At 42.9% G+C, this 72,089-nt stretch overlaps 1 pseudogene; it reads right to left on the bottom strand.

The window, feature by feature from the left end:
• Window positions 1-44,272: 44,272 nt before the first annotated feature.
• On the bottom strand, window positions 44,273-44,390 carry LOC126204687 (5S ribosomal RNA; annotated as a pseudogene).
• Window positions 44,391-72,089: the final 27,699 nt, after the last annotated feature.

Genomic DNA, 72,089 nt, shown 5'->3' with positions numbered 1-72,089 from the left:
AATGCGATCGGTCATTCACGATTGTCACAGTGTAGGAGAATTTTATCATGCCTTCCTCTCAGCATATTGGTCTCAAGCTACACAAGACCGTGTAAAACATAGCATCATAATGATGAAACGTTTCGAACAATCTGAATTTTCCAGTCTTATCAAATATTTTGAAGACATGTTGCTTAAGAATCAGTATCTTTCAAACCCATTCAGCTCCTCAGAACTCATCCACATTTGCTTAATCAAATTACCTGAATATTTACGACATATTATTTTGGCAGGACGTTGCAAAGACGACATTGAAGCTTTTCAGGGACTCTTACAAGAACTGGAAACTGACACTGACAATCGCCGAACGCGAAAACAGGAGCACAACAGTTACAGGTCACATCCGTCACAATTCCGCGATGACAGAAATAATAAATGGACACGACAAGGCTATTCTCACAACACAAATCGTGATCAAAACAGACACCACCCGAATGACAACCGTTGGCAGAATAATAGTTACAGAGAAAGATCGCATTTCCGTAGTAATGAATATGACAGATAACCATAGAAACAGACAATATGAGAACCAAAACAATTATTATCAAGGGAGACAGAATAACTTCAGAGGCAACAGTTCAGCGCGCAGTTACGATTCCGGGAGAAATTCTCCACCACGTGACCGACAAGAAAGAAACTATGGAATCTATCGACTTGACGACAGACGATATGATCGTAACGACAGACCTGAATTGCATCAGAACTGGCGGGATTCAAACAGAGCAGGGCACTCTCGACGAGGTGAATTTGTAAAAGTTAGGTCTCCTAATCCTAATAACGACGCACACGAACAAAGAGACAGACAATGACTCGCACCGCAGGCAGCCACCTGCGCCGGCTGGCTGAGAGAAAAATAACATAGACGCTAACCTTGAGAAAAATTTTAGCATTCCTTACCGACGTATAAAACGTGATAATTGCTTTAGAGTTGAAATTCTGTGTACTTTTGTTTATCATGAGGTAAGTACATTGACTTCTGCAGAACTTAGCTTTCGGAGGACGATAACTACGACACTTCCACAGAGATTACCTTACAACAAGATGCACATTTCGCATGTAAAACCATTTATTGAGAGATAATCTGCCTTTTAACTTAGTCTTTGCCATAAAATCTTTCACTTCACGTTACTGGTACTCTTTGTCACACTTACAAACTGTTAACATGCAACCATGTTTTAAAGTTAACTATCCATTCAAGAACCAAGAGAACATATTTAAACAGAAAGTACGAATGCATTGTTATAGTGACGACACAGTGTTGTTATTTCTACATTCTTGCTTTTTAGTTGCACGATTACATAACGAATATATGGCTTACATACTTAGAACATATCCTGCTAATGAGATTTTACTGCAACATTTTGGTTTACTTGAAAAGACATTCTTTATTTTAAGTACTTTCTGTGAGATTAAAGATAACTTAGTATTTGGTTTCTTTCACAGCTACACGATTATATCACGACGCTACTAATGTGTGACACAATTTACATTGTTGCTTTTGCGGTGTATCTGTTTTATAACTGCACAGTTTTTCTGAATTCTTCTGGAAAGCAAAACATGTTTTAGTAGTAACTTTTGTGGTATAGCTACAAGGAGACAGCCTTTTCCGTAGCACAACAATACGTTACAGCACAGTACTTTCTTCATCACGGCAATAAGCGTAATAACTGAGATATCTATACGCAAAGCATTTCACTTTTGTTTATCATGAGGTAAGTACATTGACTTCTGCAGAACTTAGCTTTCGGAGGACGATAACTACGACACTTCCACAGAGATTACCTTACAACAAGATGCACAGTTTAGCGCTACAGTACACGTATCTGAGTGATTAATTTTGTACTTAAAACATTTATTTTTAAAGATATTTCAAGTACAATAATACAAAGTTTTTCCGTGATACATTTCATTCCATTGCTGTAATCTGTAACACCTGAGGGTATAATTACATTAATCCTCAGGGGGGTACTCACTTACTTTGTGTACCATGTGTTTGGCAAGCACAAGGAGCCCTAGCTAATATGGTATTTGCTTATACAAATTTACACATCGGTACCATATTTCTCTAACACAGAATTACACAGCTATCTGATTATTTAACTGAGAGAGACAAACATTTATTTTACTACATCAGTGACAGATGTTTATGTAATTACACCGTTGGATAACTTCACACTTATGAAATTGTATTTTGTCTGTACTGTGTGAACCCTTCATATTTTTCGGAACCATTGTGATACTATGAGAGCTTTGAATGATGTATTTGGTATGGGATCATGATTTTTAAAGTAGGTTTGAGGTAGATGACACTATTGAAATGAGCAGAGAATTTTTTTAGGTTTTGAAATTATTGGAGGAAGCTACGACGATTTTGAGAATTGACTGAGATGTTATGATATTATTACGATGACGATGTGTATTATGCTGTTGAGATATGTTTATGACCAATAAGATGATGCTACCGTATATGAGGAATTTGATTATGCTACGTATTTCTTATGATGAAATATTGAAGCAGTGTCGACGAATATGTATATGTATAATAAGGTAAGGAATAATGAGTAGTAGTTAGGGACTCTGATTTGTGGAGAAGGATGTTGGAAACCAAGAATCGTACTTTAGAATTCTGAAATGTATGTACATGCGTGAATGTATTACAATGCTGTCGAAAATTTTTTGGACACTGTTACATTTATAGGATTTTATTTTCTACACATTTGTAACGCAAATTCTCAACCTGTGAAAATATTTTTATATGAGACTGTCACTGTAGCGGACTCTGCTGTCGTAAATATTTCAGTAAGAAAGGTAAGTGACCTTGATGTAATGCGTTTTGGGCGCCCAGCTGAGAGATAGTAGTCCGACAAAAGAAAGCCATTAGGTGGAGAAAAAAAAGGAGACCATTATCCTCGCTATTGACATAACTTTGTCGAAAGCATCGCAAATACGACACGCTCAAACTTGAAAACATATGATTACACTGTGGAGCTCTTAATTTATGATATTTACTAAAATGCCTAATGAAATGATGAGAAACATTTTACATCTATTGTCTTTCTAGTTGAGAGATTGCTCATTTTGTTTAATATCTAGTTCCTAGCTGCACTGCAGCATTGGTTAAAATAAAATTTTATAGATGTACTAATATAAATATTTTATGCCTACAGATCCAGTAAATAACCATTTTATGATCTACTTCCAAAAAAAACGAGGGAGCACAAAAAGACATTTCCCTTCACAGGAATTGCATACAGAATTTTCTTTTCAAGTACTTGGTAATTTCTTTTGTAGAATAAATTGTGATGCATCACTCTAGTATTAAGATGTGACATAGGTATTAGACATGGCCATCTTTAGCGTAATATTTTTTCTGCTTGAGCTTTGTCATGTTTAGATATAAGTTATTACATTTGCTGCTGCTGTTTGCCAGGCATAGTGCTACAAAATTTCACTTTGTATTAATCTGTTAAGCTAGTTTTACTACTGATTCATTTTTCTTTTTGCTGCACATTGGCTCATATTAGTTGTAATGTTGCATTACTTGGTAATTTAGATTTACTGTAGCTTGCTTTGCCGATTTCCATTTTTTTGTCATTGCTGTTTGTGTTAATTGTTTTGTGCTGCTGCATTGCCTCGTCCCTTAGTATACATATCTGAGCTCAGTAGATTTAAGTTAGCTTAAAATGGGGTAGGCTATATAAGAGAACGAGTTGTGATGAATTGGAAGAAATGCATTGAGAAGTTATACAAAAAAAGTACAGAAAGCAGGTATAGGTAGGATTTTCTTGGAAATAAATGATGAGGTATGATAATGGAAAATAAATAATGAGGTAAGAAATATGTGAACATATAAATACAGAAATCATGCTTGGATAGGATTTTTTTGGGGGGAAACAAATGTTGAAATAAGACGAAAGATCTATGGAATGAAGTTTTGGGTTGGACTGCAGTACCAAATGTTACACTGAAAACAAACCCTGCCCTTTCCTCTTGTGTTATTCTGCTAGGTGTCTGTGTACCCTTGTGTATTTGTGTTTTTCCTGTCTTTATGTGTTTAGCTGATGAGAGTTATGTTGTGGAATTTTTCTAATAATATGTTATTTACTTTGTAAAGATGTTTAGACATTATTTATTCTGTTTTGTTTAAATGCTCATGTGTAAAGTTGATGTTTCAAAAGTTATTCTGATCTTTTATGTATTTCCTTACGTCTAATTTCTGTAACACTGATGTATATATTTATTTCTATTCTTTTCTAAAGCCTGCATTACCACAAATGTTATCTGTATTGTTATGTTCTTTAATGATGTTTTTTGCACCTTTGTTATTGTATTCTTATGTTATAAAATTGTAATTGACACGAGTTCATCAAATTAAATAACTTGGAAGCCTTCATTTCACTGCACACGTTTCTGTTGGTCATAGTATATGGACAATATGTGAGAAGTAGGGACTGTTAGTGTTTGCACGTGTGTTGATAATTCAGCAAGGGACTGGATAACAGCATTGCTGGTTCTAAGGACATTCCAAAAAGTTTTGTGAGTACACAAGTGGTGGTTTATAGACTTGCTATATTGCCCGCAAGACTCTTCGATGGTGATTGTGCACCTGCACAGTCGCAACAGATGGTTGCAGGCCGTCTCTACAAAGACCGAAGTGGGTCTGCACCTCTGATGGCCCACCAATACCATAATCTCTGCCAGGACTACAGTGGGTCTGCTCTGTGATGACCTACCTACCAGTATTCTTCAAAACTTCGACTGACTCTGCTGTGGGTTTGCTCTGTTGTGGCCCATTACCTGTCTGCACTGTCTTTCCGTTGGAAGGACACCGCTACTTCTTCAAGACTGCATGGAAATCCACTACTTCCATGTGGATTTTCTTTTACTGCTGAGACTTTGAGAAAAACGCTGCAATTTTACTGTGATGAACGATCAGGACTGTCTTTATGGACTGTAAAAAAATTTTAGCTTTTGACCAACATTGTATCAATAAGTGTGTGCATTTGATATCTTTGTTATTGTAATTATGAAAAATTTTTTCAAATCTGTATTGGCCACTGCCCAAAAAATTTGTAAAATTTTTTGTGGGGAGCATGGGGGCTATGTAAGTAGGCTGTTTATGTTTTTTTTTATTGGTAACGCCACCTCTGTATGAAAATCACTGGCTGTGCTGTGTGCAGTCTGTGGCTGGTTTGCATTGTTGTCTGCTATTGTAGTGTTGAGCAGATGGATGTTAACAGCGCGTAGCGTTGCGCAGTTGGAGGTGAGCCGCCAGCAGTGGTGGATGGGAGAGAGATGGCGGAGTGTTGAAATTTGTAAGACTGGATGTCATATATATTATGACTATTAAGGTAAATACATTGTTTGTTCTCTATTAAAATCTTTCATTTTCTAACTATGCCTATCAGTAGTTAGTGCCTTCAGTAGTTTGAATCTTTTATTTGGCTGGCAGTAGTGGCGCTCGCTGTATTGCAGTAGCTTGAGTAACGAAGATTTTTGTGAGGTAAGTGATTTGTGAAAGGTATAGTTTAATGTTAGTCAGGGCCATTCTTTTGTAGGGATTATTGAAAGTCAGATTGCGTTGCACTAAAAAAATATTGTGTGTCAGTTTAAGCACAGTCCTGTATAATTGTTCAAAGGGGACGTTTCACTAAGAACAACACACAAACCCATGCCCGAGGGAGGATTCGAACCTCCGGCGGGAGGGGCCGCGCAGTCAGTGACATGGCGCCTCAAACCGCACGGCCACTCCGCGCGGCTCCCTGCTGGTAAGTAAAAGCTCTTGTCCTGTAGGCGTAGCCATGTTTTCGGTGCATAACTGACACTCTCGTCATATTCAAAATGTATTCCCCGCAGAGAATCTTTAAGCTCCAACGATTCAGATGAGCCGGCCGAAGTGGCCGTGCGGTTAAAGGCGCTGCAGCCTGGAACCGCAAGACCGCTACGGTCGCAGGTTCGAATCCTGCCTAGGGCATGGATGTTTGTGATGTCCTTAGGTTAGTTAGGTTTAACTAGTTCTAAGTTCTAGGGGACTAATGACCTCAGCAGTTGAGTCCCATAGTGCTCAGAGCCATTTGAACCATTTGATTCAGATGAAATGGTTTTTCTTTGAATCTTGTGGTCCGCTGTGTCAACTCGTGGAACCCATCGTGAGCACCTCTTTGAAGATCCGAGAGTCTGGATCATTGCAGACGTACTTCCATTTCTGACCGAAAACTGCAGAGCCAACTGCCGAGTTGTGACGCGCCGGTCGGCACGAATAACGGCATCCACACGATTCAGCATGTCTGGAGCAGTAGTGGCTGTGAGGGGAATCTCCGAGCGTGTCTGACCACGGGGCTCTGTTCCCTCATTGTCTGAGGCTGTAACTTTCTTTACCCATCGCCTAGTTGTACTCCTATCAACTCCAGCATTGCCATACACTGCACACAAACGTTTATGGATGTTCACCACGGTTTCTTTTTCTGCACGCAAGAAATCTATAACATCGGCTGTTTGTAACGTGAGTCGCGTGCAGACACCACTTTGAAGCTGTACTACGGCTCTGCCATCTGCCAGAAGGGTTTGAAACTTCACCGGCGCACAGAAAAAAACATCAAATATGAAGCGCCAACAAAGACGTTTGTCTGTGTATATTAATCGCTTTCTAAAAAAAATGGGAACGACCCTCATATTTGCTGGATGTATTCTAACCTTCCCCTACATTTTTTACCCTCTCCAGCTCCCTCTAGTGCCATCGACGTTATTTTCTGATGTGTTAACAAATGTCCTCTCATCCTCTCCCTTCTTCTTGTCAGTGTTCTTCATATACTGTTTCTTCGCCGATCCTACGAAGAACCTCCTCACTCCCAATATTGTATGTTAACCTAAATTTCAAAATTCCACTGCAGCATCACATCTACATCTGCATCTACATGAATATTCCGCAAATCACATTTCAGTGCATGGCAGAGGGTTCATCGAACCACCTTCACAATTCTCTATTGTTCCAATCTCGTATTGCGCGCGGAAACAACGAACACCTATATCTTTCCTTACGAGCTCTGATTTCCTTTATTTTATCGTGGTGATCGTTTCTCCCTGTGTAGGTCGATGTCAACAAAATATTTTCGCATTCGGAGGGGAAAGTTGGTGATTGGAATATCGTGAGAAGATTCCGTCGCAACGAAAAACGACTTTCTTTTAATGATGTCCAGCCCAAATCCTGTATCATTTCTGTGACACTCTCTCCCATATTTCGCTACAGTACAAAACGAGCTGTCCTTCTTTGAACTTTTTCGATGCACTCCGTCAGTCCTACCTGGTAAGGATCCTACACCGCGCAGCAGTATTCTAAAAGAGGACGGACAAGCGTAGTGCAGGCTGTCTACTTAGTAGGTCTGTTACGTTTACTAAGTGTCCCAATAAGACGCAGTCTTTGATCAGCCTTCCCCGCAACATTTTCTGTGTGTTCCTTCCAATTTAAGTTGTTTGTAATTGTAATACCTAGGTATTTAGTTGAATTTACAGCTTTTAGATCAGACTGATTTATCGTGTAACCGAAGTCAGCCGTGGCTGACTCATGTTATGCGTTGGGTTAAACCTTGATTACTATTCTGTGTTTAGTCTCCCAGGGTTATCACGATTATGCTGTTATCGTTCCTCTCCACGAGTGGCAGCAGCGGTATGTATCGACATTCGCACCTTGTACTAACTTTGGCCTGGCGCTTATAGTTTCCGTCTGGGCTGTGCCTGTGCTGTGTGCTTCCAGTTGGTTGGCTGGCGTGGAGCAGCGAGGAAATCTCCGCAGCGCGTAGTTTGGCCGGGGCCGCTGGCGGCGTCCACGCGCGGTCGTTGTGTGTGGTGCTGATCCCATTGCTACGAGGTCCGTGGCTCACCGATGCTGGACACGAAAGTTGAGTTTTGACTTTATCCACCAGCAAGTCACGACTGTTCACGTTGTGTCGTTTGGATTTCGTTGTCGACTGTTGGGACATTCCCGCGAGCAACAACGTGTGTTTTAAGTTGGCATATTTTAGCCATCCTCCGGTAGAATTTAACTGTACTTGGTTATTTTGAATTGAAGTGCACCAGCGGAATCTTCTGCCTTGTGGCCGTTAACGTTCCTGTTACCTGCGCTGGTCGTTGACGTAAATTCAGGCAGTGTATTTTCCTCGTCGTGTTGTCACTGTCCAACACGGTGTGTAGTTTGAGAGCTCAATGTATAATTGGTTGTGGGCGCCAATACTTTCTAGGTTGTTTCATTGAACTCCCTGTTGTGTGCTGGTCGGTTGGAGCCGAAGTTATCATGTCGGTAGGTCCGTTGACTGTCTGTCGGCTGGGTTGTCGTCGGATCGAGAATGATTGGGCCGACTGCCTGTCTCACCTAAGCGAGAGTTAGTGTTTGAATCCCAGGCCGACCCTCGGAAACTTCTGAGCGCCCTTGGGTGTACTGCCTTTTCTCATTTGTTGTTGTTGTTGTCTGTATTTGTATGGCTTCCAGCTGATTTTTAAATTAAGGTTGTTTTGCCCTTAAAGCGTAAGATTGTTTGGGTCTGCAGCCTACTTTAAAGAACTGTCTGAAGATTCTAACATTCTGCGTGGTGTCTGTTTGTTCTATATCGTGTCTCCCTACCACTTTCGCGCAACGACGCTCTGACCGAGTTTTTTAGGGAATTGACTAGTTTGAACCTGGGACCTGTTGCTGGTAAGGGGACGCCAGACCACACACGACATGTAGAATTCAGAAGAGTTCAGTGAGACTGGCGATGATATAACCAAATACTTAATGATTTCAGCGTCAGCTCCACTGCACTCCCTGTAAAAGAATCTTAATACTAACTAAATTTAGTGGAAGGGGTTCAAGGCTTTCCTATTTTTATTTAGCTGGTAAAAATAACGTCGAAAAAGCAGTTAAGTTTACTATTGGAAATTTTATTCTACTGACAAAACATTGTTTATAAATTGCACTGTTGATAAAAGGAAATGTTTTAATATAGGATGGTAAAAACCAACTGCGTTCAACAAAAAAGTGAACGAATATTCCCTGAATGGGTTTCCAAGTTCTACAATGGATCGAAGGATGACCTATGCCATATCACATCTATAATCTAGGTTTAAATTAAGTTTCACAAAAGAGAAAACTATCAAAATGGTCTACAGTGACCCTCAATTATCTTTAATTACTTATCTAACTTGTCGTAAATTACAGTGGCTGATGTGGCTTCTCAATAACTATATAACAGAAAAATCATCACGCTTCAGATTTTTACTTCAAGTGGCAAATGTGAACACCATGAGCTTTAATTGACGATCGACACTAGTATTACGCAAAAAGGGGGTGTAACAGATGATACTTCTGCAGTTCTGAGTGAAGCTTTATGCGCTGTTATGCGGCATCGCGTGCATTCATTACCTTGTCGGTGTTCGTCAGGGGGCGGCGGGCAGCACAGCTCCACTCACCTCGCCGTCTCGGAACTAACTCTTAACTTCTCCTTACTACAATTTACCGAAGTTGGTTTAAAAAAACTATCTGGCTGTGTTTTCATCTGACCAATCAGGGTCTCAATGATAACCTTAAGCTCCGCTTACAAAAATTCTGTCTATCCAATGAGAAATGTTATACTTTTCGTGGTGGGGCAATGTTTTTAAAGTTTGCAACGTAACAGAGACGCGAAAAAGTCTCACGCTAAAACTTGCAGCTGGTGTGGTCCTTTTAGCGTTATCGTAAAATCTATACTGTTCTTCTGGAGGGCTCTATCTTTTAACATGGGCTGGGCGGTGGTCCTGACGTAACAGAGACGCGAAAAAGTCTCACGCTAAAACTTGCGGGTGGTGTGGCCCTTTTTTGTGTTATTGTAAGATCTATACTGTTCTTCTGGAGGGCTCTAGCTTTTAACATGGGCGGGGGGGGGGGGGGGGGGGGGTCCTGACGTAACAGAGACGCGAAAAAGTCTCACTCTAAAACTTGCTGCTGGGGTGTGGTCCTAGCGGTTAGCTAGCGACGTGGGTGTCCGTCCATAATCGTAGGGCCTTCCAGCTTAACACGGTTCTGCTCTCGGCTTCTGTTCTCGTTTCTCCCCTTGAACTGCGTCTGTCTCACGGTGGGAAGGTATGACAGGCATTTAGGCATTCTTGTATTAGTCTGTGGTATTCCATTTGCTCACTCGTTACTCGTATTACTTTGGTTAATTTAATGTCACGATTTATTCGGAGCTATGTGACATACTACTGGATTTGTTTATCATGTCAGGGTTTTCATGGAAGGTGTTGGATTTGGCTGACACCTTACAAGATAAGGCCTTTGGCCTTTTAAAAATTTAATTTTTTTGAGTCTTACGTGGTGTTGAATTAAAGTTGTTTTGCTCTTAAGGTGTGAGATTGTTTGGGCCTTCACCCTAATTGAAAGAACTGATTTAAGAAAGTACTTTTGCCTATTAAATTTCTGAGTTCGGTTTGATTCTTAAGTTATTGGCTTTCAGCCGATTTTAAATTAAAGTGGTCTTGACCTTAAGGCATGAGATTGTATGGCCCTTCAGCCGATAGTTGAGTTCCAAAAATTAGTGCTGTGTTTTTTTTTAAAAAAACATTTTCTTGGCTCTTGTAATATTTCGTGAAATAAATAAAGTTGTATATTCGAGTGTAACTGACAACCGCTTATTTTGGCCCCATTCCACAATTTACACTACCTGTCCTTTCCTGTGGGGTTAGCAGGGCGTTTCACGAAGTTTAACGAATCCCTTTTAGCACTCACGTGGATGACCTCACACATTTCGTTATTTAGGGTCAACTGTCACTTGTCACACCATTCAGATATCTTTTCTAAATCGTTTTGCAATTTGTTTAGATCTTCTGATGACTTTATTAGTCGATGAACGACAGCGTCATCTGCAAACAACCTAAGATGGCTGCTCAGATTGTCTCCCAAATCGTTTTATAGATAAGGAGTAGCAAATGGCCTATAACAATACCTTGGGGAACGCCAGAAGTCACTTCTGTTTTACTCGATGACTTTCCGTCAGTTACTACGGACTGTGACCTCTCTGACAGGAAATCACAAATCCGGTCACATAACTGAGACGATATTCCATAAGCACGCAGTTTCACTACGAGCCGCTTGTGTGGTATAGTGTCAAAAGCCTTCCGAAAATCCAGAAATACGTAATCGATCGTAAATCCATTGTCAATAAGCACTCAACACGTCACGTGAATACAGAGCTAGTTGTGTTTCACAGGAACGATGTTTTCTAAACCCATGTTGACTGTTTGTCAATAGACAGTTTCCTTAGAGGTAATTCATAATGAACACAATGTATGTTCCAAAATCCTGCTGCACATCGACGTTAACGATATGGGCCTGTAATTTAGAGGATTACTCTTACTATCTTTCTTGAATATTGGTGTGACCTGTGCAGCTTTCCAGTTTTTGGGTACGGATCTTTCGTCGAGCGAACGGTTATATATGATTGTTAAGTATTGAGCTAATGCATCAGCACACTACGAAAGGGAGCTAATTGGTATACAGTCTGGACCGGAACACTTTCTTTTGTTAAGTGATTTAAGTTGCTTCACTACTCCAAGGATATTTACTTCTTCGTTACTCATGCTGGCAGCTGTTCTTGATTCGAATTCTGGAATATTTACTTCGTCTTCTTTTGTGAAGGCATTTAGGGAGGCTTTATTTAGTAACTCTGCTTTGGTAGCACTGTCTTCGATAGTATCCTCATTACTATCGCGCAGAGAAGGCATTGATTGTTTCTTGCTGCTAACATTCTTCACATTCGACCAGAATCTCTTTTGATTTTCTGCCAGGGTTCGAGACGAAGTTTCGTTGTGGAAACTGTTATAAGCATATCGCATTGAATTCCGCGCTAAATTTCGAGCTTCTGTCAAAGATCGTCATTCTCGGGGATTTTGCTTGTATTGAAATTTGATGTTTGTTTCGTTGTTTTTGCAACAGTGTTCTAACCAGTTTTGTGTACCAAGGAGGATCAGGTCCATCGTTTGTTAATTTATTTGGTATAAATCTCTCAATGTCTGCCGATACTATGTCTTTGAATTCAAGCCACATCTGGTCTACACTTACACTTGGAATGATTGGAGATTGTCTCTCAGGAAGGCCTCAAGGGAATTTTTATCTGCTTTTTTGAATAGGTATATTTTTGGTGGATTTGGAGAATACAATATTCAGTATCGCTGCGATAACCCTGTGTTCTCTAATCCCTCTTTCGGTTTTATTCACGTGAAAATTAGAACAACGAACATGTGATCCTATTGCGATGGAACTGACCACTTTGCCCCCTTAGGAAGGGAAAAGTAGTCCGTCATCAGAAATATGCATATAGCTCCTACAAGTTATTTTCGTATTCACTTAGAAATATTTGGCGTGATACCTTGCAATATCTGTATTCAAAAAGTGCGGGGCGTAAGCTTCAATCGATAACCATAGCTTGGTGGAAATTCAGTTTCCCTTAGTGTCTACTTTATCCCACCTATTATTATTATTAACTGCGTCTTTCCCACTTAGATAAAGTAAATAAATCTGTGACACAAGCTCTCGGCCATGCTATTAGCCTAATTGCAGGCAAAGTGGGGTCTTTCTTCGCCGCTGCACTAGGAGGGTCAGGTAGCTAGCGCACAGATCCGGCCGCATTTTACCCTGGGAAAAGTTTACTGGTACTCTTTTGGTGGCAGGCTGAATGGATCTGGAGCCGTGTTGGAGCGACTGGAACGACCAACATTCCCCTCCCCTTTCCTGACAGAATCCCATACCTACAACCTACTGCTTGCACCAAATAGCCATCACAGCCACATTTTGTTGGTAAAATTATACAGCATTTATCGAAAGCCAATCAATAATCCTTTTCAGCACTTCACTTCTGGCTCATTGGCTCTTTTGAACTTCATTATTACCCTTGCATCATCAGTATAAATAAAAGTGGAACAAAACTCTCAACATCTATATAAACGAGTAGTTTAAACAAGTTTCCTTGTTTGTGAATTCTTGACGTCTATGGGTTTCCGTAATATATAATATCATGTATTGAACTCCAGGACTTAAATCAGATTAATTTTACGTTCTTTGTGACGCAAAGGTGAAAAAAGCCGAATCATCTGTACTAGTAAAAAGCCTTATTAACACGTCTTGACCTAGGTTTCGACGTCTTTAAACGCGTCTTTTTCAGGAGCATCAGTGACGGACACTGGTTACATGGTGTTGTGGCGGTACGTTAAAAATGTAAGCATAAGTCACAAATGAAGATAACATTCATCTATATCATAACAAAAACGCAACATTATCAAGGTGAATTTTATCTTCGCTTGCTTCTAGTGGCTACATTTTTAATGTGTCTTCGTAATATTATGTACCCAGTGTGAACCGTCTATTCTTATGAAGAAGACATTGGAACTTAGGTCAAGAGGCATCAATAACCATTTTTACTATTGCAACTCATTTGACTATTTTTCACAATTTGCTCTTGAAGACAGCAGTCTACAGTTGCTGCCTCCAGCCATGTTCAAGATCTTAATTTTACTAGATAGAGAAGTGTAATGCTAAGATTCTTCACATCCACGCTGTGACTGAGGCACAAAGGTTGTTGCTCCCTTGTTTTTAAATGGACTGCCTCTCAGGATGGCTGACTGATTTCAAATTAAACACAAAAAATATAGAAATAAACAAACGAATATGAGTATCGGAGATACTTCGTTATCCGCTGAAGTGATCGTCTGACATTATTGGGCGGTGAACCTCACCTGGGGTTGATCGGCTGTTTGCTGCAAAAAAGGGTTGCCAACCAGAATATTTTGCTTTTAAGGTACGGACTGTGCAGGAAAGATCTGTACGCCAGGGAAGCCTAATCATGTGGGTGGCTTCTGGCATTAATGTGACCAGTTAGCGCGCTAATCCGACAGTGACGAGGAAAGTACATCGGCCCGGGTGGGAGACGTGACAAAGGCGTGCTCCCGTTACATATTTAACGCATTAACGCCGCGAACCCCTGGCATCACACACTCGTCGTGAATATTTATGCGCGACTGCGGCAACTTCTCCCGAACGGCGTGCCTAAATTAGTAAAGAGAGGTACAGGGGGAGTCGTTTGGTGAAGCATAGTGCATTTAGAGGGCGCACATTTGTAATTACAATGGCGCAGTGAATAAGGCAGGATCCGGAACACTCGTCGGCAGACATTCCTTTAATGTCGGCGAGTTGCGGTAAGACGCCTGTATTATTCGTGTTGCGACTTTCGGGAAACACCAGACGGCTAAGGTCGAAGCCAGCCCGCGCATCAAAGGGAATAGCCGACGACCTCGGCAGGGGCGAAAGGCGACCGGATTTGAAGAGGACGCCGGAAGCCGAGCGTTCTGCAGCGGACGCGGGAGCACTCGCCGCCGTTAAACTGTTATGAAGAGAATAAAACGCCCGCCGGACACGTGTTACGCTCACATCATATCGGAATCGCATTAAACAGCAATCAGCAGCCTGTGTGTTACGAATTAATCTGATAATTACGCAAACGAACACACCGCGACATACATAAATGCAGAGGTGGCGGGCGAATTAACCATTCAGTACCCTTAGCGGATGTGTATCGTGTTGCTGGCAAAGCAAGTGCCTCTCCGGAAGTGGCCGGCATCGCCCGTCAGAAAAGGGCACAGGTCACATGTAGGGTCGGCTGGCGCTTTTTGAGTGGTCTTCTTTTCTACGAAGGCTGCCTTTTTAAGGTTTTTACAAAAGTAGTAAAATAAAAAATTTTTTTGGATAAATGGTTTTCACGGTTTCTCGCGGTATCCACCTCCATACTTCTGCACTAGGTTCGATCCAATAACGGAAATAATTTTACCACTCCGAGGTTGGTACCACAAGAACGAGATCTTGAAGGAATCAACAGCTCACTGACGCGATGAAAACCTATTTTCAAGAAATTTTCGTTTGACATAAGGAAACAAACGGAGTTCGTTAAGCGATTGATCAATAAATGCTGTGAGACATTACATTGCATCTTTCTCTCTCTCAAGTAGTCAGTTTTTCCTCAAGTGTTATGTGTGATAATTGGCACTGTCATGAGGAATGATACGACGTTCTCGGTTGTTTTTCCTGGTATCATCAAAGATTTGTGGTATTTATTGTGTACCATTCACCATTTATTAGGGGGGATGGGGGGGGGGGGAATTTGGGGGGATGGAATATCGCTAACAAAACGAGAGTTTGGGTCCTCTACCGACAAATTGGTAAAATGTAGTGTTGGTTAGTTTTTGGTAACTGTTTTGGTGTTCTGGGTAAAAAATGTGTTTTAATAAATAATAAGACGCCTAATTTAAGTTAAATGATATTTATTGGTTTACATAGTAAGCTATTTTCCACTCTTATTCTTTTGTTAAAATGTGTTTGAAACACATTGTAACCTATATTGCTAAATAATTATTTAAAAATGATTGAATCTGTTGGAGTAAAATATTCGCTGATTTCTGAAGTCATTTTATCCAATGCAATATGATACTCCATGGGGGGGGGGGGGGTGCTGTAGCCCCCATAGCGCCCCCCCCCCCCCCCCCAATGCCACCGCCACTGGTGCTGCAGAATTATGCCATCGCCATGTCTAGCTGTGTCCAAGCGACTTCCAATCTTTTAATAGTCACCTTTCGCAGTGTTGAAATGGACTTTTTATGGTTAATGGTTATCAGCACAAGTAAAGCAATGACTTGTCTGTAGTCACAACTACTGGACGGTAATACACTTTAAAGGTGCTGCAGCGACGGGAGGGAGATCTAGGTAACGATGACCATAAAGGGGCGAGACTGTTAAATAACGAGATAAATGGACTTGAGCATTTTTATAACTGTTTCATACTGCGCAAGTAATCACGGGATGGTGTTACATACAGCTTATTAATCTTGGTTTTCTCAAGCCAAACTCTCTTTCGCTTGTGTAATACAGATATCAGTAACCATTTACATAAAAATTAGTCATTTCCACTACGTGTTCTTGTTCTTCAATTAGTGAATCCCGCTTCTCTGTCTGTTCTATCGTCTAAAACGGTTCAGAATTTACAGTTGTACATGCAAATGATGGTGTAAGTAAATTTTAATATTCCGAATCAGGTAATTGCCTATGATCGAATACGCCCACAACCAGCTTTCCCTTAACGTGCTTGTGATGTGCAGTCGAATAATACAACAGCTCAGTCAACTACAATTAACTGTTCACAGTAATAAAGGCTCAGAGCATGCTCTGTTGTGAAGCTCATTATAGTGAATGCGTTGCCGTGAGCTATGTGTGCTTGTGTAGAATCATCAAAATATACGTATCATAGAATCATTTTATTTTAATCCTGTTTAATTACGACAATTACGAGTAAAAGGCTAAACTAAAATTGTATGAAAATGATTCTAAATGTTGTTTATTCTGTTAGACTAAAAACCAGCCACAACAGCGCACACTGAACCCTACGTACTGTGTAGGTTACTAATGTCGTACATTAACTTTTTGTGTTTTCCTTTGCATAATTTCTGTTTCATGCTGTATGCTGGTAACATGTGTGAAGGTGTCAAGCAACAGACAGTGCTGTCAGAATTACAGTCCCCTCCCTATAGTTTTCCGCTCCAAAACCAGCCGTTTCTTTAGAGAGATGGCTGTAGTGCAGGTAATGATTTCTTTCTTCTTCCCTCCCAACCCCCCTCCACTCCCTCTCTTCTTTGTTTTTTACAACAAATTTCGTAAGAGTAGGAGATTGAATACACTGTATTACCATAATATGAGTACTGCTGAACGGCATTAAAAGTAACGACTACACGCGATTGCTATGTTTCTGTCCGATGCCTCACGGTCGAGTGCAGGTCCTTCCTAATTAGGATAGGACAACAAAGTGAAAAGCAGCGGTGGCATTCTAGAGCGAACTACGTGTCTTCCATTATAAGCCATTTCCCTGTAGCATCATTTCTTCCATGAATGCTGGTTCCGCAAGGGATGCGGGAGAGATTAAGTGAATTTTGGAAAGTAGGAAAAAAGTTTTGGTGACGGTAAAGCTGTCAGGGAGGGAAGTAGAGCACAGTCGGTGGAGTTTTAGTCCAGAGTGCACGTCTCTGTCTAACAAACAGTTTCGAACTGCCAGGAAAATTGAAATCAGCGCAACAGAGTGAAACTTTATTCTGGAACGCAAGCAGTTGACTTTTGACTGCTTTCTGGATTGTAAGCTATGAATATATCCAAATTCAGTCTCCTTTTACGTTACCATACATGGATTTTTCATTTCTTTAGTCAAATATACTAAAAAACGTTTCTGATCAGCTGAAGCGACTCTCTCCGTGGGGATCGGCCAAACTGTGCGGAATTAACCTGGAATCGATATAATTATTACACTGTGAAGTTTTCGTGAAAAGTTTAATGTATTGCAGTTTTCGATATTGCTAAACGAGCCTCTGAATCAAAGAAGTCTCATGACGATTCTATTTCATAGTGGTTTTTGTAAAGACAGATTGTGAGAGACCGACGTGAAATTTATCACTGGCAGATGAATAAAGAAACTCTGAAAACCAATTGTAAACACTCGTCTGGAGGTAATGATATTACTAATTGACTATCGCGAAACCCAGTACCGATTCCTGGTTGCATATCTAACGGCTTCGAGGGGCAACTAAAATTTGATTTTCAGTATTTCGTGTAGCTATTGACGGAATTTACAAATTTAAACTACTTCCATAATCTACTCTTTAACAGATATAGTCTTATATTGAAAGGTTAACACAGTAACTTAATAATGGACTACAAATAGAAACAGTGTGTCAGTCTTGAGACAGTGTAAGCGAGCGCAGGTACGCGGACTTCAACTTCACTCCAAATTTTTATTCGTCGCTTCAGTCCGCACATATACATCATAGATCTTTGAGGCATGAAACGTTCTCTGGAACCGTATAGTTTCATTTGATTGAAGACCTATGCCTAGGTTTCAGACAGGATCCCCCCTTTCGTTCAATGCTGAGCTATTATTCCAAGACAGCTGGAGAGTCCCCGCAAAGCTCTTTGTGTTTAGGAGGAATACCAAGCGGGCTGACGCGTGAATGGGAATTTGGATTTAGAAAGGATTTCTGACATTAGCACAAATTTTCATTCGTAGCTTCAGTGTGTATATATCCGTCGCAGTTACACAACAGTTTTTCGAAAGTGAGCAGTGTGATCTATTAAACGGATGTAGAACATTTCGTTGGATGAGTTTATTTGTAGCGGTAGCATTTTAGCCTCAAAAAGCTGCCTGTTGCTTTTAGTCAAACGCGGTGAAATATAGCTCGTTATTATGTCATTTTCAAACGAGCAGTTAGAGACTGTCGACAAAAGGATAACATAATGCCGGTGATTGAGAAGCGTAATAATAAGGCGTCCTCTTAGCTTTGTGGTCGCTACTTTGAGAGTTGTGTCAATACGGCAGCCGACAACTGAAGTACGGTTCTTACCACAAATATTAACGCTGCAGAACAATCGAAGTATTAACTGCATCTACGAGCAATCAACGGACTGGGATAAATAGGATCGGACAGATTTTGATATTCGGTAACCCAACCACTACATGAATAAAACTTTTTTGTTTGGAAAGCCAGAAACCAAATTCATGACGACTGAGTGTATTCGACAGGCATCGCGAAGACAAGATCACATTAATTATAACGCGCACAGAGGCATTTAACCAATAATTGCAGTGATGCAACAGATTCTTGAGATCGCTGAATAGAAGCTCTTTAAATCAAACAGACATTCCTAACATTCTACACATTCGTTCTTCATGTCCACAAATTTATTTCTCAACATACTCACCCTTGAAACGAACACATTTCTCCCAACGTGAGCCCAGTTTGTTGATATATTTGCTGAGAATGTTCAGCTTTGTTAACGGAAACACAACCTCATGACTGCGTGCCCTGCTTCGTTACTATCAAAGTGGGGTCCACGAATATTTTGTTTAAGTTTTGAAAACAGATGAAAATCGGATGAGGCCAAGTCGGGATTACATTGAGGATGATCGACGACAGTGAATCCAAGGCGTCGGATTGTTGCCGATGCCGCAGCGCTTGTGTCTTGTCTGACGTTGTCATGCTGAAGGAGAGATGGACACACTTTTCGATATCGAAACTCGATTACAACATGTAACGTTCTTTATAAATGTGTAACGTTCTTTAAAAAAATTATGTTTGTTTGCCAATGAATATGATATACCTAATGTTTGTGTTATTCAAATTTACTGTGTGATGTGTTGTTGAGCAAATGGAGTGCTTAATCAGTTTTACTGTAATCCACAAAAAAATTAAACAACTTAATCTGGAAAACCAATACCCAGTGCCCATAAAGAAATCAATCCTTCTGAAATTTACCTAGTCTCTAGAGCACTGAGTTCTATAGCCCTGTACAATAAACTGACAAAATGCCCTGTGTAAATAAACAATAAAATAAATATTTCTTAGCTCTACAGTCACAATGGATGTAATCTTGGCGCAGCGAATTGCAATGGCGGCCATAAAATACAAAGAATGTCAGTAGATTGGCTGATAAATAAATATTCTTGCAAATGTTCAGTGAAAATACTGCATATTGGCTCAGCGCTGTGGAATACTGCTCGCACTGAAACTGTTACAAACATTAATTACTTTTCTGATTCTGGCACATTAATATTTTTCTGATTGAAAAATGATTTCTTTTAGAAAAACATTCATTAGATTTGAATAAATACGATATGGAACAGGATGAGGCACTGATAAGGGGATATGATTAGACCGAATGCTTCGCTTTGAAAACTGTATTCAAAATAAAGTTTCACTTTCACAGAATCTGATATGAAACATTTTACATTAACTTCAAAATCAGTGAACTTCTCAACTGTTGTACAATTCTCTCTTACTGCCGTAATTAAAACACTTGGGTTGTTACATGAAAAAGTCTGACATCGTTTGACAAAATAGATCCCAAAATTTACCCTCTCTGTATCAGGATTACAAAACACACAAAATATTACAAATCGGACATACTTAATCAACCTATACATTAAATCTGATGGAAAATACTTGGTCACTACGTTCAAGGGTCAGTACTGTAAAATTTAGCCAAATCCACATATCGTGTTGCTGCATACTTAAAACTAAATATACAAAATTTCATTTTCTTACAAATTTGTTCCAGTTGTTTTCCCTTTGAGTTACAGTATAAATTCATTATTTTTCTGTAACTGCCATGGACAGTGGTCGATATTTATTAACAATCAGTATCACTTCAATTCTTTATAATCTTATAGCCCCTAAAATTAATAATACACACTTTACACTTTTATAGAAATAACTACGACCTAACATTTACTGGCTCTGTGTGTGCACAAACAATATCATTCATCACTTCGTTTTACAAAAACTGTATTATGTTGCGCCCATAGACCAGCAACTAACTTGTCACAGCTAGCCGCTTTAAGTCTTATATACCACCTATAACAAAGTGCAACAACTGCCACTGCTCTCTGCGTGCTCCTACTTACAATCGATTCTGCCACTCAGGCAACATAGTTGGTTCAGTGGTGCCAAAGATACAATCTCATCTACATATGACAACCGTTTCGGGTCTTTTTAATGAGTTATAAAATCGGGCTCCATGTGCAAGTAGACTCTGCACAAACATGCTGTTTCTGACGCACCCCATAATACGCGCTACAAAAGCTTTAAAAGATTTCACATAAAAAATTCGGCGGTATTAATTTTTAACACCCCCTCGTACGTATGACTACACTATTGTTGGCACTGTAGCCTTGTAAACAGCAGCCTCAGTATCAATTGAGGTATGGACAGTTCAAGGTCTTTTCAGGAACATACGCTACTGTTGTACGACTCCTAAATGTTTCTTGATATAACAAAATATCTGATTCCTATGTTTTCTTATTTCTTTTAGTACTGATGATAGCTGTACTGCAGCTGAAATCTAGCCAGATTTGCACTAAAGTACAGATTGACGCGCTACTGTTTGCTGTGTTCATCCATGATTATATTGCAGGGGAAAATCAACACTTAACAATAGAGAACAGGTTGAAATGGATGTAGTCTGCAGTAGTTATGCAGAAATTAACAGTCTTGCGCTCAATTGACTGGCATGGCTAATTGAATCAAACCAGTCTTCGGGATGAAGACCATAACAGCAAGACCGTTGGCTGATACGATCTTTTGTAGGGCTGGACTGTGAAGCGTTGCAGTCAATAGAAGTATGAAGGTATGTCTGTTTAGAAACGTCTGAAACCTCTTTGTGCGAATTACAAATCTAGTAGCGTACCACAAAAAGACGACTCTAGTAAGTGAAAATACATTCTTACTGACGATTCCATTTTTGTGTAGAATATATCGACGATGAAAAAAAGTGGCGTCGTAAGAATTTGCGACCGATGGTAGTACTAACTGGAGTAGTAGTAGTGGTTTTCAAAATGGTTCAAATGGCTCTGAGCACTATGGGACTCAACTGCTGAGGTCATTAGTCCCCTAGAACTTAGAACTAGTTAAACCTAACTAACCTAAGGACATCACAAACATCCATGCCCGCGGCAGGATTCGAACCTGCGACCGTAGCGGTCTTGCGGTTCCAGACTGCAGCGCCTTTAACCGCACGGCCACTTCGGCCGGCAGTAGTGGTTTTAATCCTATGTAGACCACTTTTGCAAGGTTATTGGACATGTCTTGGTAATATAATTTACGAAAAGCAAAAACGATGTAATTTATAATATTTATAATTCATGTAGACATACTTACACATTGGCCGGCCGGTGTGGCCGTGCGGTTCCCGGCGCTTCAGTTTGGAACCGTGTGACAGCTACGGTCGCAGGTTCGAATCCTGCCTCGGTCATGGATATGTGTGATGTCCTTAGGTTAGTTAGGTTTAAGTAGTTCTAAGTTCTAGGGGACTGATGACCACAGATGCTAAGTCCCATAGTGCTCAGAGCCATTTGAACCATTTTTTTTTACTTACACATCTAGTAAACAAGGATGGGACAGGCAGTCGGCTGTGGCCTTATCGTACCAGCTTTCCCCCACAGTAGCTTAGGGAAACCACACAAAACACAAGTCAGCATAGCCAGGTGAAGACTAGAAGCTCCACCCTCCCCAATATAAGACAGTTTGTTTAAAACAGTGCTACTTGATTCGTTTCACCTTAGTGTAAAATACTGTTTTATAAAGAAATTATTTTACAGTACAAAAGGCTATGGTGTTCATTCATTTTTCACACCAAGTCACTGCTCACGCTACACACACTATACAGACACGGTTTCATAACAGACTGCAATACACATTATCTGTTGATGTTCATAGCGACGATGTCTACATCCATATTGAGTACCGCCAATTCTCATTTGCTAGCCTGAAGAAACCGAATCAGTACCCCCTATAGCCGACCGCGGTGGCCGAGCAGTTCTAGGCGTTTCAGTCCTGCTACGGTCGCAGGTTTGAATCCTGCCTCGGGCGTGGATGTGTGTGATGTCCTTAGGTTAGTTAGGTTTAAGTAGTTCAACGTTATAGGGGACTGATGACCTCAGCTAAGTCCCATAGTGCTCAGAGCCATACAGCGATTCCCCTATAACTAGTGCGCTGTTGAGCTCAGACATAGGATAAGATATTACTATTACACACTGCATAGCTTTGGGAGTAAGTTTTCCAGAAAAGAAGAAAAAGAAACGAAAAAAATTTAAAAGTGTTATATGGTGATAGGTGCGGTAATTTGCTTGTACTCCCAAACAGCGACGAAAGACTGTAAGAAACAATGCAGTCACAGCCTCTGGAAACACAGAAACGTGTAATTGTCACTACTTTTGGGTGGCAGTCGCACCTCTGAAAATTTATATTAATTCCGTCGTCTTTCGCCGAACAGGTCGTCGGCCGCCAGCGGAGCGAGCTCTCACATCAGCCACCAGCCAGAGTGGGAAAGACTGTCAGCTGGAGAAGGGGCCTTCGTTTTTGAGTTTTCATCTGCCGCGCACACATTTTCGCGCTCATCGCTCTTCCTTCATTTCCCTGGTCCTAATGACGCCGCCATCTGCGCCGGATCCATCACTGTCCGCTGCACTCACCCGCGTCCCACTGCTCCCAATCCTACCAGCCTTCCACTCTTTCCCTCTCAACTCCCACCACTTCTCATGCAACGCACTAACAACATTCTTGTCACCGAGAATATTAAAAAAAAAAAACCGCTTGTAAGACAAGTCAAAGACTACTTAACGAACGTCAGCAAAAACAGATATTACACCTTTATTCAAATCTTAATTAGTTTGCGTCTTCAGGATGAGGTGAAGGCCAAACGTAATGTGATTAATTGAATGGCCAAAGACAATAGAGAAGAGGTACACTGCAGTGCATTTCCCACATGGCGAACTACTAAGTACATACAGGGTGTTACAAAAAGGTACGGCCAAACTTTCAGGAAACATTCCTCACACACAAAGAAAGAAAATGTTATGTGGACATGTGTCCGGAAACGCTTACTTTTCATGTGAGAGCTCATTTTATTACTTCTCTTCAAATCACATTAATCATGGAATGGAAACACACAGCAACAGAACGTACCAGCGTGACTTCAAACATTTTGTTACAGGAAATGTTCAAAATGTCCTCCGTTAGCGAGGATACATGCATCCACCCTCCGTCGCATGGAATCCCTGATGCGCTAATGCAGCCCTGGAGAATGGCGTATTGTATCACAGCCGTCCACAATACGAGCACGAAGAGTCTCTACATTTGGTACCGGGGTTGCGTAGATAAGAGCTTTCAAATGCCCCCATAAATGAAAGTCAAGAAGGTTGAGGTCAGGAGAGCGTGGAGGCCATGGAATTGGTTCGCCTCTACCAATCCATCGGTCACCGAATCTGTTGTTGAGAAGCGTACGAACACTTCGACTGAAATGTGCAGGAGCTCTATCGTGCATGAACTACATGTTGTGTCGTACTTGTAAAGGCACATGTTCTAGCAGCACAGATAGAGTATCCCGTATGAAATCATGAGAACGTGCTCCATTGAGCGTAGGTGGAAGAACATGGGGCCCAATCAAGACATCACCAACAATGCTTGCCCAAACGTTCACAGAAAATCTGTGTTGATAACGTGATTGCACAATTGCGTGCGGATTCTCGTCAGCCCACACATGTTGATTGTGAAAATTTACAATTTGATCACGGTGGAATGAAGCCTCATCCGTAAAGAGAACATTTGCACTGAAATGAGGACTGACACATTGTTGGATGAACCATTCGCAGAAGTGTACCCGTGGAGGCCAATCAGCTGCTGATTGTGCCTGCACACGCTGTAGATGGTACGGAAACAACTGGTTCTCCCGTAGCACTGTCCATACAGTGAGGCTTCAACGTTACCTTGTACAGCAGCAACTTCTCTGACGCTGACATTAGGGTTATCGTCAACTGCACGAAGATTTGCCTCGTCCATTGCAGGTGTCCTCGTCGTTCTAGGTCTTCCCCAGTCGGGAGTCATAGGCTGGAATGTTCCGTGCTCCCTAAGACGCCGATCAATTGCTTCGAACGTCTTCCTGTCGGGACACCTTCGTTCTGGAAACGTACTGCGTCACGGCTATTGCCCCGTGCTAATCCATACATCAAATGGGCATCTGCCAACTCCGCATTTGTAAACATTGCACTGACTGCAAAACCACGTTCGTGTTGAACACTAACCTGTTGATGCTACGTACTGATGTGCTTGATGCTAGTGCTGTAGAGCAATGAGTCGCATGTCAACAGAAGCACCGAAGTCAACATTGGGCCAACTGGCGGTGAATCGAGGAAGTACAGTACATACTGACGAAACTAAAATGAGCTCTAACATGGAAATTAAGCGTTTCCGGACACCTGTCCACATAACATCTTTTCTTTATTTGTGTGTGAGGAATGTTTCCTGAAAGTTTGGCCGTACCTTTTTGTAACACCCTGTATACATCTACATCTATAATCCGCAAAGCAGCTCGACGGTATTTGGGAGGGGCTATTTACGGTACTAATATCTGATCCTACCTTCGCTGTTCCATTCTCGAATGATGCTTGGGAAGAATGTCGGCACACATAAGTATTAGCTAGAGTTTCTCAAATTTTCTCGATGTCATTTCGCAAGACGTATGTTGGGGGAAGTAATATTTTTTCCGACTCTTCGCGGAACGTACTGTCTCGGAAATTCCACAGCAAGCTTCTCTGTGATGCACGATGTCTCTTGTAGCGTCTGACACTGGACTTCATTGAAGTATCTCCCTAACCCCGTGTCCTGCGTAAGCGCCTTAATTGTTGTTGCCAGAGGTGATAGATCTGTGTACTAAATTTCACACCCTGTATATCTACATCTGCATTCATACTACGCAAGCCACCGCGTCGTGTGTGGCATAGGCTTCGCTGTACGACTACTGGTATTTCCTTTCCTGTTCCATTCGGAAATACAGCGAGGGGGAAAATACTGTCTACGAGGTTCCATATGAGCCGTAATTTCTCACATCTTATTTTCGTGGTCTTTAGGTGGGATGTACGTTGGCGGTAGTAGAATCGTTCTGTAATCGGCCCCACCTGTCGGTTCTCTAAATTTTCGCACTGGTGCCTCGCTAAAAGGGCGTAGTATTCCCTTCAGGGATTCCAATTTGAGTCCACGAAGCATCTCTGTAATATTTGCTTGCTGATCTAAACTACCGGTAACAAATCGGGCATTCGCCTTCCTTGATTCCAGTCTAAGGTGCTTATTCCATTTATGTCGCTTTGCAACGTTACGCCTAGATATTTAATCGATATGACCTTGTCAGACAGCACCCTATTACCTCTGTATTCGAACTTTACGTAATTGTTTCTCCTCATCATATACATTAACTTACCTCTTTCTACATTTAAACATATGCAAACTTAATCGTGCATACTTCTTACTTGCTTCAAGACTGCTCTCTATCATATCAATAGCATAATAAAAAATGGATACCCCCAAACGTTTCATTCAATTTATGCAAGATATGTATGCGAAGCCAAAAATTGGTTTAGATCGGGGGCATAAACTAACGGGAGAAAAAGAAATTCGAGGTTGCAGTCTCTCTCCAACGCGCTTAGAGGAAAGTACGCAAGTTGGAAAACAACGGAGTAGCAATAATCTGCATAAATACAACGAATTTTGTAGATAATCAGTTCATCCTACAGGACGATGAAGGTAAGCATTAGAAATCATGTTCAGATACCTAAGATCAAAACAAAAGTTCTGCCAAGGTACAAGAAAAGTACCCTATAAGAATGGACGATAAACCAATGGAACAAGTTTCAAGATTCACTTATCTTGGTTGTGATGATGGAATAAAGAAAAAGCTTCATCGATTTCAATATTTGAGTGAAATAATTCTGCTAACGTTGAAGGGAGAGGTGAGAGTAAATACTAAAACTTCATAAGGTTATGGCTGTGCTGACAATGTGTTGAAGTGAGGCGCTGGTTGATAAAACAAGTTATCGAAAATAAATACAATCGCCTGAAATGTAGCTTATGAGATCAGTGGAACGGTAATTCCCAAAAGACAATATTTCCGAAGCTTTCCCTTAGACATCATCCAACCAGAAGAGGAAATGTTGGTCGAGCCATGACGAGATGGCAGGAAAGTTGAGATCAGAACACGCTAATAGCTTAATCCTACTAATGGAAGTAAGTTAGTAATTCCTACTTTACCGTATTCGCAAAATAAGTAAGATCCTTTCTGATGTCGCAATTTTAACCTCCAGCAGTGTAGTTCTAACCGTTCACGGCATAAAATATACCAATCAGTAATTGAAGAGCACGTTCTGTACCACGCATCACGATTCATTTCAGTGTAGTTATTACATTTGTTATTTAATGAGAATCTTCAAAATAAATGTAACTTTGTTCTCTGACGCTGTTCCCATTTTGTGATGCATTCCACCGGTAAATCGAATTCTTGAAGCACAGTTTCAACACCACACTTCGCAGCCTTCGAAATCTATTCTAATATATAAAGACAAATCGTTGTCTCACATTGTTACCCAAAATCTCACAAAAAAAAAAGTTTGGCCGATTTACTTCAAATTTTTACACAATAGTCCAATAAACATTCAGAGGGTCATATGCTACAGATGGTATCTTTTTTAAACAAGTGCGTAAAGCTTTTCTGTTAGAAACGACTGCGAGAATGAAAATGCTGTGCTGTTGAGATGGGTCGTTCGTGAATTAACGGGTCCAAAGGAACGGTTCACCAAGATGAACGGCAGGAGCGAGGAACAAATACTAACAAGGGAACCTCCCCATCGCACCCCCCTCAGATTTAGTTATAAGTTGGCACAGTGGATAGGCCTTGAAAAACTGAACACAGATCAATCGAGAAAACAGGAAGAAGTTTTGTGGAACTACGAAAAAAAATAAGCAAAATATACAAACTGAGTAGTCCATGTGCAAGACGGGCAACATCTAGGAGAGTCTGAGTCCAGGAGCGCCGGGGTCGCGTGGTTAGCGTGAGCAGCTGCGGAACGAGAGGTTCGTGGTTCAAATCTTCCCTAGAGTGAAAAGTTTACTTTCTTTATTTTTGCAAAGTTATGATCTGTACGTTCGTTCATTGACGTCTCTGTTCAGTGTACCAAGTTTAGTGTCTGTGTTTTGCGACCGCACCGCAAAACCGTGCGATTAGTAGCCGAAAGGACGTGCCTGTCCAATGGAAACCGAAAACATTTAATTGCAAGGTCATAGGTCAACCGATTCCTCCACAGGAAAACACGTCTGATATATTCTATACGACACTGGTGACAGAATGTGCGTCACATGACAGGAATATGTTGTCGACCCACCTAACTTGTACACTTGGTGAATGGGTAAAAAGATTCTTCTACCTTGCCCAATTTAGGTTTTCTTGTGGATGTGATAATCACTCCAAAAAAAGTGTGAAAACATAAGAGTTTGTCACATAAACTGCAACAAATGAATGCAACAGTTTCACAGTCGCACAGTTTTGTCTGTGCTCTGTCAAAACATTAACGTTTTCAAATTTTCCCGTGCGTAGACCGTCAAATCCTGCATATGTCCAAGCAAATCTGAACATGTCCTGGAATTTTGGAGAGCGAAGTTGATTATATGTGTGTGCCTGAACTTTGATAATTGTCTGAAAATAAAAAATTAAAATTTTCTCCCGAGGGAAGACTTGAACCAAGGACCTAACATTTCACAGCCGCACACGCTAACCACGGGACTACGGCACTCTTGTGTTTAGACCGATCTGGATATTGCCTATGTTACACATGGTCTACTCAGTTTGTATATTTTGCTTATTTTTTCGTAGTTCCACACATTTTCTTCTTGTTTTCTCGATTGATCTGTGTTCAGTTTTTAAGGCCTATCCACTGTACCAACTTATAACTAATTCTGAGGGGGGTGCGATGGGGAGGTTCCTTTGTAAGGAAAGGTCGTTCATAGTTCACTTCGGTCGCGGCTCTCTACATGTAGTTCCCGGGAACGGGAAACGGTCGGTCTCGTTCCCGCAACGGCACGTCAGCCGGTCTCGTTCCAGCCTCGGTCCCGTTCCCATCTGTCTCGGTCTCGCTCGGCCGGACTCATCCTTCTTCGCGTGACCACTCGTCGCAGTTCCACTGCCGACTGCTCATAGTTGAGTATCGAGTTGTTCGTTTCAGTCGCTGCGCACGCCCGTCCTAAACCTTTCCTCAACTCTAGACTTCTGTTTCTTTTCGTATTTTATTCATCGTCCACGACCGGTAATGAGAATGTATTTTATAATTACGTAAATTACATAAATGTTCCGTGGTATATAATACATACACTTTTTCAGTTAACAAAAGGGCATATCAGCTTACTTCACTATTTCCATAAACAACACAAGACATACTTATAAAAAGGCAAGTTTTTTATAACATATGCAAAGGAAGTCGGCACGGCACACACGAGTGGCCATTTCCCGTCTTTTTTTTTATCCAAGGTAAAACAGCGTGTTCATTGTTATGGAAGGCAGATCGACTTACAACCAAATGAAGCCCGCGCTCCATAATCTAGTGTCTGGTGTCACATTTTGTGAAGAGAATACGATAAATTTTACAATACTATTTCAGTGGTACAGGGTGGCGCACGAAAAATTGGCCCCGAGTATTAGACTGATCATTTTAGCCCACCGACCGTCATCTTTTGTTCCAAAGTAGATGTTTGCATTAGCTTATTTGTTATTTCTTTACTACCTAATTATTACATGTTTATCTATTCTGGTCGTAGCGGTCAACAAATCGTGCATAATCGGCGAGCAATCTGTACTCGCGGTCGCTTTTTCGTGTGCCACCTTATATTATTCCACTGCGATCTGTCATTTAAATCCGCAGTTGGCTAAACGAGAGGTTTCACAGAATTACGAAAATTACTTTTAAAAGTGTGTGAGTATCCTGTAAGGAATAAAAACTCTGTACTCCAGAGGGGAGGCGAGTGGCCATCCTCGCGCCCTGCTACTAGCAAGTAGCAGTTTCAGTTTTCCATAGTGACCATATACCATGCAGATGTAAACGGTGAACGAGTAAAAATGAACGGCTCCCAAACAAGAGCGATCACCAGTGTACCAGTTCCCAAGGATGAAACAGTTTGCCCATCTCTACTGTGCTGTGAAAACGTGCGATTTCGTTTTCTTTCCCACGGTCATTTTTAACTACAATAGCAGGGCATTTAAACCGTTAGACAAATTATTTCTTCCATATATATTCTCTCTCGTTATCTACATTTTTAAATAAATGTTGTACACACAACAACGAGCTGTTTTATTTACTTCCTCGTGGCCGGTTCTTACAGAAAACTGGCGAGTTGTATTAGGGCTTGTCGACTTATAACTACAATACGGAATCTGAATTTGCAATAACAATAACAAAGATACAAGACTAGGGAAAAGGGGAAGAGGAGATGGAGAAAGAGGGCAGGGGGAGGGGGGAGGGAAAATGGATGTAGAGAGGAGGAAGGAATAGATGGACAGAGACCAGGAGGGAGTAGGAGGACATGGAGAGAGATAGTGGTAGGAGATAAAAGAGAGGAGGGAGGAGGAGACAGACAGAGATAGAAGGGAGAAAATGATAATGGGGTGAGCAGGAGATTAGGGCGTATGTCCAGTTCCCACGCACATTTACACTGAAGATCCAAACGAACTGGTACACCTGCCTAATATCGTGTAGGATCTCCCCACATACGCAGAAGTGCCGCTGCACGACGTGCCGTGGACTGAACTAATGTCTGAAGTAGTGCTGGAGGGAAATGACACCATGAATCCTGCATGGCTGTCCATAAATCCGTAATAGTACGAAGGGGTGAGATCTCATGTGAACAGTACGTAGCAAGGCATGCCAGATATGCTCAATAATGTTCAGGTCTGGGGAGTTTGGTGGTCATCGGAAGTGTTTAAACTCAGAAGAGTGCCCCTGGAGCCACTCTGTAGCAATTCTAGAGTTATGGAGAGTCGCATTGTGCTGCTGGAAATTCCCAAGTTTGTCGGATTGCACAATGGACATGAGTAGATGCAGGTGATCAGACAGGATGCTTACCTACGTGTCACCTGTCAGTCGTATCTAGACGTATCAGGTGTCCCATATCACTCCGACTCCACACGCCCCACGCCATTACAGAGCCTCCACCAGCTTGAATAGTCCCCTGTTGATATGCAGGGTCCATGGATTCATGAGGTTGTCTCCATACTCGTACACGTCCATCTGCTCGATACAATTTCAATCGAGACTCGTCCGATCAGGCAACGTGTTTCCAGTCATCAACAGTCCAATGTCGGTGTTGACCTCCCAATGCGATGCGTGAAACTTTGTGTCGTGCTGTCATCAAGGGTACACGAGTGGGCCTTCGGCTCCTGAAGACCACATCGATGATCTTTCGTTGAATGGTTCGCACGCTGACACTTCTTGATGACCCAGCATTGAAATCTGCAGCAATTTGCGGAAGGGTAGCAGTTCTGTCACGTTGAACGATTTTCTTCAATCGTCGTTGGTCCCGTTCTTGCACTATCTTTTTCCGGCCGCAGCGATGTCGGAGATCTGGTTTTACCGGATTCCTGGTATTCACGGTACACTCGTGAAATTTTTGTATGGGAAAATCCCCACTTCATCGCTACCTCCGAAATACTGTGTCCTATCGCTCGTGCGCCGACTATAACACCATCTTCAAACTCACTTAAATAACTCGCCATTATAGCAGCAATAACCGATCTAACAAGTGCGCCAGGCGCTTATTGTCTTATATAGACGTTGCCGACCGCAACGTCGTATTTTGCCTGTTTGCATATCTTTCTTTTCTTTCTTTCTTTTGCGTGCACCTTTTTCCCGCAATGACGGAGGGTCGGCGTGGTTAATCGGATTTGGCAAGGTTAATTTAAGGGGTGGCCGGATGCCCTTCCTGCCGTCACCCCGTACCCCCTGGGATGGAATTAGTGTACCCCAGCTGTCTGTGCCTAGTGTAATCCACGGAATAGTGCGAATGTGTTCAGATGTCTGCGAGCCGTGTGACTGAGGCTGGATGTGGGGACCAGCCCGGTATTCACATAGGGGGATGTGGAAAACCCCCTAAAAACCACATCCAGGCTGGCCGGCACACCGGCCTCCGTCGTTAAGCCGCCGGGCGGATTCGATCCGGGGCCGGCGCGCCTACCCGAGTCCAGGAAGCAGTGCATTAGCGCTCTCGGCTAACCTGGCGGGTTGCCTGTTTGCATATCTCTGTATATGAAAACACGTGCCTGTATCAGTTTCTTCGGCGCTTCAGTGTAGCAACTACGAGGCATTGCCGGGTTCGCTGGTACTTAACCCTAGGACGCCCAAGCCTTTTTTTCTAACTTGGATGCCTAAGGGGGGGGGGGGGGGGTTCGGCGAGCCCACAGGTATTTAATAAGTTTACTGGCGTAAAATTACAACTTTCAAAATGGTTTATGTATTTTGATTAAGGCATCTGTTTATAAATTTTGTTAATTGTTATAAGTGCTGGATTAAGTGAATAAAAAATTGACATATTGCAATACAAAATACAGATGTGTTCATATACAATAGACTACTCTGAGTCCTCAACTTGAAGGCAAGAAACACACTTCACAAGTTTTTCTGAATGTGTGTACACACATGTTTATGACATTGTCCACAAAACTGTTTTGGTTCACTTAGATTATTGTACTTCTGCTTCTTTGTTTTAGCTTTTCTTGCACAAATATGGCATCGACCTTCCCTGCAGGAGGCTGACGTGCTTCTGTTGTCACTTCTTTGATTTTCTTTTGTAGAATAGTTTCCATTGATTGAACAATTTGGTTAAATAACCTTCTTGCCTTGGCACTTCTTTCTTCTAACTGCAATTTCACTAGTTCCATCCCAGCTTGCAGAAGATAAGGTTTACGTTTGTTGTGTTTCTTTTCATTCCATCTTGGATGTTGCTGGATGAATATGGTGGTTGTATTGATAGCACAAATGTTGATGGGAGAGTAAAATACAGATAGAGGCCATCTCTTTGTTCCCCTCTTGCAGGTGTACATACGCGCCATTTGATCAATGGTATCAAATCTACCTTCAGTGGAATTATAATATGCATTTATCTCGGTTTTATTCTTCTCTCCTCCAACAGTGCCTTTATCTTGGTGTACTGTTGCCAAACATCAGTAAGTTCTTACTTGGTTTCGTTTTTGCTGTGTAGGACACCAAAGTTACTGGAGGCCTACGTGTTGGGAACTGCACTAACTCACTGCAAGTTTACAAGATAAATAACAGCTGACTGACATCAACAATCACTTCCTCTGAAAGTAAACCGTTCGTTGTGAATATCAAGAATACCAACCAACAAGAAACTAACTTGCATTGTTGTAGAGATGAGAAATACGAAATCCTACTAAGGGAAATTTTCTATAGCATGGAAGCCTAAGGAGGGGGGGGGGTTGTTTGTTGTTGGACCCATAATAAGTTTATTTATTTTTTCTTTCAAGCAGGAATTTTCTATAAAATATATTGACACTAACATTTCATAAAATAGCCAACAAACAATAACTCAAAGGGAATATGTAGTATGAAAGTTACTTGGGCAAAAGCAGGGGACATAAAGAAATTGTGGGTTCAACGAACCCCCCCTTAGGCGTCCTGAGGTTAATACTATCCACAGAGTTAAGGTGCAACACAAGACTACGCATGCGAACGAGCCTCTCGGTGTACAAAAGTACAGGGAGATTTCGGTAGCGTCTGCCTTTTGGGTTGCTTCTATTGCTAAGGACCTCGGCGGTGCGGCGTTCATCCGGCCGTGCCGACATGGCCCCCACGTGCCCGCCTCGCCTCGGACGCCGCCGTTGTAAGGCCCGCCCCTATACTTGTGGGAGCGGCGAGGGTAGCGGGAAGGAGGAGAGGTCCCGGATGTGTTAATTACCCCCATGTAATTGTCGGCACGCGGTAAATTACCGACACACACGCACAGACAGCCGCCCGCCGGTAATTAGATGGATTATTCGACTTGGAACGTTTCGATAATTACTCACAGCGCCCTGCCGGTCCCCGGACACCGCTTCCCTTGCTCGTGGCTTCTCTCCCTCCCCCCTTCCCTCTCCCCCTACCCGTTCTCCTACCGCAACCTAACACTCCCACTCCTCTCCCCACCCCTTTCCCCGCCCCCTAAAATGTCACCGCAGCCCGTCCCGCCTCTACACAGAACAATGTGGCCCAAAGCTACCACCCTAATCTGTTGTCTACAGGGTTCTGACACTCCTGTTTGGATCATTATATGGGCGAAATTCCCTGAACTGCCTCCAGGCGATTATTAAGGTCCAGCTTAATGTTCTATTGTTATTATTATTATGAGCCTATAGGTACAATTCAGTTCGAAAATTACTGGTTAAGAATAGGAATATAAACAGAAATTTTAAGTAAACCGTTATTTCTGATCTGCTGCAGTCTTTTTAATGCCACTAAATTGATCCGCCTATAGTGGAAACAACAATTTACAGCAGTGAACATTCATATCTTAGATCTACACCTACGTGACTGCTCTGCGATTCCCATAAAATGTTTTGCGGAGAGTTGATAAAACAACTTTCTGACTGTTTCTCTATCGTTCGACTCTCCAATGGCACGCAAGAAAATTAACACTTAAATCTTCCCGAGCGGGCTCTGTTTCCTTTTATTTTTTATCTTAGTCATTTATACCTAAGTAGTTAATCAAATATTTTGGCATTTGGAGGAGAAAATTCCTGAAAAGGTCCTGCAGCAACGGAAAACAGCTATGTTTTAATGAATGCCACCCTAACTTTCATCTACATCTACATGGATACTCTGCAAATCACATTTAAGTGCCTGGCAGAGGATTCATCGAACCACCTTCGCCAGCCAGTGTGGTCGACCGGTTCTAGGCGCTACAGTCTGAAGCCGCGCAACCGTTACGGTCGCAAGTTCGAATCCTGCCTTGGGCATGGATGTGCGTGATGTGCTTAGGTTAGTTAGGTTTAAGTAGTTCTAAGTTCTAGAGGACTGATGACCTCAGAAGTTAAGTCCCATAGTGCTCAGAGCCATTTGAACCAATTTTTTGAACCACCTTCACAATTCTCTATTATTCCACTGTCGTATAGCGCATGGAAAGAATGAACACCTTATCTTTCCGTACGAGCTCTGATTTCGCTTATTTTATCCTGGTGATCGTTCCTCCCTATGTAGGTCGGTGTCAACAAAATATTTTCGCATTCGGAGAGAAAGTTGGTGATCGGAATTTCGTGAGAAGATTCCGTCGCAACGAAAAACGCCTTTCTTTTAAAGATGTCCAGCCCAAGTCCTGTATCATTTCTGTGACACTCTCTCCCATATTTCTCGATAATACAAAACGTGCTGCCTTTCTTTGAACTTTTTCGATGTACTCCGTCAGTCCTATCTGGTAAGGACCCCACACCGCGCAGCATTATTATAAAAGAGGACGGACAAGCGTAGTGTAGGCAGTCTCCTTAGTAGGTCTGTTACATTTTCTAAGTGTCCTGCCAATAAAACGCAGTCTTTGGTTGGCCTTCCCCAAAACATTTTCTATGTGTTCCTTCCAGTTTAAGTTCTTCGTAATTGTAGTACCTAGGTATTTATTTGAATTTACGGCTATTACATTAGAATGATTTATCGTGTAACCGAAGTTAAACGAGTTCCTTTTAGTACTCATGTGGATGAGCTCAGTTTCCTATGATATCTATGATACTCTCTTCCTTGTTTAGTGACAACAGAAAACGAGCAGCACTTTTTAAATTTCTCTTATTACCCTACCTGGTAAGGACCTCATACCACGCAGCAACGCTCTAGAACAGAGTGAGTAAATGAATAACCACTCCGTGAAAAACTTTTAATAACATGAGTTTCTATTTTACGACATTTTTACTAAACTAATTATATTTTGAAATTTTGTTATGATTTATTTGTTATAAATTATGATTTAAAATTGAAGGACTCATTGAATAAAACCAGTTTTTCTCATTTTAAAGAGTTTTGCTAATTTTCAAAATAAATAATGCGTGCCAACAAAGTACGAGAATTCTCGAAGTGTTTCGTCATAGGAGAGGTTTAGAAACCCCTGATCTGCAAGAGGAAGGACAGGTGTATTGCGCGAAAAATTCCTCAGTAGATTTGCTGCGAAAGATTCCTCAGTAGATCTGCTGCATCTTCTAAGTGTTCCGCTAGTAAAACGTAGTTCTTGCTTTGCTTTCCCCACTACGTTTTCTGTGTGATCTTTGGAACATCAGTTCTTTGAAATAGTAGTCCCTAGGTATTTAGCTGAATCCACAATCCCTAAATTTGCATTATTTATCTCGTAATCAAAATTTAACGAAATTTTGCACTATTCATGTGGACGACCTCACACTTTTTATTGTTTAGGGTCAACTGCAGCTTTTTCCACAATGGAAATGTATTTTCTCAGCTATTTTGCAACTCGTTTTGATCTTCTGTTTACTGGAGAGAAAACCACCTAAGAGGGCTCCACAGAGTGTCTCCTAAATCGTTTACACAGATTAGGAACAGCAGAGGGAACCTCACTGTATGACTTCCCGTTAATTAAGACGAACTGTGATCTTTCTGTCAGCAAATCACGAATCCAGTCGCACAACGTAATGTATTGCGTATTACCGTACTAATGTTTAGAAAATTAAATTTCCGTTCCAAAAGCAGAACGCTCGACTCAGCTGCCCACCTCCAGATCGTTCCACCGCCCCCTGAAGAAGTGAATATGTCCTCAGCATGCGATAACAAGCTAGAGGGTGAGAATCATTGCCCTACAGCATCACTCTGATAGTGCACCATCCCATTCACGCCGAATATTGGCTCAGTGGCACTAACTATCTTTCGACTACCAGTTCACTAAGTTGAAAGTTATCGTGTGAATTATGCCGCCTGTGTTTCACACGAGTAGTTTGTCGCGAAACCACGCTAATGCTGTGAGAAAGCTCTTCTACCTCGAGAAACGCCGTTATGTAAAAGAATAGAATATTTTCTAGCATCTTGCAATAAACGAACGCTGCACACATTCGTCTGCGATTCCGAGCATCTGTTCTCTTGCCCATTTTATTAACAATACTCATTTACATGCTTTACCGTGTCCTCAGCGAGATTTTCTCGATTAATATGAGCTAGGAAAGGACCCACTTCCGTCGCTTGTTCAATTAAAAATTTAATAGGAATTATGTTGTGCCTGGTGGACTTTTCGCTTTGAGTAGTTTGAAATGTTTTTTCATTACCACGAGTGCATATTCCAATATTGCCCATTCGTGCGTCTGTGCGGCGCTCGAACAGCGATATGGTAGTAGGATTATGATGCCTTTAAACAAAGGGCAAAGTTTATCATTACATGTTTTTCTATATTTCTTACATTTTATCCTTAGTACCAGTCAAGCCAGCGTTGCCTGTTGTGGAGAAGTAAACTCGAAGCTTAAGTCGTTTAAAGTGTTTTCCAGATATCATAAATGTTAAACACTGCTATTACTGTCGCTGGAGAAAAAAATTGTAACTGTATATGAAATTGGTGACTCACACATGACGCCATACCGCGTGTACGAAGCACCTACGTCCTCTAACATCCTGAAGATGAGTTTGGTAGAAATGCATAAAAAATGAATTGCTGAACATCAAGTGACTAATTTTTTTTTCTCTAACGATCATAATAGCAGTGTTTAAAATTTATAATTTCATAAAATAGTCGCAGTTCTCTTACGTGACTATATGTCACACCTTGAAGTTTACCAGATAAACTGACATAATATACTGCTACTGCTGCGACAGTAACATAGTGTGGGTGGGGAAAGTAGCAATTCTAGACGTATACATCTATATTTCGCGGGAAACCCTATCGCGTGGGGCATAGGACACGTACACTATCTATTCAGAATAGTCGGACTCACCTGTATAACACGGAATTGACCACTAGATGTCACGAAAGCCGGTCCTGCCATTGTAAAAGGAGACGGGGAGTAGTGTGTTGTCAGTAGGGAAGTGGTAACAGTAAAATGGACCGATCAGGAGAGCTCAGTGAAGTATTCAGTGGATGTCACCTGAATAACCACTAAAAATATCAGCACTTATGCCCCTAACTCCCTGTTATGTCCAAGTCTTCTTCGATAGCTTTTATCAGTCTCATAGAAAAAAGTGTATAATTTCGATAAAATAAAATAATTTGACATCGTAACTTAGGACCTTAAACGTAAAAAACACGATTAGTTTTGCTTACTTGCGTCCACAGTCCCGCAATATCTTAGAAAGCACATCATTTTCCACAGGGATAATTGTTAAACGGGCACTAGTGAGCAAAACGTACGGACTTAAGTGACCTCCGTTTGATGCGTCATTGTCAAGTACCGTATCTCGATAGAACTTGCAGTATACATAGAAAGAACTGCTACACAATAGTACTGAAGCCAACTGGAAGAAATACGCAATGAGGCGAAGAGAAATGTCACTTTTATTCAAAGACAATAGTTACATTGAAGTCACCCCGATTCTTGATTGCCCCTGGGCATTACGAAAGGTGGGACATGGTCGTTAATGGAGTGCGTGATCACCAAAGACGGCAATGCATGTTCTGCAGTGTGCTGTCATGCTGACCTCAATGTTGGTAAGGGGTTCTTGTGGTATTGCTCTCCATTCCTCTACCAGTGCCGGCGAATGAGCGCTGGTGCATGCGGATGTCCGAAAGAACTGTGAATCGTATTTCTGAGCAACACGGGCACTGCAATATCGCGTTCACCTATTATCTCTCGTTTCCACAGCTCTTCCACTGGAGTTGTGAGCAGAGATTTATGGCCGCGCGGGATAGCCGCTCAGTCTCGGGCGCCGTACCACGGTTCGCGCGGCTGCCCCCGTCGGATGTTCGAGTCCTCCCTTAGCGTAAGTTAGTTTTCCTTAGCGTAAGTTAGTTTAAGTTAGATTAAGTAGGGTGTAAGCCTAGGGAAGATGACCTCAGCATTTGGCCCCACGTACCACGAATTCCCAATTTCCAGAGATTACCATCCTCTCCACTTCGTCAGTATTTCTAAGAACTCATATCTGTACACAATGTAGTGTTAATACGCTTTGTGGAAAATATCCGGCCCTCCCGAGCATGTCTGCACACCGCGGCACAAGTGATCCATAAGCGCTCTGCGGAGTGTTGCTAGAAATTTGTGAAACATCCCGTAGTTGGTTCTTGTGATGCAGTGGGACAGACAGAGTGGGGAATCATCTACTCGTTCATCAGTTTGCATACCTATGAAGGAAGGAAGAGCATGATCACAATCCAGCAAGTCAGCCGGGGTGACCGAGCGGTTCTAGCGCTACAGTCTGGAACCGCGCCACCGCTAAGGTCGCAGGTTTGAATCCTGCCTCGGACATGAATGTGTCTGATGTCCTTAGGTTAGTTAGCTTTCAGTGGTTCTAGGTTCTAGGGGACTGATGGCCTCAGAAGTTAAGTCCCATAGTGCTCAGAGCCATTGGAACCATTTTTCAACAATCCAGCAACCTACCCTCCCTCGCACTATTACCCCTACCCCCGCCTCCTCCGCCTTGTTACACCCTCAGAACACGATTTCTCCCTTAATATGGCTCTGCTGCACACAGACGTGGTACACGCATTTAATAGGTGTTCATAACCCACTTCATTTAAAAATGAACAGTAATTTTATACCGTTGAAACACTATTTTTAATAATCGGCCATTTTCCCATCGCCTGGAACGCGGATGCTAGAGTCCAAGAGAAAAAAAAATTAAAAGAACTTTTGTTGCAGGAAGTTCAATGTACGTTAAATTTTTACTGAAAAATATTTCCGCTAGAAGCTACGGTTTTCGAGGCATTAAAAAACATCGTAAGTAAGTAACCCTCCCCCACTATAAACCGCCACTGATGGAGATTTTTAGTTTGTTGTTAATGACACTAACTCCTACCACTGTACAAAAATTTCCGAAAACGCGATTCTTGCCTCTAAGTTACCTTAGTTGACTGAACTATAAAGGCGTATCCCCGAGGAACACAAGCTCAAGTTTTAACGCGAAGAGGCTCGGCACAACATCGCCAGTTGATTGCTGGAGGCACTTAGCACCGCTCTCACTTGTTGCGTTAGTTTCTTTTAATGAAACGCAGCCCTTCTTTGGGAACCGTTTCGCTGCGCCCAGCGCTTGCCATCTGCAGCGGCCCGTCGAATTAGTTATACGGCTGAGCTGCCGGGTGAAGGATCTCCATGCCAGGGCGCTGGAGTGCTGGAGGGGAGGGGCGCTGGAGAGTTCTTTTGACGGCTCAAGGAGCCAGCGTGCGCGCTGTTTAGACTGCAGGAGGGCTGCTCCAGCCGCAGTTTTAAGAGACTGCGTAAGGACAGCCGCCACTCCAGCGCCCGCAGACGTGCGGTGCGTCTGGACTCCGGGCTCCAGTAGTGCGTGCGTCGAACGCGTAGCGAAGTAAGTCCACAAGTTCTGTGTGGTATTTGTAATGATGAAGGATATATTCGTTTTTATGGATCGCAATGGGCCTGTTGCTAACGGAAATCACGTCGGAGAGGGGAAATGTTAGCCTGGAAACTGAATGAATGCTGGAATGTAGGTCGGCACTGGGATACGGTACTCTAGGCCAGAGACCTTTCACCGTCCTTCTCCTTCTCTACTCCCCTGCTCCTCCCCCCTCCCCCCTTCCTCTCCCATGGATTCCTCTTAGAAAACACACGTATTTTCCTTCTGTTGATAGCTGATTTTGTGACACGAAACTGGCCAGCTACAGGTAATGCTGCTCATCGTCAGAGACGTTAAAGATTTAAAAGAAATGACAATTACCTTCTAAACCTGTGTTCCGAAACTTACAGAGTTAATTTTTTCCATCTAATTATACACTGAGATGACGAAAGTTGTGGATACCTCCTAATACTGTGTCGGACCTATGCTCGGCGTAGTGCAGCAACTCGAAGTGGTTTGGACACACGAAGTCGTTGCCGGTGCAGGATTTTGTACAAAAACTAACCTCTCGATTATGTCCCATAAAAGTTTGATGGGATTCGTGTCGAGCGATGTAGGTGGCCAAATTACTTGTTCGAATTGTCCAGAATGTTCTTCAGACCAATCGCGAATAAGTTTGAGCCCGGTGACATGGTACATTGTCATCCATAAAAATTCCACTGTTGGTCGTACGAACTTAGCCGAATAAACCTGAAGGGGTGAATGCCAACCGCTGTTTATGTGGTTGATTGGGTGAGTGAGTGATCAGCGTTGTTATAATTATTAGCGGAATCCATTATCAAACTACCAGAGTGGAAGTAAAAAACTAACGGAAATAACAGGTAAGACAAATTACATATTATCTTCTCGTTGTATCGAAGAAAATGAAATTTTGACAGATAACTTTTGCCAGATCGTTACACTACTAAGGGCCAGTTGTACAGTCCCCGGTTAGCAGCCGCTTAAGTTTTACTTTAGGAACAGCGCGGAAAACGCGTTGTACGAATACGTAATAACGCTTAACCGGAGAATAAACGCGGGATAACTAAACCGGTGATTCTGGCTGTGTTAGTGAAGTTAACCGGAGAATAAGTTTTGACAATGGCAGGAATAGTTACAGCATTAGTGATGACAAGATTGATTGTCAGAACGAGGAAGGAGAAGGAATGGGGACATTACGTGTATTATATGGAAGAATATGTCGACTCCAGATTTATATAAAAATTTCGTACTAATACTTTTCAGTCTCGTGTATGAGAAGCTGGAGCGTATAAATACAATGTGAAACTATTTCCTAACACAAAACTTTTTGTTTATAGTACTCCTACTAGGCATTTGATATTGGTACTTCGACAATTATAGTGTTTCGTGTTATAAAAATGACCATTATTGCCAAAACACTCTCGCTTATTTGGCGTGTGTTACAGTTGATGCAATATTAGAAAAGTCTATTTCATTTTATCTGACAAAACAGACGTAATCAGATCGAGAAACCACACGTCTTAACAGCTTTTTCAGTATTAGACAACCATATTTTGATTTTTCATGTGCGAATACGTTTGACGAACTTTGATGAAGTAATAGATTCTTTCGCAGAAAGGAAAGCACGTCGTATAAAGCTGTAGCAACATTAGAGAGAAAATAATGTTGGGACCTAAGAACTGAAGAAAAGTCTTCACTGGTTTTATGTTTGCTATATTTAATCTTATGACACACAAAAAAGAAAGTTATTAGCTTATAGGTAATAACGAGAGCACATTTTCTGAAGATTTCTTAATCTACCAGTTACCAATAATCCTACCCAGTACTGTGTTTTTTTTTCGGGAGGGGGGGGAGGGGGGGGAGTAGGATGTCAAACCGGCCGACTCGGAGCAGGAAGGGTACGACAGCACACTTTAATTTCCACTGTCCTGCATATAGGCTTGATAGCCTCCGTTACAAAGTATATACGTCTGATTTCCACAGAGCGAAACGCAGTGACGTGCGATACAAAAATTCTGTGTGAACGAGCGCGTCACTGCACTTTGGCACACTTAAGACAAATAATATGTCTTACCTTTCATGGAGAAGAAGTAAAAACTTTGAGGTTCGCCGATGACATTGTAATTCTGTCAGAGACAGCAAAGGACTTGGAAGAGCAGTTGAACGGAATGGACAGTGTCTTTAAAGGAGGATATAAGATGAACATCAACAAAAGCAAAACGAGGATAATGGAATGTAGTCAAATTAAATCGGGTGATGCTGAGGGGATTAGATTAGGAAATGAGACACTTAGAGTAGTAAAGGAGTTTTGCTATTTAGGGAGTAAAATAACTGATGATGGTCGAAGTAGAGAGGATATAAAATGTAGACTGGCAATGGCAAGGAAATCGTTTCTGAAGAAGAGAAATTTGTTAACATCGAGTATAGATTAAGTGTCAGGAAGTCGTTTCTGAAAGTATTTGTATGGAGTGTAGCCATGTATGGAAGTGAAACATGGACGATAACCAGTTTGGACAAGAAGAGAATAGAAGCTATCGAAATGTGGTGCTGAAGATAAGGTGGGTAGATCACGTAACTAATGAGGAGGTACTGAATAGGATTGGGGAGAAGAGAAGTTTGTGGCACAACTTGACTAGAAGAAAGGATCGGTTGGTAGGACATGTTTTGAGGCATCAAGGGATCACAAATTTAGCATTGGAGGGCAGCGTGGAGGGTAAAAATCGTAGAGGGAGACCAAGAGATCAATACACTAAGCAGATTCAGAAGGATGTAGGTTGCAGTAGGTGCTGGGAGATGAAGAAGCTTGCACAGGATAGAGTAGCATGGAGAGCTGCATCAAACCAGTCTCAGGACTGAAGACCACAACAACAACAACAACAACCTTTCCTCCGACATATATACCATATATATCAAACTCTTCAGAAAAATGTGCGCTACAAAATAATACATTTTTGAGTTTTATTTAAATTTTTGATGTCCTATCTCAAACGCTCCAGGGGGTGCGGGAGGGGGGCGCCACTAAAAGTTTTAGCCCCGTTTCGGAAATATCGTAGATCCGGGGCTGGCTTGAGCATACGGAATAAATACAGATACTAGCCAATCTGCAGGTTGTGGTGCTGTATTTAACCATGGACGGCAGCCTGTGCAACGTCTGCAGTACGTTGCAAGTGTCAGTCGCGATCACAACAGTGTTCTGTGTAGCTGTGAATGCATTACGTCGGAGCTAAGTTGACTCCGAACGAGGGCAAAGTGTTGATGTTCGTAACAAAGGCAATGGAAGTGTTTGGTGTTTCAAGAGGCACCATATCGAAGACTTATACCGCACACACAGAAAGTGTGGAAACATAATTCGCCAAGTCACAACGTCCGCTGCTCGTGGTCTAGAGGCTTGCGTCGTTGTCTCTGTATCACGGGGTCCCGGGTTCGATAGCCGGACACGTTGGTGATTTTCTCTGCCCGGGGACTGGGTGTTTGTGTTGTCCTCATCATTTCATCATCATTTGCGACAGTAATTGGATTGGATTGTGAATAAAAAATGGACTGTGTAAAAATTGGGACTTTGATGAGCGCCTCACAAATCATCATCGCGAAGCCACAACGAGGACAAAAGTGTCTGTCGAGTGATAGCGGCAGACGGTCATTGAAGAAGATTGTCGCAAAAGATAACACAGCGACAGCTGCAAAAATCACTGCAGAACTGAAAGTCGCACTCGCGAACCCTGTCAACATCAGAACAAACTGGAAATAGCAGTGGGGGTTGGAATGACAAAACCACTAATATTCATGCATATCCTCGTAACAGGAACACGTGCTGCTGAGGCCAGAATGTGTGGAATATAGAGAAATGGAAGAAAATCATCTGATAGGATGAGTCTTGTTTCCCACTGTTTCTGACTTCCGGCTGAGTTTACGTCCTAACAGTAAATGTGGCGGGGGATCGATGATAATTTGGACAGCCATATCGTAGTATTCCTTGTGGCCTCGTGCTTATTCTGCAGCGTGGCATTACTGCCAAAGAGTATGTGACCGATTGGGCTTAGCAGGTCCAATGCACGGTGCAATGCTGGTTCCCCAATGGCGGTCCCTCACACAGATCACACCGTCCAGGACTGGTTTTATGAGGATGAATTGTATCGTGTCCCCTGGCCACTACACACCCTCTGAACTCAGTCCGAACAGGCCAATAGGACCGACCGGCCGCCGTGTCATCCTCACCCACAGGCGTCGATGCGGATATGGAGGGGCATGTGGTCAGCACACCGCTCTCCCGGCCGTATGTCAGTTTACGAGACCGGAGAGGCTACTTCTGAATCAAGTAGCTCCTCAGTTTGCCTCACAGGGGCTGAGTGAACCCCGCTTGCCGACAGCGCTGGGCAGACCAGGTAGTCACCCATCCCAGTGCTAGCCCAGCCCGACAGTGCTTAACTTCGGTGATCTGACGAGAAGCGGTGTTACCACTGCGGCAAGGCCGTTGGCACAGACCCTCTAATTCTTAATATTATTGAGCCTTTGTGGTTTATTTTGGAGAGGAAGGTGTGTGATCGCTATTCGTCATCGTTACCTCAACTTGCCTGTATATTGAGAGGATTAATGTTAGAAGACTATCTTGAAAATCATATAGGATTTGTATTTATCCATTTCGTGATTACTGGAAACTATTAAGAATGTCAACGGTTTTCCTAAGCAGTATTAGACCTGATAACGTACTATGTTTCTGGTTCAAATGGTTCAAAATGGTTGTAAGCACTATGGGACTTAACATCTGAGGTAATCAGTCCCCTAGACTTAGAACTACTTAAACATAACAAACCTAAGGACATCACACACATCCATGCCCGAGGCAGGATTCGAACCTGCGACCGTAGCAGCAGCGCAGTTCCGGACTGAAGCGCCTATAACCACTCGGCCACAGCGGCCGGCATGTTTCGGGTCCTTCCGTGCTTTTATCCACTCCCTGTTCTAAGGACAAAGTTGTATGCAAATTTGAATGGCGTAAAAAGCCTGTAATGTACATGAGTGCTTCTACAAGTACTAATGACTTTAAAAATATAGTCTTGAAATGATGGAAGGCGGCAGGTCCTTTCGAGCCATCTTCTCGCTACTTTATCTCCAGGTTTTCTATGATCATTGAGATTATTAGGGAGTGCTGACAGTGGCTGTAACGCTGCATTCAATCGTAGATGGGTGCAGGCAGTTATTTGAGGTGGGGAGACGAGAGCTTGTTTTCATCGGACAGCCACCATTGTAGTTGGTGAGGCTGAACGGGGCGAGTTCTGAGATGAACCGGCCACAGGTATGTGAAGGGCAACCCAGCAGTGGGCCTTACAGAGGACGCAGCCAGAGCCATAGGGAGTCACTGGACACAAAAGAGGAGAGCCAGCAGCAGCGGCTCGGCTGTAGACAGAGGAGAAATCCACGATTCCTTTCGCGGAAGTTGCGTAGGAATGTGGGAGAGGCAATTGTTCCTGGGCGAAGCGAACCGCAGTCCACGTTCCCGCAGGGACCTCATATTGTCTCCTGTTTCCGCTGAGATTGGTATCTGCTTGTCGGCGAAAACATTTCTCGGAAATAATCCTGGTAGCCAAAGACTGGGCGGCCACGAAGGCTGTGGTGTTATTTTCCACGTCATGCAGGTGCTCTGGTCCGAGTGGTTTCCCGCGTGCGGAAAATTACAGTGCGTTTATTGGACCGCAGCCCATGACGTAAGAAATTGCCACAGCAGACGCCTGACAACATTAGGACTGGAGCAACATTTTTTCATGTTTTAAAGAGGGAGGTTGTACAGGACGCGAAGTGATGTGCAATTGGCGCACGAATATTTTCTGACCTTTGGATTGGCAGTTTTAGCTTCTTGGCGAGAACTGCACGTAGAGCTTTTCGTGGCTTGGAAGACAGTGTGTGGAAAAGGGTATTCGCTAGTGTCCACGGCAGAGTGAGGAGATTAAATTCGTTCCGGATCTGCGCAGGGGCGCGGACAAAATTTGGTCTCGCTTCGGCGAAAAGTGCGGACGAAAGGTCCACCATCAGACCCGCCGCCGAGGCGCCTACGCATCAAATGGTTCAAATGGCTCTGAGCACTATGGGACTCAACATCTTAGGTCATAAGTCCCCTAGAACTTAGAACTACTTAAACCTAACTAACCTAAGGACATCACACACACCCATGCCCGAGGCAGGATTCGAACCTGCGACCGCAGCAGTCCCGCGGTTCCGGACTGCAGCGCCAGAACCGCTAGACCACCGCGGCCGGCACCTACGCATCACATCTAGAGTTTTCTACATGTATGATGAACATTGCGGAGCACCGGCAGTAGGAATCTTGAGAGCCAATTCGCTTACTTTACAGCTCGCCCACGGAACCAGCAGTTTTTGTCCGATCCAAGCACGTTGTAGTAATTTATTTCCGGGTTCAGTTCACAATCACTGTCAGTCGTATTGATCATAGTCAGATAGCGTTTTCGGTTTAAAATCGCAATAAAAGTCGAGTCATCACCCTTGGTTCAAGTTTACCAACTGTCAATCAGATAATTCTATTTTATAAATTGTAAGTACTGTATCATCAAGATGTTATGTTGACCCGTATTCTATATTTGAAATGTGTTCTATGAATAAATCTATTCTGATATTTAACCCTTTAACTGCTCTGGACGTGTTAACGCGCGCGCCTTTGTACCTGTGTCCCTGTGTGCTCTAGCCGGCCGCGGTGGTCTAGCGGTTCTAGGCGCTCAGTCCGGAACCGCGCGACTGCTACGGTCGCAGGTTCGAATCCTGCCTCGGGCATGGAGGGTGTGCTGTCCTTAGGTTAGTTAGGTTTAAGTAGTTCTAAGTTCTAGGGGACTGATGACCACAGATGTTAAGTCCCATAGTGCTCAGAGCCATTTGAACCTGTGTGCTCTGAACGTGTTTATGCGCACCACCAGTCCTCCTTCCTGGTATTGTATTGTATTGTATGTTAACTGGGGACCTAGAAACGACAGAGAGGCTCCGTCCCCGCCGCAGCCGCAGTGGTCCACAACCCCACGACGACTACCGCGGTCCACTTCACCCCTCCGCCGCCCCATACCGAACCCAGGGTTATTGTGCGGTTCGGCCCCCGGTGGACCCCCCATGGAACGTCTCACACCAGACAAGTGTAACCCCTATGTTTTCGTGGTAGAGTAATGGTGGTGTACGCGTACGTGGAGAACTTGTTTGCGCAGCAGTCGCCGACACGGTGTAACTGAGGCGGAATAAGGGGTGAAAGGGTACAGTACCGCCCAACATTGAAGATAGGTACGAAATTCTTGTCAGAACAACACATTTTTTGTGTAAAAGTAACTCAATTTCAATTAATACAGCGAAGCCGGATACCAGTGTGGGAAAGAATGACAATTTATTTATTTAATTGATCACATGTGCACTTCCTCAAAATAAATCCCTACATCCAGTTTGGTGAGATCTGTGAAATGAATAAATGTATGGTCGTCTGCTAACCACAGATAGTGAATCGGAATATATGATCATCTTTGAGTCGATCCTTTGGCTACCTTTGGTGAGACCAAAGAGATGGAAGTTACCAGAGCTTTTGAGCGTCTGAAATGGGGCTGACCAATAAGGTAGCAAGGTGCTTCTCCCACTTCGACAGAGGTGCGAGAGAACCGGAATACGGCCATGTTTCGGCACTCTGGCGCTGAACCTTCTGCTGTAAAGACCTGTTTTTTGTTGTGCTCCGTAATGAAAGTGTGGAGGCATGGTATGGATGTGGAATATTTAAGAGTAGTTAGAACTAATCATTTCTCTTTCCTAGGAACTTTTGTGGGGAAAATTACAAAGTGAGGCAGGTAATTTTAAGGGGATTGTAGTAAACCAACGGTCACAATGAGACCACGTGTAGTTATAAGTTGAGATACTAGCGTGTGTACAATAAGCTGAAATATTTAAGAATTAATAGCGTGTGTACAATAAGCTGAAATATTTAAGAAATAGCGTGTGTATCATAAGTTGAAGTATTTAAGAAATATCATTCCGTGTGACGCTAAATTTAAACTCTGAGAGAGAATCAAGGTGAGTCGGCCGTTTTTCCAGCAACGCCACTTGGCTTGCATTGCACAGGAAGACGTGCGTTTATCTCCAGAGTTCACAGTAGGAAAGTAAAATTACAAAGTGGGGCAGTGTCGTGTGAAACTGGGATAGATATTGATTGTAGTGGGAAAGTGGAAAGTGATGAAGTTGTAACCGTTCGTTGTGTAATATTTCATATTGTTGTGTTGTGTATGTCTTGTAATTTGGGTATGTGTGTTTTGGATGGGAGTAGCAAGGTAGTTTCGAAAGATTTGTGGGTTATGCTTGTTCCTTCTGTATCGCTCGATCTGGAGGAAAGTTTCGTGAGGATGAATGTGAGAGGCGAAGTGTGAGGTATAATAAAAGATCCACCATCCGATCCAGGGAGTGCACTGTTGCGGTAAATAGATTACGAGACCATAGTATAGAGATTCACTAACGTAAAGCCATGCCCACTGGGCGGAATTTCTCTTGTAATTTTGTTGTAGGTTGTAGAATTTGTGTGTTTAGGAATAAATCAAATAGTGAAAAGAAAGAGATTGGTGGCCTTTTTCATTAAATTGTATGTTATCATAACGTCCCGAATTTATATAAAAGCCGTTAAATCAAAGACAAAAAGTAAGTGTGGTATTGCCAGTGCGTAGTGTGCAGACAGAGTTCTATAAATCACTGATAGTCAGATGCGTGTTTCCGTTGCGTATTGTTCATGTAGGAGGATAATTTGTAACTAAATAGTAAGATACGAGAATTCATGTTGCTCAATAAATTAAGGAAGAATCCACTCGCTTGGCAAACCACCCATCTTGCAGGCCTGACTGCTTGATGCCACAGTATGAGAAAGGCAAGTGGGTGCCTCTCATAATTTCGACCCTGCCAGGATCATTTTTGATTTTGTTGTTAGGGTTTGCTGTTAAATTTTTTTTATGGAATGTATTGTGATAGCGCTAAGAAGTAAAATTTTTTTTTGTTTGCAATTTCTTTCTGGATTGGTGAGGATCTTTTATTTGTTTGTAATTGCCATATCGTACAAGGCTGGAAGATCGTGGTATAATTTTTTTTGCGTAATGTCCGTAGTAACTAGGTCGCAGTCGAAAAACGTAGCCACAATGGAGAATAGCGATTCTGGCGTGAACGTAGCAGTGCAGCAGGAAGTAGGTGTTGACCGTGAGTTAATGAGTGGGGACGGCAGGCACTCCGAAGAGGCTGCATTGTTCAGTGGACCGCTGCAAGGGGACCCTTTATGCAGAGGGCTTTGTCCCCAAAGGCGGGCCTTTCCAGACGACGCGGGCGCGCAGAGACTAGGCCAGGTATGCGTTGAAAGTGCAGCTACCCTTAGCGAAGCTACGGTTTCACGGGCGAACGAGGTGAGCGCGTCGACAGTAGCAAATGACAGTGGGCTACGGCAGTTTTTTCAGCGGATGGATGAAAGGTTAGAAGCAATGAGTAGGGAGGCTAAGGAGAGAGATAGGGAGAATAAGGAACGATTTGAAGCAACTAATGAAAAATTGGAGAAAGGATTGGAAGCAAATAACGAAAGATTAGAAGCAATCAATAGAGATAATAAGGAGAGAGATAGGGAGAATAAGGAGAGAGATAGGGAGGCTAAGGAGAGAGATAGAGAGACTAAGGAGAGATTGGAAGCAATGGATAGGGAGACTAAGAAGAGATTGGAAGCAAATAAGGAAAGATTGGAGGTAATGGATAAGGGAAATAAAGAGGCAATGAGGAAGCTACACACAGTTATCGATGAGCGTCTGTCCGCAGTTAATAATCGGTTAGATGAGGGGGAGAAGAATCTGGGTGCAGTAAAGCAAGTATGTGATGCTGTGAAAGAAAAAACCAATAATTTGGAGGTACGAGTAAGTGCAATAGAGAGCGATATTACCGAACGTGGGGACGTGTTGCCGGATGAGCGAATCAAAGAGATAGTAGAGGACTTACTTGCAGATAAACAAGGGGCATTAGACAGCGTAGAAGCTCAAGTCACACGGCAGGAAATGGCGCTAAATAAACACAGGGATGAAGTTGCGGTGGTAGTGGCCAGAATGAATACGATTAGCGCAGATGTAGAAAAGATCAGTATAAGAGGCGAAACAGGCTCTGACAGTACGCAGCGAGAGGTTTATGCCGACCAGGAGGAGATACAATCACTGTTACAGTTTAAAGAGGCACAATTGGAAACAAATAGGAAACATAGGGAAGAACTAGCACAGTTGCAATTAGCGGGCAGAAGCGAAGGTGAAACACCACCAGGTAGACTGCAGAGGGAGAGTGAGATAAATTCAGAAAACGAAAATAGGCAGAAAGAGGAAAACGAACTCAGAGAGTTGGAAGAACGGCTGTGTCGGATAAAACAGGTGGCAAACCCAACTGGGTATAGTCCGAGGTCGGAAAACATAAATGCGGAAGAAGAATGTAGGAGGCACTTCGTGTCGGTACAAACGTACACTTGCTTCCCGGATCCTGATAATTACCAACATCCATGCCTGTGGCTGTCTCAATTTCAAGATTCATTACCTTCATCGTGGGGACCGCTCCTCAAAATGAAGTTTGTGTGTAACCATTTGAGGGACGAGGCTAGAGCGAAAATGCAGGAAGACCTTAAAGACTGTAGTAGCTATTTAAATGAATTCAGGCCGAAAAGTAAGCGGGACCAGGTTACGCTAAGCATATTGATGATGCAAAATCGTAACGAAGGTGGCATAAGGGATTCATTGTCGTGCTATCAGGAGATGTTCAGACGAAACAGGTACTTGGATGTGACATACGAACCAGCGGAGTTCATTAGGATCCATATAACGAAGTTGCCAGTGAAATTGCGCAGAGGTGTAGTGATGGCAGGCAGAGGCTTAGACGATTCCGCGTCATTTCAACACTTGGGTAATGAGAGCGATATCGTGAACGGAGACAGGTCAGATAGTGTCGAGGGTAGAAACTATCTGAATGACAGGAGAGCATGGAATCCGGGTATTTCTTTCATGTCGTAATAGATTGAAGAATAGGAGAAACTAATCCAACATATCAGCCCTTAATATCTTGCTCTAAAACACATGCAGCTGGCACTGAAAATTGTCTATGTAGCAGACAAACTCAACAGAGAAATGAGGAATGAAAATACCATACTTCTGATCAGAGAATAAAACGGCAGTAATGGAATCTGTTAGGCTGGTATCTCAGTAAAATTTGCAAATTTTTATTTCGAACAGTAAAGTAAAAGAAATGTTATGTAATAATGCCAATGAGTCCAGTTTAATTAGTGTGATTTGACTATGGCAGGTGCTAAACACGTAATGTAAGAAGTAAACATTGTGATCGAAGTTTTTAAATTAGATGCCATCTGATCTATAGTATGTCATTGTCGTGGTGACAGTTATAATGAAGTGCTGTGTATGGTTGTTCGGAATCTGGTGTTAGTGAAAGAGGCCACTAGCACCTAAGTTTCTAACACTTGGGCTGCCCAATTCTCCCAGCTTGTATATTCTCGGCACACATTTAATTTTCGTGTAAGCACAGATTCCTAACTAGCGAATTCTTTATTGTGTATAGTGGACCATTCAGAGTGAGGCGGATTGTACATGAAAATGCTGTACTAATTGAGACGATCAAGGGAAAACAATCTCGGGGGCTTCATCACATTTCTAACATCAAATTATGGAAAAGTTAAGGATAGATCTAAGGTAGGCAACTTATGGTAGATAGTCAGTGTATTTAATTGTGGTGTGTAACGTTGTGCAGGGTCAAATCGAACATAAGAATTTTCAGGCGGGATGTCAGGAAGTATGACAGAACAGACTGGTCGAATGAGTCATGAACAGGAGTCGACAGAGTGGTGTATGTACGTATTTTTGTCGTATGAATAAGGATCAAGCAGAAACGACGTGATGATTAATGAGTGAATAAAGATAGTAGATAGAGAAGCGACGTGATAAACAGTAGTGGATAAAGGTGGTATATGAGGAGAAGCGACGTGAAGCAAGGGGATTAATAAAGAGAGATTCGACGTGATGAAACAGTGGTAAATAAAGGTGAGTAGAATTGAATAATGTGGAGATGTCTTAGATGTATGTTACAGAGAGGCCTGTGTATGCTGCAATAGAGATTGATGCCAATGATGAAGGAAGACCAGGAAATGATGGAGTAATGGACGGACGGAGAGCCGAAATACGAATGAAGAGATGAGGACAACTGCACAATGTGAAAGGACGTAAAGGGAGTATGAGACCCAGATGGTGAACGTTGTGAAATACTGACGTAAGATGTAATATAGGTGTAGATCTAATTCTTACCATAGAATATGCTATTTGGCAAAAATAATATTTTTTGTTGTTGTTGAAGCCTGGTACCAGTATAACTAATCAAAACGGTACCAATAATGTGTACAGTTATTTTGCAAGTTGATTAATTTGTGTATTTCTGTTCTTAGATGAAATGTCGCGATTCTAAGTTGATATTTAGCATAAAGTGAATGCAGAGATAAGCCGATGGAGAGAGGTGCCAGAGTGAAAGGACGAATTCGGAGACTGGAAAGCTATCTCCGAAGCAGCTTCATGTGTTATGTGGTTGAGTATAAGGGAGCAAAGGTATGGTATGTTGTAGTGAGTGTGGTGGTGTTAAGGATAGCTGACTTCTAGACCTATTCTGTTAGTGTATCAATGGATTGAATGAGAGGGAAAATGTGATGTCTGGTGAGTGAGAGTCGTAGAGTAGTGTGATCAATGCACACACTCCTGTAAAGGGGATGCTGATTTCAGTCTGTCACAAGCACAAGGGTGCATTATATGTTGTAGATTTAGAGTCACCAGTTCCTAAAATGTTTATTGTGTTAGGATGTTAAAGTAGTTTAATATTTAATAACCTGTGGTAGGTAATTGAGAGTTGTGTAGATTATTTTCTCATTTTTTTGTTAGAACACTTTCAAGGGGTTTCAATTTCAGTCTGTCACAAGCACAAAGGTTCATTGTATATTGTAGCTTGAGAATCAACAGTTTCTAATATTTTCACTGTGATAGGATGTTAGAGTAGTTTACTATTTTGTATTGTAATTATGAGTTGTATAGATTGTTTCTTATTCATTTTGTTCTTTATTTTTTTACACTTTCATGTTTTGTATGAGGGACGACAGGTACAATGAATAGCACGAGTGTGGGCTGTCTATAGAAAAGAGATAAATGTTGATGTTGTATGTGTAGAAAACTAGGGTGTATAATTTTAATGTAAGAATTTCCTTTTGTCTGTAATGTTGCGAGATGCACGGAAGATCTGGCTAATTGGGTGTCGTAACGCCCATACCGCTAACGGGCCGAGCTGACGTCGCCATGGCGACAGGCGACACAGCCGCGGCACTCCCCACTCCACTATCGGACGAGGTACACTCCACGCGCCCGCTACAGCAGGTCAACGGCCTGGGGCGACACGCACGTATCACTGGCCATTCATGAGTTCCGCCACCCTTACGACTGGGGAAGGTATCCCGTGGAGGCAACAGCAGGTGGTTTCTTCTGCTCAACGGCGCGCGCAGCGGCGCTACTGCTGAATGGACGAGGCGCGGCAGAGCCCGGCGAGCATTTTTTGCCAGCAGCTATTAACTTGTACTGGACTGTGGAGCCGTGAAACAAGATGACTGCGACTTTCCATAATGTGGAAAGTGAAGGACTGGTGTTTCCACGTTGTGAGTGGTGGAAAAGATTTTGTCTTTAGCAAACAGGACGATCGTTTTGTTTTGTCTTGACCACTGAACGGTGGGATCCATAAACTTTTGGCAGTGACTTGTTAAGTGTGCTTTGTGAATTGCATGTGGGACACTTGGTATACTTAGAGGACAGTTGTCGTATGCTGAACAATTATTATATGAAGGCAAGAAACTAGAGTGGGACATTGACATTTGTGTCTGTAGTAGGAGACATTTCTTGAACTGGCGCGGGAATAAGTGCTGTTTGTTGAAACTTACGACTTTTAATTACACCATGAACTGAAAGGACAGAACCGTGGGTAATAGTAGTTGTAGGGCCATTTTTTTTGGACGAACAGATTCGTGTGGATGGTACTCTGAGAGTGACTATGACATTTGTGTTTAATGAGAGATACAGTTTACTGTTCAGTGCGTGTTCAAAATGCCGAATTGAGTGACTCAAAGACTTTTGTCCGGGTAACCATGGGAGAGCTTTGACACCGAGACAGTGGTTCTAGGAAAACTATCAGCAAATTTTTGACCCCAAGAAAATCACAGAATGAAATGTTTCCGTGTGACTCGCAAGATAGGGAATAATGTATTTGTAATTGTGTAAATGTTTTTTTATATGTTTCATTCCTGAAGGGACAGCAAGCGTAATTGTATTTTATTAATATTTGTGTTTAGAATAGTTAGTGTTAGTTTTTTGGTTTGTTCTGGGTTATCAAGTTCACGTAGCATGTTTATTAGAATATTTGGTACAATGATGCTTTAATTATTAGCCAGTGGCGTAATACTAACGTAGCGGTTCATGTAGCATTGATCAGTAAGATTGTCACAGGGGACAAGAGTTTGCATTGCACAACAAATACCGGAATTAACTGATGTATTTTGATGTCGTGCATAGTAATAATCTTGTTGGTGTTTTGACTGAAGCCACTTATTTTCATTATCACAGTGGTGACATTTCACATTAAAGTGTAACGAAGGCTAGTCGAAATGCAAGTTCTTGTCGTCTATATGTGTGACAACAGAGAAATGAACAGTAGAGTAAGATAAGAGAGCTACTGGTAGATTCAAGCACTTATTGCTAACTATTTATTGCGAGTATTGATCAAAGTTGATGGACTGATTAGCTCAGCAGCAGGTATTTGTACTGGTGGATATAGGATAAGGTTAAACTCACTGTCGAGTAGCTGTGGCAATTGTTTAGGTGATGATAGTTAATGAGGTATGACATGATGTCTTAGACGAACTATATTACGTAACCAGTATGTAACTTGTGGAATATTTTATTGTTTTTCTTCTCAGTTTTTATCTCTCTGTAGGTTTGAGGTATATTTTAGAGTAATGGTATGGAGCCTGACATTCTACGTGTACCTAGTGCACGAATTTTTTTTTCTTTTGTTGATTTTGTTTTGTATTTAGACTTTGCTGTGTAAGGGTTTTTACAGCGCAATTTATGAATGTCAGATTACTTGCTCTGTGTTTGGACGGTGAGCTATTTAAAATTTCATGAGTACAATTAGTATTTTTTTATTTGTTTTAGAATTATTGAAATTTGGATTACTCATAAAAATAACGAAGATCCCAGTAACTAAAGCAAATTTTTATCTCAATATTATTTTTTCATTTCTATGTGTGATGTTTTATTTGTCATGTGGATTGTTATATATTTGTATGTGTACGTTACTCCGGATTGTGGAGAGTACAATAATGCAACAACTGTCAATAATCTGGTCGTCTATTTGAGGTCACCAGGGGCTAAGGTCTCCTCCTGGTTATTTTGATGAATTGCTACGTTTGTTTTAATACAGTTTTCTTAAAAAAACGTTCGGAACTACCCTCGCATTGCAAGGATAGTACCGTGCCATTTTTTTCTGCATGGGTAGCCGGTGGTGAAAGGGTACAGTACCGCCCAACATTGAAGATAGGTACGAAATTCTTGTCAGAACAACACATTTTTTGTGTAAAAGTAACTCAATTTCAATTAATACAGCGAAGCCGGATACCAGTGTGGGAAAGAATGACAATTTATTTATTTAATTGATCACATGTGCACTTCCTCAAAATAAATCCCTACATCCAGTTTGGTGAAATGAATAAATGTATGGTCGTCTGCTAACCACAGATAGTGAATCGGAATATATGATCATCTTTGAGTCGATCCTTTGGCTACCTTTGGTGAGACCAAAGAGATGGAAGTTACCAGAGCTTTTGAGCGTCTGAAATGGGGCTGACCAATAAGGTAGCAAGGTGCTTCTCCCACTTCGACAGAGGTGCGAGAGAACCGGAATACGGCCATGTTTCGGCACTCTGGCGCTGAACCTTCTGCTGTAAAGACCTGTTTTTTGTTGTGCTCCGTAATGAAAGTGTGGAGGCATGGTATGGATGTGGAATATTTAAGAGTAGTTAGAACTAATCATTTCTCTTTCCTAGGAACTTTTGTGGGGAAAATTACAAAGTGAGGCAGGTAATTTTAAGGGGATTGTAGTAAACCAACGGTCACAATGAGACCACGTGTAGTTATAAGTTGAGATACTAGCGTGTGTACAATAAGCTGAAATATTTAAGAATTAATAGCGTGTGTACAATAAGCTGAAATATTTAAGAAATAGCGTGTGTATCATAAGTTGAAGTATTTAAGAAATATCATTCCGTGTGACGCTAAATTTAAACTCTGAGAGAGAATCAAGGTGAGTCGGCCGTTTTTCCAGCAACGCCACTTGGCTTGCATTGCACAGGAAGACGTGCGTTTATCTCCAGAGTTCACAGTAGGAAAGTAAAATTACAAAGTGGGGCAGTGTCGTGTGAAACTGGGATAGATATTGATTGAAGTGGGAAAGCGGAAAGTGATGAAGTTGTAACCGTTCGTTGTGTAATATTTCATATTGTTGTGTTGTGTATGTCTTGTAATTTGGGTATGTGTGTTTTGGATGGGAGTAGCAAGGTAGTTTCGAAAGATTTGTGGGTTATGCTTGTTCCTTCTGTATCGCTCGATCTGGAGGAAAGTTTCGTGAGGATGAATGTGAGAGGCGAAGTGTGAGGTATAATAAAAGATCCACCATCCGATCCAGGGAGTGCACTGTTGCGGTAAATAGATTACGAGACCATAGTATAGAGATTCACTAACGTAAAGCCATGCCCACTGGGCGGAATTTCTCTTGTAATTTTGTTGTAGGTTGTAGAATTTGTGTGTTTAGGAATAAATCAAATAGTGAAAAGAAAGAGATTGGTGGCCTTTTTCATTAAATTGTATGTTATCATAACGTCCCGAATTTATATAAAAGCCGTTAAATCAAAGACAAAAAGTAAGTGTGGTATTGCCAGTGCGTAGTGTGCAGACAGAGTTCTATAAATCACTGATAGTCAGATGCGTGTTTCCGTTGCGTATTGTTCATGTAGGAGGATAATTTGTAACTAAATAGTAAGATACGAGAATTCATGTTGCTCAATAAATTAAGGAAGAATCCACTCGTTTGGCAAACCACCCATCTTGCAGGCCTGACTGCTTGATGCCACAGTATGAGAAAGGCAAGTGGGTGCCTCTCAGGGGAACCACCCCGCATTCGCCAAGGCAGATGGAAAACCGCCTAAAAACCATCCACAGACTGGCCGGTTCACCGGACCTCGACACAGACCTGCTGGATGGATTCGTGCCGGGCCGGCCCTTCTACCTGGTACTCTGAACGTGTTTACGCGCGCCACCAGTCCTTCTACTTGGTACTCTGAACGTGTTTACGCGCGCCACCAGTCCTTCTACCTGGTACTCGGAACGTGTTTACGCGCGCCACCAGTCCTACCTGGTACTCTGAACGTGTTTACGCGCGCCACCAGTCCTTCTACGTGGTACTCTGAACGTGTTTACGCGCGCCACCAGTCCTTCTACCTATGCGTAGACACGTTCAGAGTATCAGTAGGAGTACTGGTGGTGCGCGTAAACACGTACAGAGCACACAGGGACAGGTACAAATGTGCGCGCATTAACATGTCCTGAGCAGTTAATGGGTTAAGTCCACAGGATTCTTTGGTCACCTTCAATAACTTTATTTACTTTGGTGGGAGATAATAAGAGGTCTTGTAGACAGGAATGCAATATGTCCTCTTCAGTGACGCTGCAGAGGGCCAGCTTTTCTAGTCATTTGTGTCGATGTCCTTTGTGCATAGTGTTCACAATAATGTTACTGGAGTGGTGGGTGGCTCTGCAGCTTAGGGTTATTGAGACGCAGAGGTTGATTAGAGGTCTGTCCACCAGAGGGGTAGTTTGTGAAAATTTATGCAATTTATGCATAAGACAATCCAGAGCATTAAACATTACAGATGATTTAGTAAAATGTCCATATGGGAAATGGTATGTTACATAATGTTTGTATCGGAAATAGAAAACAATAGCTCTGTAATGTTGTATGCAAAGGACTGACAGCTATTTTTATGTTTTTTAACAGGTCTGAAGATGCGGTGACTGTCCGAAACAGATAATTCTGAGATAATAAAGGAGTGATCGACAGGCTGAAATCAAGAGTATTTTGCAGAAAAAGAGAATCGCGGATAACACCCTATTGTTAAGTATGTCCAGTTTTGATTTGTTTTGTTCTCTCTGTGATGGAGTAACCAAATACCAATTTTTTGTAGATCTAGCTTCAAAATTGGCTCAATAGCGACTAAATTTCAAAAAAATCTTCAATCCCCTATTTCACCCGCTTAGGGGTGGAATTTCTAGAAGTCCTTTCCTAAACGATGCCTGCAGTATAAGACCAACGCCCTTTCCAAGTTTTAAGATTCCATCCCTGGCGGTTTGGGCTGGGTTATGATGACTCAGTGTGTCAGTCAGTCGGTATATTGTCTTTTATACATAGGGTGAACATTAATAAAACCGAAAAGCTGCAGGGACGGATTCGTGACTAGAAATGGAGCAAAAAGACCGTATGATCATGTATCCGAAATGCATCGTTGCCACGGTAGATGGCGCTGACGAATGACAGTTCGTCTGCCCACGTGCCGTGTGTTCCTTGTCTGTTGCACTGTTGCAGACTGTATGATTGACGCAGCGTACTATAAGAAGCAGAATAGTCTGGTATTCGTGTCGGAAACAAGCTGAGATGGTGTTTCTGTACGGCCAAGCAGATGGAAGCGGCCGAAAGGCAGCACGAGTGCACCAGAACAAGTACACTCACAGACACCAGTCACATCACACAAAATATAAAGCCCTTTTTGGGCTTAGTGTGATCATAGGTGCTTTCAGACAGACGAATGTGCAGGGAGGCGGCAGACTGTGCTTACACCAGATATGGAGGACCTTGTTCCTCAGGATACTGCCAACAATGATTTCCGGACATATGTTCGTAGGACCCTGAAGCTGTCGGTTTTATTAATGCTGACCCTGTATCATAGAGTAAATATCTCTGGAGTGAGCATTCACATGCGCAGAACAGATTTTGTGTTGTCAACATACATTGCCGGCCTGGTCACGTGTTCTCAGGACGTTGTGTGTTTGTCCGTATAACGCCCTGTATATTTAGAATTCTTTTCGTACGTGTCGTGGATTGTTTATATATGTTGCGCAGACATTTTAACAATATTCATTTGATACCGGGAATAAGCCAGCTACGTAACTTTTAAGGGCAAGTGATATTGCATTCTGCTTCTTTGCGAAAGATGTCACAGTTCAGATGCACTCGATTTTTTGTAGTTTTCGGTTTGATACGACACTTTATAGTATTACAGAGCCTGACGTACATTTTTGCGGTGATAGTCTTGCAAAACGACTTGACAGCACGCTAGTACTTTTGCAAGTGTCCGAAAAACACCGAATTTGCCACACATTACTGGTGACACTTTGGAGTATTTATGTAACGCATTTTACGTACTTGCTCCCAGTTTATTAAATAAATAAATAGTAGACTGAGTGAGAAGGGGGGGAAAAGGCGATCGGCGAATAAATTTACTGTAAAGCAAATACAGTTGGTCATGAAACAGTCAACCCATATAACACCATCAAGGGAAGTGGAAAGTGACACAAATTAAAGGGTTTGGGAACATGTTTTACGTTCATCTTGGCTTTCTGCACTATTGTCATCATATTTTGTCAAGGTTTCTGAGTGTAAAGATGAAACAGACACCTCAGTGTACAAACCTATGCCAAATAATGCAGAATGAAATACATTTCTCAGTGAAAGAAAGTAGCAAATATGATAACCACAAGATATATATACGACGAACCTGAAAAATTTCGTTTTACAGGTGGTTTTCGTGTGGGTACTTTTGGTAGTGGGTGCTGTGAAAAATTAAAAATAGTTGGTATAGCATCTACCTTCAGCCACACACATCCAAATTTTTCTCTGCCTGAACATTCCTCTTCAAAGTGTTTTGAACATACTTTGGAATATTTTGTGGGGACAAAATTACTCCTCGTTGTTCATCCTTCGGGAAACTAAAATATAAATCACACATAATCATTCTCCATGTCCTGGACACACTTCAAATGGTTTCCTACTGTAACTTTATAGTAAACAAAACGGTTTGGACACACACATTATACGAAGCAGAAGTTGGGAAGGGAGTGAGACAGGGTAGTAGCCTCTCCCCGATGCTATTCAATCTGTATATTGAGCAAGCAGTAAAGGAAACAAAAGAAAAATTCGGAGTAGGTATTAAAATCCATGGAGAAGAAATAAAAACTTTGAGGTTCGCCGATGACATTGTAATTCTGTCAGAGACAGCAAAGGAGTTGGAAGAGCAGTGTGAACAGAATGGACAGTGTCTTGAATAGAGGATATAAGATGAACTTCAACAAAAGCAAAACGAAGATAATGGAATGTAGTCCAATTAAGTCGGGTGGTGCTGAGGGAATTAGGTTAGGAAATGAGGCACAAAGTAGTAAAGGAGTTTTGCTATTTGGGGAGGAAAATAACTGATGATGGTCGAAGTAGAGAGGATATAAAATTTAGACTGGCACTGGCAAGAAAAGTGTTTCTGAAGAAGAGAAATTTGTTAACATCGAGTATAGATTTAAGTGTCAGGAAGTCGTTTCTGAAAGTATTTGTATGGAGTGTAGCCATGTATGGAAGTGAAACATGGACGATAAATAGTTTGGACAAGAAGAGAATAGAAGCTTTCGAAATGTGGTGCTACAAAAGAATGCTGAGGATTAGATGGGTAGATCACATAACTAATGAGGAGGTATTGAATAGGATTGGGGTGAAGAGAAGTTTGTGGCACAACTTCACTAGAAGAAAGGATCGGTTGGTAGGACATGTTCTGAGGCATCAAGGGGTCACAAATTTAGCATTGGAGGGCAGCATGGAGGGTAAAAAGTAAAAATCGTAGAGGGAGACCAAGAGATGAATACACTAAGCAGATTCAGAAGGATGTAGGTTGCAGTAAGTACTGGGAGATGAAGAAGCTTGCACAGGATAGAGTAGCATGGAGAGTTGCATCAAACCAGTCTCAGGACTGAAGACCACTACAACAACATTATACGAAGAGAATTACAGACTCCCACTCTACTGAATTTATTTGTCTCCCATCTTTCAAATCTATATACATATTCGACAAGTCACTGATAAATGCATGGAGGATAGTATTTGCTGAAACAACTAGCCATTCCCTTATCTGTTTCACTAGCAAATTTACGAGAGGAAGCGATTGTTTGTAAGCTTTTGTACGAGCCGTAATATCTATTGCATAGTCCCAAAATCGTAGGAAAAATAGGTCTACAGAATCAAGCCTTAATTATAATGCGTCTCGAAATTTTTAAACACATACAGTGTCTCTTACTAATATTATAACTATAATTAGAGCTACATGGTATGTACCCATGAAAAGTTACTATCCCTCTTTTCACATATTTTTCTTTGCATCCGTAGCAACAACAGTAATTCACCATCGCTATTACACTATCAACAATCGGTGAAAACAAAACAAAACTCTTGATATTATAAACTCCAAACTCTGCGGAAAGCACACACGTACAGCGAAGTCACGAAAACACGTGACAATCGTGGTTTAATGTTGACAACATGCGCAGAACGCAATGCTCACTCCAGAGATATTTACTCTATGCCCTGTATAGAGATTACTACCCTTCTCAGTCAATGAGCTGTAGGTTACCAAAGTATATCACATTGGTAAAATTTTGCACGAGCCGCCACTGCTATGCAGTATTTTACGGCTCGTTCCCCTCTCTGCATCTCATATCGGCGGGTCCCCGAACACGGCTGCGCGGTCGCCGCGGGCAAACAGCCCGCCGCCGCAAGGTTCTCATTGGCGCGCCAGAGTGGGTCGGCGCTGTTTGCGCGGGCAGCGCGCCTCGCCGATGACAGGGTCCCCGGGAGGGCAGCTCGCCTCCTGTCATTACACGCACGCCACGGCGGGCCCGACTCGTGTTTGAGCGCCGCCGTAATGGATAAGGGCGGGGTAACTCGCAGTAATGGCCGGCAAGCGCCGCCGTCGCCAAACAAAGGGGCCCTCTGTGTCGGCGCACTGCACGATATGGCCAACTTAGGCCGCCTCAGTGCGCCGCGCAAATGTCCGCGCCGCCCCAGTCATCGGGTGCCATCAGGGTGCCATTTTCCCCCGCGACCGAGCGTGATCGTGGAAAGAATCCAGACGGAGCACTTTCCGCCAATTACAGCCCTCTAGCTTGAACAACACTAAACGATTTACATCCTTGGTGATTTTAGTCACTTGTGCATTAGGCCGTTGTGTAAGGCACGCTTCTGTACCTCGCGTTTTGTCTCCTGCTGTTTCCCTTGACCCAGATGGCGACTCTACTAGCTCGTTCTCACTATTCGCGGCGCCACACACACAAGCAGGCAGTGCCTATGTACATGTGACCACCGCCTATGTTAGAGATCAGCGTGCAGTAACCAGTCACGGTCGGCAGGGAGCAACACATCAATGGAGAGATAAAAAGCGTCTCGTGGGGCGGGGGTGGGGGAGGAGGTGAGATAGATGCGCGGAAATCAGTTCACTCGTTGTCGTAATGCGGAAACGGAGTGAATTAACTGAAGTCCGAGGGAGCATGATCATTGGCTTTCGGAACAAGGGTGCAACCATCTCCAAAGCGGCTGAATATCTAAACTGTTCGCCTGCCGTCACAGTTAAAGCACACTGCTGGCTATTAAAATTGCTACACCAAGCAGAAATGCAGATGATAAAAGGGTATTCATTGGACAAATATATTATACTAGAACTGACATGTGATTACATTTTCACGCAATTTGGGTGCATAGATCCTGAGGAATCAGTACCCAGAACAACCACCTCTGGCCGTAATAGCGGCTTTGATACGCCTGGGCATTGAGTCAAACAGAGCTGGCATGGCGTGTACAGGTACAGCTGCCCATGCAGCTTCAACACGATACCACAGTTCATCAAGAGTAATGACTGGCGTATTGTGATGAGCCAGTTGCTAGGCCACCATTGACCAGACGTTTTCAGTTGGTGAGAGATCTGGAAAATGTGCTGGCCAGGGCAGCAGTCGAACATTTTCTGTAGCCAGAAAGGCCCGTACAGAACCTGCAACATGCGGTCGTGCATTATCCTGCTGAAATGTAGGGTTTCGCAGGGATCGAATGAAGGGTAGAGCCACGGGTCGTAACACACCTGAAATGTAACGTCCACTGTTCAAAGTGCCATCAATGCGAACAAGAGATGACCGAGACGTGTAACCAATGGCACTCCATACCATCACGCCTGGTGATACGTCAGTATGGCGATGACGAATACACGCGTCCATTGTCCGTTCACCGCGATGTCTCCAAACACGGATGCGACCATCATGATGCTGTAAACAGAACCTGAATTCATCCGAAAAAATGACGTTTTGCCATTCGTGCACCCAGGTTCGTCGTCGAGTACACCATCGCAGGCGCTCCTGTCTGTGATGCAGAGTCAAGGGTAACCGCAGCCATGGTCTCCGAGCTGATAGTCCATGCTGCTGCAAACGTCGTCGAACTGTTCGTGCAGATGGTTGCTGTCTTGCAAACGGCCCCATCTGTTGACTCAGGGATCGAGATGTGGCTGCACGATCCGTTACAGCCTTGCGGATAAGATTGTCTGTCATTTCGACTGCTAGTGATACGGGGCCGTTGGGATCCAGCACGGCGTTCCGTATTACCCTCCTGAACCCACCGATTCCCTATTCTGCTAACAGTCACTGGATCTCGACCAATGCGAGCAGCAATGTCGCGATACGATAAACCGCAATCGCGATAGGCTACAATCCGACCTTTATCAAAGTCGGAAACGTGACGGTACGCATTTCTCCACCTTAAAGGATGCAAGGGCGGTCAACTGCTGTTTGTGTATGAGAAATCGGTTGGAAACTTTCCTCATGTCAGGACGTTGTAGGTGTCGCCAGCGGCGCCAACCTTGTGTGAATGCTCTGAAAAGCTAATCATTTGCATATCACAGCATCTTCTTCCTATCGGTCAAATTTCGCGTCTGTAGCACGTCATCTTCGTGGCGTAGCAATTTTAATGGCCAGTAGTGTACAACGTGTATGCGGTGCTCCACGGGCCTTAGATGAATATGCAAGAGGGTTGCGGAGATGTGAATGGGCGAATAGACAGGCAACTGTTGAGCACCTAGCCGCCCAGATGAACCAGAAGAGCTACCAACAACCTCTTCTCTACGACTGTTCAGTGAACACTGCTGTTGTAAGTCTCTGCAGCAGGCGCCTGGTTCATTCCCTCATGCTCACTGCTGTTCATCGGCGACGAAGGCTATAATTGACACACCAGTGCCGCAGCGGGACGCCCACTCAGTGGCGACAGCTGGCCTTTTCAGATCACTCACGTTTTATGCTCCAGCGGACAAGTCGCTGTTGGCGGATCCTTCGTGAAACGTCTGAAACCATACACCCTGCATGTGCTACGGTCAGGGGGATGCATGTATCAATCCATGGGAACCACGTCCACCCCTACATGCAGCTTGTTTTTCCTCCTCAGGATGCCATCTACCAACAGGACAATGCAGTGTGCCTCACAGCTCGCAGTGTTCTTACGTGGTTCGAAGAGTACCAGGATGAGTTTACTGAGCTCTCCTGGCCACCAAGATCCCTGGATTAAAACCCAGTCGAGTATCAATGTGGACAATGTCGGTTAAGCTCTTCGCCCCATGGATCCTCAACCGAGAACACTTGCGAAGTTAACCATGGCACTGGAGTCGCCGTGGCACCACATGCCTGTCGGGACCTTCCAGAACTTTATTTACTCTTCCTGCAAGTTCCGCAGTGGTTTGCGCTGCAAAAGGTGATTATTCAGGCATTTGAAAGGTGGCCACATCAACGTGACTGAGCAGTGCTTACAGCACCGAGCCGGAGGCACGCCTTCCTCCGCCTTGCCACATCACGTTGGCTTATCTGATGAGCTCCAGAGCGGGATAAATCTGCCCACACAGCGACAATAAGCCAATTTCATACTGAAAGATGGCAGTATAAGCCGACTTTCATTTCTGACGAAGTGATGGTACTTTATTTTCTTCTATAAGTTGCACAGACTTTTTTTCTTTGTTTCCACATTTTGCCACCAGGTGAAAATACATTGCTGTAAGCAGTTAGAATGTGGTATGGGTACAGGGAAAGGAGATAAACGACCAAACACATGATATCGGTATTTCTGACACGTTTGTTAGAATGTGGTCGTAAGTTACAACGTGTGTTCAATATGGTCTCCAGACTCAGCAACATGCTGCATCCAAAACATACGGTTCCTCGCAGAATATCAGGTGTACTGATAAGAGAGCCGTGTCGTCGTATGCTGTACTTCAGATCAGGAAGCGTATAGGTATATCCTAGTGTCTTTCAGATATCTCCACAACCAATCGTCACATCCTGAAATTGCATAGAGATGATGCGGTCGTTGTCAAAGATATCTCGAAGCAGATCTTTCACCTGGCAAACGACATGCGGTGTCGCCCCATCTTGCATGAAAATAGTGGTTTGGTCACAGTTGTGTTCTTGCAATCAGCTGTTCCACAAGGAGGTACTGAAGTGTACGTATCACATTCACTGGCCTGTGAGGAGTCATGTCCTCGACTAAAAATGGACCGAGAATAATGGAGCTTGTGAAACCACACCACACAGTCACATAAGCAGAGTGCGCAACATGTGAAGTAGAGCCCCATATGCGATTATCCTGTCCATTTGCAACACTGTGCAGAGCAAAATGTGCCTCGTCTGTCCAAAGAATATTCCCCAGCTATACGTCATTCATTCCTATGCCCGCCAAAAAAAAAAAAAAAACAAAGTGCAGAGTCGTGATGTTGTAGCCTATCTTGAGGCAAATCCTGAATCTTGTAGGGATACCAATGTAAAATGCGCCCGAAAATCTTGTGAACTGTTGACCAAATGAGAGACAACTTCCGTGACACAGCTAGAGCACTGGCTGCAGACTCTGAGGCGTGTGCTGCACAGTCGGTTGGCTGTAGCCACAGCAACTTCATCAACAACTGCCATGGGAAGGGGATGCCTTCCCTCCCCCTGAGAGAGCCCTTCCTGGCACAAAGTAACAATGCGGACGCGATCGAACCGCGGCATTGACTTTCTAGGCATGGTTGAACTACAGACGACACGAACCATGTACCTCCTTCCTGGTGGAATGACTGGAACTGATCGGCTGTCGGACCCTCTCCGTCTAATAGGCGCTGCTCATGCATGGCTGTTTACGTCTTTGGGCGCGTTTAGTGACATCTCTGAACAGTCAAAGGCACTGTGGTTCAAAATGGTTCAAATGGCTCTGAGCACTATGGGACTTAATATCTATGGTCATCAGTCCCCTAGAACTTAGAACTACTTAAACCTAACTAACGTAAGGACATCACACAACACCCAGTCATCACGAGGTAGAGAAAATCCCTGACCCCGCCGGGAATCGAATCCGGAAACCCGGGCGCGGGAAGCGAGAACGCTACCGCACGACCACGAGCTGCGGACAAAGGCACTGTGTCTGTGGTACAATATCCACAGTCAACGTCTGTCTTCTGGATTTCTTGGAACCGGGGTGATTCAAAACCTTTTCTGATATGTTTCCTTCTCATATTTAACTGTGGCCTCCTTTTCATTTGGCCTCATATTATGTTTATTTGATGTATCAACTTGCATCCTCCCCACATCTTCTACATGTATTCAGATAATTTCTTAATCTGTGAATCACTGAGTACGTGTGGTTGAATCCGCCGTTCAGGCAAGCAGAGACCCTGTGTGTTCTGGGCTGTGTCGTACGAATATCGATAGCTTTCCACAACGAGCTCTAGGAAACCCGATTCCTTGCTAATCAGAGTGTAACCCGCTTATTATCATGTAGCGTTAGGAGATGTCTATTCCACAACACCTTAAAAAAAACCGGTCCCTTCAGTCAGTCACTTCCACTGTTCCACTGTATTCTTTTAAGTGGCTCTTTGGGAACCCGCCACCGACTTAGTGTTCTTTGGAAACCATCTTGGTATGATTTGCGGGTACGGTTTTTTTTTCTTGTTGATGATGAAGAGTAAATCAGTTCATTTGCTTAGTAAAAATCGGGAGTGCTTCTTGTTTCGTTGAGTTGAGTTTCTCCGCTAATTTTCACGAGTAATGCTCAAACTGGTACTATGGCTTGTTTCATGCCGAGAGCTGCCATGTATACCCTCAAGGTATGCATTTTAGAGTGCATGTGTACTGGACTTTTTTCTTCGAATAGTCGTTCCTGTCATGTCTTTGATCATCCCAATGTCAGTTTGTTGTCAATGTGCAGTGGGCTCTCTTTGGTTAATTGCCTGTCGTCTTTTGTTTAAGAATAGTGTATCCAGTAAACTTCATAAAAGTCATGATTTGATTTCTGTAATTTTCTGTATTTTATCCAGACCGAGGTTCTCTGGAGTGACGAGTTGTTCGTATTTGTGTGCTGCAGTTACGTGTCCACATAGCGAAATCCTAGAATTTATTTTTAATTTTGAGGAACGATTCTTTGTGCGGACTTCTCTCCATGTGTAGATAAAATAGTGATCATGTGAGTGCAGGCTATCCCACTGTGTAAAATACCTGACTCTTTTATGAAGAGCGAACCACAATTAGAAAAACATTTCTCAACTGATTTGTGGATTATGGAATTTATCAAGTTTAGCATAGGGTCTCTGACTCTGAGATCTTTCTAGTTCAACAGTGTAGTTTCAGTGGTGGATGAATGAAACGTTTCTTTCTCTTGATGACATGCGTGTGGATTTGTTGGATAATTAATGCATGATTATCCTCCTTTTACGTAGTTTCGAATTTCTCTTACCCCCGTCGCTAAGGTTCCTCGTAAGCTTTCTTCCTGTCTTTCAAACATGGTCAATAGACAGGGCGCCCCATGAGGAATGGTCAGCACTCAGAGATGTGATTGGAATGACCATTCGAAGCAAAAATGAATGGTAAACATGGGCTCTAAAGTGCCTACCGCAAGAGATATCAACACATTTTCATCTTCGCTATTGTGAAACACATCGGTTCTACTGAGCAAGTGCTCATGATTCTCAAGGTATGCATTTTAGAGTGCATGTGTACTGGACTTTTTTCTTCGAATAGTCGTTCCTGTCATGACTTTGATCATCCCTCTTGGGACAGTAAGGAACCGTAATGTCAGTTTGTTGTCAATGTATTTAACGTGCTACGCTAACTACCATAACAAATTTCATGTATAAGTGATAACTGTTTTACGAATATTCCACCTCGTGTCACAATATTCCGCTCATGTTGTTTACCCCAGAAGGTAAAAATGCAATTCATTAAACTCGATATGGGAATTTCTTGCTTATACGGGACACGCAACACCTCATGTTGTCGGATCGCCTCATCTGAAGTGTTCAATTGCGTCATTTAATTTCAGGGAATTTCAACAGTAGTTATGATCAGTCGGCAGGCGTGAGTAAAATGTTATCTGTATATTTCCGCCCTTCACTGAGTCACGACACATGCTGTAAGACTGCGGTATATGGCAGTTTACTTGACCACTCGACACAGAATTCAGTTGCTGACTTCTAAGTTCATTCGTACAAGCAGAGAGGAACAGCCTATAACTCACACTTAGCAATACACAATATGGTGTTCACTGAGGTCGATGCAGTAGGCAGCTTGCAATATGCAGTGTACATACATACATCGCACTCGCCGGCTGCATTCTTCTTGACGACCAATATTTCACAATGTTCATTCCTTATGAACCCGAAGCCAGCCACAAGCTAATAAGTCACGACGAACTCTTAAGCTGTATGGAGTTTGCAACCAGTGTTTTGCTCAGATATAGGGAAAAGAAGCTGCTAATGCTGGAGGCATCTCAACGGGTTAAAGCTACATCGATAATTCACTACGCAATCAAACGAGAACACTAAGGTGAAGTGCTTGAATGTAGGCACATAACGGTCTGCTCGTTACGTAATCCGGCTGCCGCCAAAGATCGAACAACCGCGCCAGCTTGTTTTATGTAGCTTGTACAGCAGAAGAGATTCTTCTGCCTGCTTCATTGAGTACTAATGTCTACAACTCGTCTAATTTATGAAATCTTTGGCAGCGGTCGGATGACGTAGCGACCCGATCGTTGCGTCTCATATTCTCTGTATAATGACACGAACGTGGTACGAATTTTAAGACAGTGCAGCATACCCGACCTCCAGTTCATAAAGTGAGGACATTTATTGTAGCCAGCCGCTGTGGCCGAGCGGTTCTAGGCGCTTCAGTCCGGAACCGCGCTGTTGCTACTGCCGCAGGTTCGAATCCAGCCTCGGGCATGGATGTGTATGATGTCCTTAGGTTAGTTAGGTTTAAGTACACTCCTGGAAATTGAAATAAGAACACCGTGAATTCATTGTCCCAGGAAGGGGAAACTTAATTGACACATTCCTGGGGTCAGATACATCACATGATCACACTGACAGAACCACAGGCACATAGACACAGGCAACAGAGCATGCACAATGTCGGCACTAGTACAGTGTATATCCACCTTTCGCGGCAATACAGGCTGCTATTCTCCCATGGAGACGATCGTAGAGATGCTGGATGTAGTCCTGTGGAACGGCTTGCCATGCCATTTCCACCTGGCGCCTCAGTTGGACCAGCGTTCGTGCTGGACGTGCAGACCGCGTGAGACGACGCTTCATCCAGTCGCAAACATGCTCAATGGGGGACAGATCCGGAGATCTTGCTGGCCAGGGTAGTTGACTTACACCTTCTAGAGCACGTTGGGTGGCACGGGAGACATGCGGACGTGCATTGTCCTGTTGGAACAGCAAGTTCCCTTGCCGGTCTAGGAATGGTAGAACGATGGGTTCGATGACGGTTTGGATGTACCGTGCACTATTCAGTGTCCCCTCGACGATCACCAGTGGTGTACGGCCAGTGTAGGAGATCGCTCCCCACACCATGATGCCGGGTGTTGGCCCTGTGTGCCTCGGTCGTATGCAGTCCTGATTGTGGCGCTCACCTGCACGGCGCCAAACACGCATACGACCATCATTGGCACCAAGGCAGAAGCGACTCTCATCGCTGAAGACGACACGTCTCCATTCGTCCCTCCATTCACGCCTGTCGCGACACCACTGGAGGCGGGCTGCACGATGTTGGGGCGTGAGCGGAAGACGGCCTAACGGTGTGCGGGACCGTAGCCCAGCTTCATGGAGACGGTTGCGAATGGTCCTCGCCGATACCCCAGGAGCAACAGTGTCCCTAATTTGCTGGGAAGTGGCGGTGCGGTCCCCTACGGCACTGCGTAGGATCCTACGGTCTTGGCGTGCATCCGTGCGTCGCTGCGGTCCGGTCCCAGGTCGACGGGCACGTGCACCTTCCGCCGACCATTGGCGACAACATCGATGTACTGTGGAGACCTCACGCCTCACGTGTTGAGCAATTCGGCGGTACGTCCACCCGGCCTCCCGCATGCCCACTATACGCCCTCGCTCAAAGTCCGTCAACTGCACATACGGTTCACGTCCACGCTGTCGCGGCATGCTACCAGTGTTAAAGACTGCGATGGAGCTCCGTATGCCACGGCAAACTGGCTGACACTGACGGTGGCGGTGCACAAATGCTGCGCAGCTAGCGCCATTCGACGGCCAACACCGCGGTTCCTGGTGTGTCCGCTGTGCCGTGCGTGTGATCATTGCTTGTACAGCCCTCTCGCAGTGTCCGGAGCAAGTATGGTGGGTCTGACACACCGGTGTCAATGTGTTCTTTTTTCCATTTCCAGGAGTGTAGTTGTAAGTCTAGGGGACTGATGACCTCATATGTTAAGTCCCATAGTGCTCAGAGTCATTTGAACCATTTTTTTTACTACAGACAACACGAGCTGTGTACCTCCTTCCTGGTGGAATGATTGGAACTGATGGGCTGTCGGAACCCCGCTGTCTAATAGGCGCTGCTCATGCCTGGTTGTTTACATCTTTGGGCGGGTTTAGTGATATCTCTGAACATTCAAGGGGACTGTGTGTGTGGTACAATACCCACAATCAACGTCTATCTTCAGGAGTTCTGGAAACCGGCGTGATGCAAAACTTTTTTTGATGTGTTTATTATAATTAAAATTTCCTTCTCATTTTTACTGTAGTCTCCGTATCACTTGGCCACACCTTGTGTTTATCTTATGTATCAACATGCATCCTCGCCAAATCCTCTACATGTATTCAGATAATTTCTTAATCTGTGAATCTCTGAGTACGTGTGGTTGAATCCGCCGTCCACGCAAGCAGAGACCATGTGTGTTCTGGGCTGTGTCGCACGAATATCGATAGTTTTCCACAGCGAGCTCTAGGAAACCAGTTTCCTTGCTAATCACAGTGCAACGCGCTTATTATCATGTAGCGTTATGAGATGTCTATTCCACATTACTTAAAAAAAAAAAAGGACCTGATCCCTTCAGTCTGTCGCTTCCAATGTCTCGTGTGAAGTGGCGCTTTGGGATCCCGCCACCGACTTAGTAAGTGTTCTTAGGAAAGCATCTTCGTATGATTTGCCGGTAGGGTTTTTTTTTTTTTTGGTTGATAATGAGTAAATCAGTTCATTTACTTAGTAAAATATTCGAGAGTGCTTCTTGTTCCGTTGAGTTGAGTTTCTCCGCTAATTTTCATGAGTAATGCTCAAACTGGTACTATGGCTTTTTTCGTGCCGAGAGCTGCCATGTGCCATCAGCAGTGGGCTCTCTTTGGTTAATTACCTGTCGTCTTTTGTTTAAGAATAGTGTATCCAGTAAACTTCATTAAACTCATGATTTGATTTCTATAATTTTCTGTGTTTTATCCAGACTGAGGGTTCTTTGGAGTGACGAGTTGTTCGTATTTGTGTGCAGCAGTAACGTGTCCACATAGCGAAATCCTAGAATTTTAATTTTTGAGAAACGATCTTTGTGCGGCCTTCTCTCCACGTGTAGATAAAATAGTGATCATGTAAGTGCAGGTTATACCACTGTGTTAGATACCTGACTCTTTTATGAAGAGCGAACCACAATTAGAATAACATTTCT

Source organism: Schistocerca nitens, chromosome 9 (assembly GCF_023898315.1).
Source record: "Schistocerca nitens isolate TAMUIC-IGC-003100 chromosome 9, iqSchNite1.1, whole genome shotgun sequence".
NCBI classification, from domain to species: Eukaryota; Metazoa; Arthropoda; class Insecta; order Orthoptera; family Acrididae; genus Schistocerca; species Schistocerca nitens.
The sequence above is the reverse complement of the archived record's forward strand: the minus strand, read 5'-3'. Positions and strand labels throughout refer to the sequence as shown.